This window comes from Lolium rigidum, chromosome 6 (assembly GCF_022539505.1).
Source record: "Lolium rigidum isolate FL_2022 chromosome 6, APGP_CSIRO_Lrig_0.1, whole genome shotgun sequence".
NCBI lineage: Eukaryota > Viridiplantae > Streptophyta > Magnoliopsida > Poales > Poaceae > Lolium > Lolium rigidum.
In genome coordinates, this window is record NC_061513.1 from 2026068 (window position 1) to 2098156 (window position 72089).

Consider the following 72089-nt stretch of genomic DNA (forward strand, 5'->3'; position numbering starts at 1 on the left):
ATTTCAAAATTATATTAAACCTTTATTTTAACATGTGTATTATTTAATAATATAATTATCATGGTATTTTAAAACTACACGAATGAAGCCTCGCGCGGTGAAATCTAGGGGGCAGTGACCCGCTGCGGGTATATATACCGGAGGCTAGAATGTGCCAAATGGTGCCAAACCTTGCTTTCCATGTATATATGGACTAACCAAAACCAAACCTATCAAAAAGTATGTTGGTGGAACCTCGCGCGGTGAAATCTAGGGGGGTAGACCCCCCGAGGCACGTAGACCGCCGTTTTTGGGGGGGGGGGGAACTACCGTCGGAGCACCGGAATGCCACCAACACTTGCATGTGGACCTAGGATATGTGTGAAAGTGTGTTGGAAGGTGTGATTCACCAAATGGTGCAAGGCATTGCTCCATGTGTGAGATTCCTCTCTTTCGGGCGACAGCACTTGGAAGATTCCTCGACTTGTAGGCTGAAGTGTCCCGCTGCGGGTATACCGGTGGCTACAATGTTCCATAGTGTGCCAAACCTAGCTTTCCATGTGTATATGGCCTAACCAAAACCAAACCTATCAAAAAGGATGTTGGTGGAACCTCGTGCGGTGAAATCTAGGGGGGTAGACCCCCCGAGGCACGCAGACCGCCGTTTTCGGGGGGGAACTACCGCCGGAGCACCGGAATGCCACCAACACTTGCATGTGGACCTAGGATATGTGTGAAAGTGTGTTGGAAGGTGTGATTCACCAAATGGTGCAAGGCATTGCTCCCATGTGTGAGATTCCTCTCTTTCGGGCGACGGACACTTGGATGATTCCTCGACTTGTAGGTCTGAAGTGTCCGCTGCGGGTATACCGGTGGCTACAATGTTCCAAAGTGTGCCAAACCTAGCTTTCCATGTGTATATGGCCTAACCAAAACCAAACCTATCAAAAAGTATGTTGGTGGAACCTCGCGCGGTGAAATCTAGGGGGTAGTGACCCGCTGCGGGTATATATACCGGAGGCTAGAATGTGCCAAATGGTGCCAAACCTTGCTTTCCATGTATATATGGACTAACCAAAACCAAAACTATCAAAAAGTATGTTGGTGGAACCTCGCGGGTGAAATCTAGGGGTAGACCCCCGAGGCACGTAGACCGCCGTTTTCGGGGGGGAACTACCGCCGGAGCACCGGAATGCCACCAACACTTGCATGTGGACTTAGGATATGTGTGAAAGTGTGTTGGAAGGTGTGATTCACCAAATGGTGCAAGGCATTGCTCCCATGTGTGAGATTCCTCTCTTTCGGGCGACAGCACTTGGAAGATTCCTCGACTTGTAGGCTGAAGTGTCCCGCTGCGGGTATACCGGTGGCTACAATGTTCCAAAGTGTGCCAAACCTAGCTTTCCATGTGTATATGGCCTAACCAAAACCAAACCTATCAAAAAGTATGTTGGTGGAACCTCGCGCGGTGAAATCTAGGGGGGTAGACCCCCCGAGGCACGCGAGCCGCCGTTTCGGGGGAACGACCGCCGGGGCACCGGAATGCCACCAACACTTGCATGTGGACCTAGGATACGTGTGAAAGTGTGTTGGAAGGTGTGATTCACCAAATGGTGCAAGGCATTGCTCCCATGTGTGAGATTCCTCTCTTTCGGGCGACAGCACTTGGAAGATTCCTCGACTTGTAGGCTGAAGTGTCCCGCTGCGGGTATACCGGTGGCTACAATGTTCCAAAGTGTGCCAAACCTAGCTTTCCAAGTGTATATGGCCTAACCAAAACTAAACCTATCAAAAAGTATGTTGGTGGAACCTCGCGCGGTGAAATCTAGGGGGGTAAACCCCCCGAGGCACGCAGACCGCCATTTTCGGGGGGGAACTACTGCCGGAGCACCGGAATGCCACCAACACTTGCATGTGGACCTAGGATATGTGTGAAAGTGTGTTGGAAGGTGTGATTCACCAAATGGTGCAAGGCATAGCTCCCATGTGTGAGATTTCTCTCTTTCGGGCGATAACACTTGGAAGATTCCTCGACTTGTAGGCTGAAGTGTCCCGCTGCGGGTATACCGGTGGCTATAGTGTGCCAAAGTGTGTCAAACCTAGCTTTCCATGTGTATATGGCCTAACCAAAACTAAACCTATCAAAAAGTATGTTGGTGGAACCTCGCGCGGTGAAATCTAGGGGGGTAGACCCCCCGAGGCACGCAGATCGCCGTTTTCGGGGGGGAACTACTGCCGGAGCACCGGAATGCCACCAACACTTGCATGTGGACCTAGGATATGTGTGAAAGTGTGTTGGAAGGTGTGATTCACCAAATGGTGCAAGGCATAGCTCCCATGTGTGAGATTTCTCTCTTTCAGGCGATAACACTTGGAAGATTCCTCGACTTGTAGGCTAAAGTGTCCCGCTGCGGGTATACCGGTGGCTATAGTGTGCCAAAGTGTGTCAAACCTAGCTTTCCAAGTGTATATGGCCTAACCAAAACCAAACCTATTAAAAAGTATGTTGGTGGAACCTCGCGCGGTGAAATCTAGGGGGGTAGACCCCCCGAGGCACGCAGACCGCCGTTTTCGGGGGGGAACGACCGCCGGGGCACCGGAATGCCACCAACACTTGCATGTGGACCTAGGATACGTGTGAAAGTGTGTTGGAAGGTGTGATTCACCAAATGGTGCAAGGCATTGCTCCCATGTGTGAGATTCCTCTCTTTCGGGCGACGACACTTGGAAGATTCCTCGACTTGTAGGCTGAAGTGTCCCGCTGCGGGTATACCGGTGGCTACAATGTTCCAAAGTGTGCCAAACCTAGCTTTCCATGTGTATATGGCCTAACCAAAACTAAACCTATCAAAAAGTATGTTGGTGGAACCTCGCGCGGTGAAATCTAGGGGGGTAAACCCCCCGAGGCACGCAGACCGCCGTTTTCGGGGGGAACTACGCCGGAGCACCGGAATGCCACCAACACTTGCATGTGGACCTAGTATATGTGTGAAAGTGTGTTGGAAGGTGTGATTCACCAAATGGTGCAAGGCATAGCTCCCATGTGTGAGATTTCTCTCTTTCAGGCGATAACACTTGGAAGATTCCTCGACTTGTAGGCTGAAGTGTCCCGCTGCGGGTATACCGGTGGCTATAGTGTGCCAAAGTGTGTCAAACCTAGCTTTCCATGTGTATATGGCCTAACCAAAACTAAACCTATCAAAAAGTATGTTGGTGGAACCTCGCGCGGTGAAATCTAGGGGGTAGACCCCCGAGGCACGCGAGACCGCCGTTTTCGGGGGGAACTACTGCGGAGCACCGGAATGCCACCAACACTTGCATGTGGACCTAGGATATGTGTGAAAGTGTGTTGGAAGGTGTGATTCACCAAATGGTGCAAGGCATAGCTCCCATGTGTGAGATTTCTCTCTTTCAGGCGATAACACTTGGAAGATTCCTCGACTTGTAGGCTGAAGTGTCCCGCTGCGGGTATACCGGTGGCTATAGTGTGCCAAAGTGTGTCAAACCTAGCTTTCCAAGTGTATATGGACTAAACAAAACTAAACCTACCAAAAAGTATGTTGATGGAACCTCGCGCGGTGAAATCTAGGGGGTAGACCCCCGGGGCACGTAGACCGCCGTTATCGGGGGGGAACGACCGCCGGGGCACCGGAATGCAACCAAAACTAGCAAGTGGACCTAGGATATGTTTGAAAGTGTGTTGGAAGGTTTTATTCACCAAATGGTGCAAGGCATAGCTCCCATGTGTGAGATTCCTCTCTTTCGGGCGACGACACTTGGAAGATTCCTCGACTTGTAGGCTGAAGTGTCCCGCTGCGGGTATACCGGTGGCTACAATGTGCCAAAGTATGCCAAACCTAGCTTTCCATGTGTATATGGCCTAACCAAAACCAAACCTATCAAAAAGTATGTTGGTGGAACCTCGCGCGGTGAAATCTAGGGGGGTAGACCCCCCGAGGCACGCAGACCGCCGTTTTCGGGGGGGACGACCGCCGGGGCACCGGAATGCCACCAACACTTGCATGTGGACCTAGGATATGTGTGAAAGTGTGTTGGAAGGTGTGATTCACCAAATGGTGCAAGGCATTTCTCCCATGTGTGAGATTCCTCTCTTTCAGGCGACAGCACTTGGAAGATTCCTCGACTTGTAGGCTGAAGTGTCCCGCTGCGGGTATACCGGTGGCTACAATGTTCCAAAGTGTGCCAAACCTAGCTTTCCATGTGTATATGGCCTAACGAAAACTAAACCTATCAAAAAGTATGTTGGTGGAACCTCGCGCGGTGAAATCTAGGGGGGTAGACCCCCCGAGGCACGCAGACCGCCGTTATCGGGGGGGAACGACCGCCGGGGCACCGAAATGCAACCAAAACTATCAAGTGGACCTAGGATATGTTTGAAAGTGTGTTGGAAGGTTTGATTCACCAAATGGTGCAAGGCATAGCTCCCATGTGTGAGATTCCTCTCTTTCGTGCGACAGCACTTGGAAGATTCCTCGACTTGTAGGCTGAAGTGTCCCGCTGCGGGTATACCGGTGGCTATAGTGTGCCAAAGTGTGTCAAACCTAGCTTTCCATGTGTATATGGCCTAAAAAAACTAAACCTATCAAAAAGTATGTTGGTGGAACCTCGCGCGGTGAAATCTAGGGGGGTAGACCCCCCGAGGCACGCAGACCGCCGTTTTCGGGGGGGAACTACCGCCGGAGCACCGGAATGCCACCAACACTTGCATGTGGACCTAGGATATGTGTGAAAGTGTGTTGGAAGGTGTGATTCACCAAATGGTGCAAGGCATAGCTCCCATGTGTGAGATTTGTCTCTTTCGGGCGATAACACTTGGAAGATTCCTCGACTTGTAGGCTGAAGTGTCCCGCTGCGGGTATACCGGTGGCTACAATGTTCCAAAGTGTGCCAAACCTAGATTTCCATGTGTATATGGCCTAACCAAAACTAAACCTATCAAAAAGTATGTTGGTGGAACCTCGCGCGTTGAAATCTAGGGGGGTAGACCCCCCAAGGCACGCAGACCGCCGTTATCGGGGGGGAACGACCGCCGGGGCACCGGAATGCAACCAAAACTAGCAAGTGGACCTAGGATATGTTTGAAAGTGTGTTGGAAGGTTTGATTCACCAAATGGTGCAAGGCATAGCTCCCATGTGTGAGATTCCTCTCTTTCGGGCGACGACACTTGGAAGATTCCTCGACTTGTAGGCTGAAGTGTCCCGCTGCGGGTATACCGGTGGCTATAGTGTGCCAAAGTGTGTCAAACCTAGCTTTCCATGTGTATATGGCCTAAACAAAACTAAACCTATCAAAAAGTATGTTGGTGGAACCTCGCGCGGTGAAATCTAGGGGGTAGACCCCAGAGGCACGCGAGCCGCCGTTTTCGGGGGAACTACCGCCGGAGCACCGGAATGCCACCAACACTTGCATGTGGACCTAGGATATGTGTGAAAGTGTGTTGGAAGGTGTGATTCACCAAATGGTGCAAGGCATAGCTCCCATGTGTGAGATTTCTCTCTTTCGGGCGATAACACTTGGAAGATTCCTCGACTTGTAGGCTGAAGTGTCCCGCTGCGGGTATACCGGTGGCTATAGTGTGCCAAAGTGTGTCAAACCTAGCTTTCCATGTGTATATGGACTAAACAAAACTAAACCTATCAAAAAGTATGTTGGTGGAACCTCGCGCGGTGAAATCTAGGGGGGTAGACCCCCCGAGGCACGTAGACCACCGTTATCGGGGGGGAACGTCCGCCGGGGCACCGAAATGCAACCAAAACTAGCAAGTGGACCTAGGATATGTTTGAAAGTGTGTTGAAAGGTTTGATTCACCAAATGGTGCAAGGCATAGCTCCCATGTGTGAGATTCCTCTCTTTCGGGCGACAGCACTTGGAAGATTCCTCGACTTGTAGGCTGAAGTGTCCCGCTGCGGGTATACCGGTGGCTATAGTGTGCCAAAGTGTGTCAAACCTAGCTTTCCATGTGTATATGGCCTAAACAAAACTAAACCTATCAAAAAGTATGTTGGTGGAACCTCGCGCGGTGAAATCTAGGGGGTAGACCCCCGAGGCACGCAGACCGCCGTTTTCGGGGGGGAACTACCGCCGGAGCACCGGAATGCCACCAACACTTGCATGTGGACCTAGGATATGTGTGAAAGTGTGTTGGAAGGTGTGATTCACCAAATGGTGCAAGTCATAGCTCCCATGTGTGAGATTTCTCTCTTTCGGGCGATAACACTTGGAAGATTCCTCGACTTGTAGGTCGAAGTGTCCCGCTGCGGGTATACCGGTGGCTATAGTGTGCCAAAGTGTGTCAAACCTAGATTTCCATGTGTATATGGACTAAACAAAACTAAACCTATCAAAAAGTATGTTGGTGGAACCTCGCGCGGTGAAATCTAGGGGGTAGACCCCCGAGGCACGTAGACCGCCGTTATCGGGGGAACGTCCGCCGGGGCACCGGAATGCAACCAAAACTAGCAAGTGGACCTAGGATATGTTTGAAAGTGTGTTGGAAGGTTTGATTCACCAAATGGTGCAAGACATAGCTCCCATGTGTGAGATTCCTCTCTTTCGGGCGACAGCACTTGGAAGATTCCTCGACTTGTAGGCTGAAGTGTCCCGCTGCGGGTATACCTGTGGCTATAGTGTGCAAAAGTGTGTCAAACCTAGCTTTCCATGTGTATATGGCCTAAACAAAACTAAACCTATCAAAAAGTATGTTGGTGGAACCTCGCGCGGTGAAATCTAGGGGGGTAGACCCCCCGAGGCACGTAGACCGCCGTTATCGGGGGGGAACGACCGCCGGAGCACCGGAATGCCACCAAAACTTTCATGTGGACCTAGAATATGTTTGGAAGTGTCGTGTAAGGTGTAAAGCTGCAAGAAATTGCACCAAATATGTGGGGGCGATAACACTTAGCGGACACCGAACCCCCGTTAATTTGCTCCAAAACCCCGATATGTTGGGGGAGGGGTCGATGAAGATGTAGATTACTTGTTTTATCGGTATACAGATTGTATTAAGTAACACTAACAAATAGTCTACAAAAAGTAAAAACTAATTTTACAACAAATATAAGTATTAATATAAATATGAATACTACAAAAGAAGGGAAAGAAATGAAACTGTACTCTGTGCCGTGCAAAAACGCACGGCAAAGGGGTGGCCTGCACGGCAAAGCCGTCGTTGCCGTGCATGCATCTTTGCCGTGCGCCTTCGTGGCCTCTTTGCCGTGGGGGGTTACTTTGCCGTGCGCCATCTGGCTGCTTTACCGTGCGGGTATGCTTTGCCGAGCGCTGTGCTGGCTCTTTGCCGTGTGCTGTTTGTTTGCCGTGCGTCGCCCCGGAGCCACACGGCAAAGAATTCATTGCCGTGCGCGAGGCGCACGGCAAAGAACTTCCGCACGGCAAAGGGCGCTGGAAGCACACGGCAAAGACCCGTGCACGGCACTGAGCTTTTTTCCCGTAGTGACTACTGCATTATTCTATGGTACCTTTGGAAAAATATACCTACTCCACCTTCTACCGCCTCTTTCAACGGGGGAAAATATTACTACATTCTTCTGTAGCAACTTGGAAAACAATCGCTTAGAATTCTACTGCTTTCTCTATGTTATGTACGAAAAAACTTGCTCCACCGGCCGCGGTTCTTTCGGCCGGTGCACGTTGTCTTCTCTCCCGGCACCGCAGCCACAATGTAGTGCTACTGCCATACTACTTTAGTTTTTCCCACCGCCTCATACACCTAGTGATTTTTGTCCACACTACACTCTTTTTTTCATCGTATCACGATCACCATATGGGAGCGGGAAAGTAAATCCGAACCGTGGCGCTATAACAACTCTTCTACATTGTTTTAACATTACTATCACAAAATCACTTCTGGAGTACTTCATTACCCTGAATATTATGGTAATTCTACAATAGTTCACGCAATAATATAATAGCCAAGGGCGCGGCGTGTCGCCGCACATCCCTTCCTACTAGTATTGATACGGTGAATAGTTTTCAGTCCCAACCGTAAAAGCCTCCCAATGATGATGGATATAGTGAATCCCAAACCTCTCTTCTCATCTTGTAGTTGCGGATCCTACCCACAGAGGGAGATTAACATGTGACCTAATCTTGTGGTTCCTCTATCCTATGAAAGTTGGTATCCTTTTCCACATGTTTTATGGCCTCCATAGCTGCACACGCTTCTCTCCTATTCCAGCTAAGAAATGCTCTTCTAGCATGCATGGGGTATACCCTGCATGCCCCACCTTCTCTCTCTTTCTCTTGTTTCCTGTTTTTTTATGATAAAGATTGCCTCCTTCGCCATACTATTAAATCTAGTTCTAATACTTGAAACTTTCATAGTTATTTAACCATAAGTTTTAAAAAATTGGTGAAACTTGGTGAATTTTTCTTTCAAACAGTTAGTTTTCACTCTTTTTAAAACTTGGTTCCTCATAGTCATAAAGAATAGCCGTTATCTTATTTTTCAATTTGGAGAAACAATGTTTTGAATCTAATTTTATCGAGTTTCATTTTGTCCAATTATGTTTGCATGTGTTACGGAATTCAAATTTTGAATTTTGTCGAAACAGATGCTTTTTAAGCTTTTCTAAAAGATCTTATTGAAAGAAATTCTAATATTCAAACGAATTGTCAATCTGATAAATATTTCAATAATTATGGCTCTTGTAAATCTGAGCTAGAAATTAAATGCATATACTAATTGATGGGAGGGAGTACTAGTTTGGGCGAGGGTGCATTCCTTTTTTTTTTGACAATCAATACCACATATATTCATAGTAACAAATAGTACATGGTAGAGATACACGAGCTGACTCCAACGATTACAAAATAAAGTCTGGAAGATACTAACAAATCTTCGAGGTCTTCAAATTTTTCCTTCTTCCAGAACATAATTTTGTACTCTTCTGAAGGCAGCCAAAGATAGATAACGAACCATAGACCTGTAAATACCGACGAAGGTTCTCCCATAATTTTAATTTGTGCCGCAATGCCAAGGCTGCGTGCACGCGCGCAACCATTAAAGCAGTCATTCAACATCGGCAAGAGTACCAACACCAGTATGTCAGGGAATAACAACCGACTAGCCTTGTCAATGTCGATGGAAAGCCGAGAATACGAATCACCATTGTCGAGGACGTAGTAGCCGGGACAAAAACTGCGAGGATAATCCTCCTCGCGGCAACAACGACAGAAGATCCAAAATCGATCTGGCGAAGCAAGATCTGAAGGCCCATACCTAGAGGATTGTAATCTTTAAACACCACCATGCATTGACGCCGGGAAGTATATCTCGTCGTCGAACGAAAGCCCGAAGATCACTTATTGCAGACGATGTCATCTCCATGGAGGGGAAACCAACAAGAAGATGACTACCAAAATCCTAACATAATCAACTGAAAACACTATTTTTATTGGAAACTCCACGCATAGATCGGGTCCCCACTCCTCCCGACGCCGGCAGAGCCGACCGGAGGAGGGGGAACCGATCTATGGAGGAGGCTGAAGTGGAGGCGGCTAGCGAGGGTGCATTCCTAATCTTAGGGCAAACTCAAAATCTCACTCTGAGTGGTATCCCTCCAGCGGCCCAACGCAAAATAACCGGCATGTCCGCGGGGAGACATTTGCGGCTCAGATTTGCGCCGCGAATGCGTTTGCGTGGGCAGCTCACGCCTCATCCTGAGTGGTATCCGGGCCCGCCTATTAGTGACTTAATTAAGAAAATTATATTTTATAAATACTTGTTGGCTAAAAATAAACATCTTTACAGAGATGGTTAGACGAGTTTACCTAATAAATGGCGGCCGTACCTACTCTCCGTCGCACAACATACTATGGTCGGGGTTACTCGGACTGTTGGTGTGCCCTAACGGCCCGACCCCGTTGGAGCTCCTGGGCCAGAGCCTCGTCCCAGCGGGCTCTAGCCACTACGAGTTCTGTAATAAGTTCTAAGAATCTAATAGACTAGTCATAGTGGAGGGTAGTATCATCCCCATGACACTAGTTTATGTTACTACCTTCATAGTCCATAGTAATTTAGATGTAGCACTACGGGAAAATATGTCTTTGCCGTGCAACTATTTGCACGGCAAAGGGCCCTATTTGCACGACAAAGCCTTTGCCGTGCGGGGACACACGGCAAAGGTCGCACGGCAATGCCATCGACGGCAAAGCCTTCTTTGCCGTGTGACTCGCCAACGTTGCACGGCAAAGGCTTTGCCGTGCGACGCCGCACGGCAAAGGTAGCTTCTTTGCCGTGTGCCAAACATGTTTTATCTAAAAAAACACCCAAATTGGCTGGTCTCGGAATCGAACCTAGGACACAGAGTAGGGAAAGCATGTGACCTTGCCACCGGGCTAAGTGTTCGTTTGTTGATAACTATACCACGCCACACCTTTTAAGATGAGAAGAAATGCAGTTTTCGCTTCTTTGCCGTGCGCTTACACTAGGCAAAGCCTTCTTTGCCGTGCGTTTGTTAAAAACACTAAGCAAAGGATGCTTTGTCGTGCGCCAACGTTGCACGGCAATGCCTAACGCCTTTGCCGTGCATCGAATCTTTGCCGTGCGGCGTGTTGGGCCATTGCCGTGTATATTTCTTTGCCGTGCGGCCTCTTCTATCGTTGTCGTGAACCGTATCTTTGCCGTGCGCTCGTGTCTATCTTTCCCGTGGCCAAGATCTTTGCCGTGCGTTTTTATCTATGCGCACGGCAAAGAAATCTTTGCCGTGCGGGGACACATGGCAAAGAAATGCTGCACGGCGACGCCTATTTTTCCCGTAGTGTAGTATCGTGCATGAGTGTATTAATTAACTGATAGACTAATTGTACCTTGAAAAATGTAATGTTATGGTAACGTAGCTAGTTCCCACAACCTTGTCTTTCTTCATTTAATATCATGCCATGTCATCGATCAAAATGTCTATGGGTCAATGGATGTAGTTCTATGTTACTACCTTAGTTACTACCAGGTTGTAAGAGCATCTTCAACAGGCGCGCTATATTTCAGCGTTGTAAACGTCGCTCCGACCACGCTGCAAAAGTATAAGCTGAGTCAAACTAAGTTTTTACATTTCCCTGATCTGGAACCCTCCCGTTCTTTTTAAGAATACAACAAGTACATCAAATTGTTCACGAAAAATACAACAAGTTTATGGATCAAAGATACAACATAGTTTTCAAACAATACAACATAATTTTCAAACAATACAACAAGTATGCAACTATTATTGTGCATGCCAATTCCACCATTCTTCCATGAGATCTTTTTGGAGCTCATCATGTGTTTCGTTAGAGCGAATGGAATGATACGAGGTAATAAACCAGGCAATCCTATGTGCGGACCTCCTCACTTGCACGGGAACCCCCATCAACTCGTAGTGGGTATGATCCATATTTTTTCCATGATCATCCTCTATAATCATGTTATGCATGATGACACAAGCGGTCATGATATACCAAAGGCACTCTTGGTCCCAAAATCTAGTCGACCCCCTCACAATGGCAAATTGGGATTACAAAATTCCAAATGCTATATCTACATCTTTCCTAGCCGCCTCTTGTGCATTGTGAAATTGGGTTTGTTTCTTACCTCGTGGTTGAATAACCATCATCACAAATGTTTTCCACATTGATATATGTCGTCGGTGAGAAAGTAGCCATATTTGTACTTGTGTCTATTTGCTTCAAACTCCACCAATGGACCTTCCCGCATTGCAAGTCTTGTCATTAGTGGGGACCGTTGAAGAACATTGATGTCATTGCAAGACCCGGGCATTCCGAAAAAATGCATGCCATATCCAAGTCTCATGATCGGCGACTGCCTCAAGGACTATAGTGGTATCCTTCTTGTACCCTTTGAATTGTCCATGCCATGCCGCTGGACAATTATTTCAACTCCAGAAGTATGTGGATCCGAAAACATTCACAATTACCACGGCAAAGCGCTTGACACAGATGATAGAAGTGCTCTCTCCCGTGGCCAAGTGGTCATCAACTAGATCTGCCGGTATACCGTATACCAACATACGCAAGGCGGCGGTCACCTTCTGATATGTGCTAGATCAAGTTCTCCGGCGGTATTTCTTCGTTGCTCAAAAAATCGATCATACTTGGTCACCTCCGTTGCGATGTGCTTGAACAGGTTGATGCTCATCCGAAAACTCCACCGAAAATAGCTTTCAGGAAATATCGGATTCTCATTGAAATACGACCGTATCAACTTCTGGTGCCCTTCAATACTTTCTCTCCACAACTTCTGTGTACCGAACACCGATACACATATTTTCTGCTTCTTAATGGCGCGGTATGCTAATAGTATGGATATGTTCTCTTCTTCCTCTATGTCGTACTCGTCGTCCGATGAATCATATGATGAACTCTACAAATATACAAATGAAATGACTTCACTACCACTAGCATTTAGCAAAAAAATCAAGAAAATGTTAGCGGCCGGTGGAGGCTCATACCTTGCTAGCCAACCGGCGAGCATCTTGGCTGCGCCATGTTGAAAGTATGCGCGACCACCACATGAACGCTGCTCGAGCGTGCCACTACCAAAAGGAGGAAGGCGAGGTGCCGTCGGAGGTGTCGGCCTTGTGCCCGTCGGTGGCGTCTGCTACGGCTCGATAAAGTGCGGTGGAGCGGTCGAATCTGCCGGGAGGAGGCGCGAGGGAGGCGGATCTACGGCGTGGCGGTGAACTTGAGCGGGGACGGCGGCAAAATCGACCGGCGCCGGCCCAATTGCGCGGCGGCGGCGCCGGTGGGGAAATAGAGGGGGTGAATTTTCCTGCCGTTGGAGCTTCGCGCGGGTGCGAAAAGATGCTGCGTGTTGCAGCCGATTCTTTACTACCTTTTTTCCGTCGCATATCTCTCCCGAAAAAGCTTATTAAGAAGAATCAGATGCATTACTTCCCCCTGTTTCAAGGAAATACAATGAAAAAATAGGGCTATTAAGGCCAGCATCAACAGAGCGGAAAAGAAGGCTTAAGGTTTAGACATAGTAGCCAGAAGTGCCCATTATTCTAGAGTTAACCACTGAAGTCTTTCGGCGCGTCACATATGGCGCCCTGGATAGGGCAAAATGCAGTCGCACACCAAAAAAATTTATAGTGCCGTCACAGATAGCGTGCCTGCTGGAGTAGCAAATTCGTCTTCGCGCACTGCATAACTGCGGTTATTATTGCCTGGGATAGCGCGCCCGTTGGAGATGCTCTAACATCAATAACATGCAGTGCCAACTAAATTTTGATGACATAGCATGTCATTAGTTGATGAAAGAGATTAGTGGTAACTAGCTATGTTACCATCATATCACACATTCCAAGAAAAAATGACTCTACGAAAAAATAAATATGACATTCTATGTTATTATACCTATGATATTATCCACTATAAAGGTAATAACATAGAGTAGTAACATGTGCGTCTTACTACCAAATGTTACCACTATGACTAAGTTTGAGATGTCCTAATAAGTTCCAAGAATTTTCTTTTATCTCCGTATATTCTTCTGACATGTCGAACCACGGACGTGCTGAAATTAATCACGAATCACAGAAGAGAAGGGATAAAGCAGTTTGACCATGTGCTTACATTTCAGATCCCTAGGATAGTGGGCGGGTAGGATACTAATGTACCTACGTGTAAACATTTCTTCTTGTACTCTTGTTCGGTCAAACGATCACCGGCTTACAATCCTTGTGCGCCCTCCATCTCCTTAACCTTGGTCTCCAGCATGTCGGCGGTCTGGCTGCAGGTCAGAAGGTGCGCGTCGGTGTTGGCTACCTCCAACTCCAGGCTTTCCGCGAAGGCCTTCTTGCCCTGCAGCTGCTGCTCCAGCTCCACAATCCTCGTTTGGGCACGCTCGACGGCCGCCTCGTTCTTGTCCCTGCAAGTCGCGGCAGTCGCCATCTTCTCCTCCGCTATCTCTTCCGTGATTGCCTCGACCATGACGCGCAGCTCCTCCTTCTCCCCCTCGAGCACTTGGACCCTTTGTTCCAGCCGAGTGACTCCACTGGCGTGCACCAGAGCCTGATCGATCAATCAACGAGATTAACTGGAGTCCGTAATCCAAAACTTGATTAATTAATAATCAAAGTACGGGTACCTACCAGGTGGATGTATGTGCTGATGGTGCGGCTCATGTCCTCGACGGAAACACCGTGCAAGGAAGAGGTGATCCCGGTGTCCTCCATTTTTTTGGCCATGGCCACCCCAAGGGATTCCTCCATCTTGGGCCAACTAGGATGCTGAGAGATGTCAACGAGGCTAGTTCTAGTTCTCTTTTGGGCGCCGTTTGAGGTGACAGTGACAAGCATGGCCGCCCCGAGAAGCAGCACTGTGGCGGCGATGATAAGGCCGGAGTAGTACGGGTTATTGCTAACCCAGATAATCTCCAGCTTCCCTAATTTGCTCTCTTCTTCTTCCTTTTTTGCTTGGTTTGTGTAATCATCTGGCCCAGTCGGCAGGAACGCGATATCGAACGGCTGTGGCACGTCATCGTCTGTGATGGTCTCTTCGGCATCTCCTCCTTCATCCTTTTGGAGAGGCTCCTCCATCGGAATCGGCTTGGCATTTGCTTCCACGGCCAAATTCACCAGCCGGCGGGCCCGATCGAGCTCTGCCGCCACCTCAGGGCAGATAGTCTCGTCCGCTGTATCGCCCACTTCATCCTGACGCAGGACGGACACCTCACTGGCGTCAAGCCGGATGTCGTTGCCGTTGTCGGGGTCCCGGTACAGTCCGCTGACGGTCAGGAGGCGCTCCTCATCCTCTGGGACCGTCAGGTACACGATGAAGCTCTTGTGCTCGCCGGGGTAGAGGTCGTGGATGTATATCGTGACGGACCCTCTGACGCCGGTGCCCACGCTCACCCGGTGGCCGCCGGAACCAAGCGCGGAAATCGCCACGCCTTCTTGCGCCTGCAGGTCGATCTGCACGCCCAGAGCGGCGTCGACCGACATGAAGCCGTGCGTGTGCGCGTCCTTGATGTTGTCCACGTCCTGCTTGCCATACGAGTACACGCCGGAGGTTTTGCCAGCGCCGTAACTCAGGGCACTTAGGCTGTCGTCGGCTCCCAGACCGAAGGCCTCCGCCGACAGCTCCGGGTCAGGGCTGGTAAGGCTCTCCTGCTTCTGCCCAGGGTCTGCGGCATCGGCATCGCCGTCGTCGTCGCCGCCGTTGGACAGGAAGATGATGCGCCCAACACGGTTTGTCTGGTCATCTTCCCCACGCTGCGCTAGGATCTTCGCGGCTTCCTCCGTGGCGGCGGTCGTATTGGCACCTCCTCCTCCCGCTGGCGCCGCCGTCAGTTTGTCAACCACTGCTCTCGCGACGGCCCTGTTTCCCTCCGACATCTGGCTGAGCTCCGTGCGGCGCTGAACCTGGTCGTCGAACGACACGACGGACAGGCGGTCGTCCGGGCCGAGGTTATCGATGACGAACACCATGGCCTGCTTCATGCGCTCTAGCCCCTCCTCCTCGCTCGTGCTCCCGCTGATGTCGAGCACGGCGACGAGGTCCACGCCATCGGCGCGCGCGCTGACTGCTCCGGGAGCTGCAGTCACACGCACCAGCACGGCGTACTCCTCGCGCCTCGTGGCCCGTGGAATCGACTTCGTGCTCGCCGTCGTTTCCAGCCTCACCTTGTCGCCGGCCTAATACACAACGGAGAGAAACACAGTAGCAATCAACATATGACCAAGAGATTAATGCTAGGCAAAAGAAGGGCGTGCATACCTGCGTTGTCATGTTTGTTTTGCAGGTCAAGCAACGATCTGATCACTACAATATAATTCGAGAGTTTTTGGTGAGTGCAAACTCGAGACCTGTAATGTTCAAGCTTAGCTGCTCCAAGGCAATACGACTAACGTCGATAGATATATATGGGAGATCAGAACTCCAGAGTGGCCTCCGGAAATTGCCCACATTTCAAACGCTACGGAGGGCCCAATTTACTCAAGGACACGTTCGGCTAGGGCCTAGCACTACGGGAAAAATTGCCGTTGCCGTGCAGGTAATCATTGCCGTGAGCTGCTGCACGGCAAAGAAATCATTGCACGGCAAAGACAGATCGCACGGCAAAGATTTACCGCAGCGCACGGCAACGAATAACCGCATGGCATATTCAGCTGTGGCGCACGACAAAGAAACTTTGCACGGCAAAGTCTAAGCAGCACGCACGGTAAAGAAACGCATCACGGCAAAGACCTTGCACGCCGCACGGCAAAGAATTGATGCACGGCAAAGGATCGGGACGTTGCCGTGGCGCTCCCTTTGCCGTGCGGCCAGACAAGATGCACGGCAAAGGCTCCTTAGCCGTGCGATTCTTTCTTTGCCGTGCGCCACCATTCATTTTATTTGTTTTTCTTTCTATTTTATTTCATCTAATACTCATATTTATTTTTTTAATTAGTTTTACTTTTTGATGACTGTTTATTAGTGTTACTTAAGAAAAAAGTACTCTCCATGTTCATCCCCCACATATATCAAGGTTTCGGAGCAATCGGCGCTTCGGAAAATCTGCTAAGTGTTATCGCCCAAATGTGAGGAAGGTCAAACCGAGAAGCTAATTTTGCACCATTACACATTCCACCACACTTTCACACGTATCATAGGTCCACACGCAAGATTTGGTGGGATTCCGGTGCTCCGGCGGTCGTTCTCTCCCTCCTCCCCCCCCCCAAAAACAGCGGTATGTGTGCCCCGGCGGGTCTACCCTCCTAGATTTCTTCGCGCGAGGGTGCACCAATGTACTTTTTCATTCTTTTAGGTTTGTTTAGGACATATACACATTGAGAACCAAGATTGGAACCCTTTGGCACATATACCCCGCAACTAGAGCCAGTATCACACGATCGAGGGTGTGCCTGATCTACTGGTTAGGGTTGTTAAGATAATATGCTTGTTGTATTACCAGGGGGTCAAAGGCCACAATATATAGTACATGTACAGGTGCACATATGCAGAAAGCCCCCTAACATATGGGGAAACTACAATAGACAAATATATACATCTAACACCCCCCCCTCAAACTCATGGTGGATGGAATCCCAAGCATCAAGCAGGCGGTGAAGCTGCGCTATCTCATGCGCAGAGAGGGGCGCGACTGGAGAGGTCGACGTACAATCAGGTGCCGACGAGGAGCTATCACCCACACGCACAGAGGCCACCAAAGGGGGCGACGGAGAGCAACACGCCGATGAAGAAAGAGTCGGCAAAGCGCGGTCATAACCACGTGAAGGGGCCGCGAAAGTCGATGTAGAGCGGCAGGCCGACATAGACGAAATCGGCGACGCGCGGGCAGAGCCGCGTGAAGAGGCCGCGAAAGTCGATGTAGAGCGGCAGGCCGACATAGACGAAGTCGGCGAAGCGCGGGCAGAGCCGCGTGAAGAGGCCGCAAAAGTCGATGTCGAGCGGCAGGCCGACATAGACGAAGTCGGCGAAGCGCGGGCAGAGCCGCGTGAAGAGGCTGCAAAAGTCGATGTAGAGCGGCAGGCCGAGGGAGACAAAATCGGCGAAGCACGGCCAGAGCCGCGGGAAGAGGCCGCGAAAGTCGGTATAGAGCGGCGAGCCGACGTAGACGGGGTCGGTGAAGCGCGGGCAGAGCCGCGTGAAGAGGCTGCAAACGGCGACGAAGAATAGCTAGCAGTCATGGACGGAGGCAGCGGACAAATACTAAGAACCGAAGGTGAGCCCAGAGATAAGGCGGGATCAGCGGAAGAAGACATCGGGTAACAACAGACGACGATAGATCTTTTTTTTATTTCTTTTTTTTCTTTTTTTTTCTTTTTTTCTTTTTTTTAGCTGGAAGTCAACTGCACCACGCGCAAGAAGATCGATCTAACAGCACGCAGCCAGCAGCCAGCCAGGGAGCAGAAGGAGCCTGGCGACGGGGAAAACAGCAGCCGGGAGGAGATCGGCCGAGCGGGAGAGCAGCCGGCGGATCGGGAGCTGAGCGGATCAGCAGCCAGCCGGCCAGATCGGGAGCGGAGCGGATCAAGTTTTGGGAAGAAGAGAAGGCAGCCGGCAGATCGGCAGCAGGTAGCGGAGCGGAGCGCACGCCCGGGAAGAAGAGAAGGCCGGCGCGGAGCGGATCGGCCAGCGAAGATGGCCGGACGGAGAGCGGCGGCCGGCGGACGAAACGCGGCAACTACGGCCGGGACAACCTAAGCTCTGATACCATGTTAAGATAATATGCTTGTTGTATTACCAGGGGGCCAAAGGCCACAATATATAGTACATGTACAGGTGCACATATGCAGAAAGCCCCCTAACATATGGGGAAACTACAATAGACAAATATATACATCTAACAAGGGTTAGGTGTAGGGTTAGGGCCAGTGTTTAGGTGGTAGGGCTAGGGTTTAGGTTCAAGGTAAGGATTTATGGTTAGGTATAGGTTTAGGGTTTAGGGTTAGCGTTAGGGTTTATGATGCATGGTTTTGCAGCTCCGGTGTCAGCACGTGTAGTTAATGGTTTAGGGGTCTAGGGGTTTATGGCTTAAAGACTCCCCAGTTTAGTGTTTTAGGGTTCCGGGGAGCTACTTTTGCACCATTACACCTTACACCACACTTTCACACGTATCATAGGTCCATACGCAAGATTTGGTGGGGTTCCGGTGCTTCGGTGATCATTCTCCCCCTCCTCCCCCCAAAAACAGCGGTATGTGTGCCCCGACGGGTCTACCCCCTAGATTTCTTCGTGCGAGGGTGCACCAATGTACTTTTTCATTCTTTTATGTTTGTTTAGGACATATACACATTGAGAACCAAGATTGGGACCCTTTGGCAAAATATACCCCGCAGCTAGAGCCAGTATCACACGATCGAGGGTGTGCCTGATCTACTGGTTAGGGTTAGGTGTAGGGTTAGAGCCAGAATTTAGGGGGTAGGGCTAGGGTTTAGGTTCAAGGTAAGGATTTATGGATAGGTATAGGTTTAGGGTTTAGGGTTACAGTTAGGGTTTATGATGCATGCATAGGGGGTTTGTTGAAGTGTGAACATCCTACATCAACCATTTCAAAAAAAAAACAGCCTAGATCAACACTTCTCAAGTTTGTGGTCAATCTCAAGATCCGTCGGATCAGTTTCTACACTCAGTCTCTCGGAGGTGGTCATAGGGTTCGGGTGTGCGTGCGTTTATAGGGAGTGAGTCTTTCTGGACTTTGCAGCAGTGGTATGAAAGTGGGGGCGGCAGCACATGTGAAGTTCGGAGTCTTACCTTTCAGGGTGAAAACCTGTTTGGCCTTAACTAGTTGTGCATGGCAATGTTCTTGTTGAAGGCATTGTTTTGAGAGCGGAGACTATCTTCAGGGTGAAAACCTAAGATCTTTGATCGGGCGACGAATGCGCTGGTGCACTGTTCCTTTCCTGGAGGCGTCGCTTTTGACGGGTCTAAAATTTCAGGTGTTGTCTTGATGGTGGATGTATTGTTCTTACTAGGACTGGGATACTGTAACGGGACTTTTATTTCTTAGTTTTTTTCTCTTTTTTGGATGTGTGCATCCGTAATGTTATTAAGGCATTGCGTTGTTGCAGACTGGGTGTAATTGATATCTTTTGATATTAATACATTCCCTTTATCAAAAAATATGTGAGCGTCTATATATGTACTAGGTTTCGCAAGAAAAAGTTTGTGGACTAATTTGTGAATATGTTGTGCGAAATTCGGAAACTGCAAATGAAATCCGAACTCGAAGGAGCCTATTGTTTTCAGAACTTTAAGAATAGACTTCCAAAAGGAAAACAGAAGAAGAATTATAGAGATAGTCAATGATATATTACTAGTGTGTAAAATCTCGCTTTCAATTTTTGTATCTATTCTAGGCTAAAGAAAAATGACAAAAGATCTGAGATCCAAGTATAGAGAATAGTGCACAACTCAAAATTATTAAATTTGTCAGATTTTTTCATTTTTGTTTAGCCTAGAATGTAAAATATTTCACTGTGATATTTTTCACACTTGCAATATAAAATGCTTGTATCCATATTTTTTTCAAAAAATTTGAAACTTTAAATTCTGAGTTTTTAAAATAATTTATAATGAAGGGCTCCATGCAGCTTGGCATCCATTTGTCTGCACTTGGACGAAATCTCGCAACCTATGCTGAATGTAGATCACATGGGGACCTTCTTCTAAGTTTTTTTTTTTTTTGAACAAGGTCGTCAGGTGAGAACACCCGACACAAGCTGCTATTGATAATCTGGATTACAAATTACATTTGAATCTAGGAAAATGCAAAGAGGACCCTAGAGGAAAATTGAAACGCGATCAAGTCCTCCGATGTCCTCCTCCAGATCAAGCTCCGACCAACAGACTGCAACCTCATCGCCGAGAAACTAGCCACTTGGAGACGAAGCACAGGAAGCGCCATTGGCGGAGCAGAGCAGCGGCGGAGTGACAACCCTACTGTCTTTTGGTCCGACGCGACGATAACACGTCGGAGAGGAGCTCCAGAACGATACTGCCACCGGCATCAATCGACTCCCGCTGCCCAACCACTACCACGGGGCTTGTTGCAGCGAGAGAGAGAGACAGCAACGACGAGAACTGCGTCAGCAGCAAGAGGGAGAAGAACGGCTGCACAGCACCTCCAGCCCCCTCGCCTCCACGGCCGGCCAGGCCAGAAGGAAACCAAGCAGTCCACCTCCTTGCGCACCTCCCCCGCCACCATGGCCGGCCAAGGAGGCAAGGAGACAACCTTCTCCTCTGCTGATGACTCCTAGGCGCCTTATCGGAGGGCGCTACCGTCGACGAGCTCCAGTCCAAGATCCTCCATGGATCTGGAGGGAAGCCGCCGGCGACGGGCCGCCTGGTGCCGCGCCGGAGCACCAGAAAGGCACACAGCCCCTGCCACCTCCATATCAAGCCCTTGACGGCAACTTCAACCAATCCCCCTCACCACCAAGGCCGGCTAGGAGCGGGAGAAGAGGCGGCAAGAGGAGCTTGAGGGAGACGACGGTGGCCTTATTACGGAGATAAGTCGAGGTGGAGGCGCCCTGAGCTCCGACCGCCGGAGCAGCGAGGAGCACCACCAGCCACGGCCCGCACTGGATCTGGCCGAGAAACCAGGCTTCAACTCCAAACCTAACCGGCAAACCGCCAGGAACTACTCCTAACCTAGGCTAACTACTTCGGCGCCTCACCTCCGCCACCTCCGGCCGGCATCGCCGCCGGAGGGGCTCGGGATCGGGCCGGTTTTCTCAGAGGCTCCTCCGGGTACTGTAGCAGAGAGAGAGAGAGGTCCCTTCTTCTAAGTCTTACCTAGCTAAATTTAAAAAAAAAAAATCTAAACGCCAGTTGTGATACTTAAATTGTGACATTCTCATTTTCTTATATGTTCCGGAAACAATGCAAATGGCCGTATAGTTATGCTATCTAACTAAAATTGCGTGTAAGTATGAACTCAATACAAAATTTTATTTCAAGATATAAAAAAGCATACGAATATGAGGTTAGCGGGCCCTTACCCCACTTTATGTGATTAGAGCGGAAAGGGCCGGCCTTACCATTTTTAGGCCGCTGTTACCATTTGCATTTCCGGAACCTAAAAAACCTTCTCTAGCTCTGAAATTGTAAGTGTTTGATTGATGCTTTGTCCGAACAAATTGATGACATGTTTCTAAACCATACTTAGTTAGAGCATTTCCAGTAGTAACCGAAAAAGTAAAAACCGAAAAACTGCAACTCAGTCTCCTGAAAACGTGAGTTCGTTCGATTTTGGCAGTCGCGTAGAACAGAAACCGTAAAATAGGAACTAGAAAAACGAAATTGAAATTCTCGCGGGAGAACACATATACAGTAGACGATAGTTGTTTCTCCGATTGAGGAGAAAACTTACATAATTCGAACTAAAAATCTAAATTAACTAAAATCCACAGCTGCGCGAGCTAATTTTACCCAAAATTTGGCCACGGGGGCCTCTACGCGCGGCGGCGGAGGAAGACGTGTGGAGCCCCTAATCGGCGTCAAGCTCGACTATTTCAAGTTTGACGCGGCGGACGCGTGCCTCCCGGTGCGTCACCTCGTATTCACGGACCTGGCGGACGGCGTCCGCCTCCTCCCGGTGGAAGCGAGCTCGGGCCTCCGCTGATATGGGTTGCCCGATCTTCTTAGTAAGCACGGTGGTGATGATGATCACGGGATGAACACAACCGCGGAGATATACGATGATAAAGTGGATGATAACTTGTATGACGTTGTCGAGTCTCTCGATCGATCTCTGTCAGCTCTCAACCCTGCAAGATATTCGCAACTCCACACACTTGCGCACGTAGCCGCCGACCACAAAGCGGTAAGTTGCAACCTTCTAATTCCCAATGAAACAGCAGATCACACAAGACTTTCAGGGGTTCAACACCAAATCAATGCAATATGGTGTAGAGATTCAATAGAGTTGCAAAGCAATCAACTATGAACTAGAGTTTATCTTAAACGTGGTCTAAAACTAATTTGGGGGCATCCTGGACACTTATATAGGGGTTCAGGACGACCAGGGGTCGAAAAGTTACATAGAAAACCGACCCAGATCGGATCTGGTCGAGACAGACTCGGAGTCGGCCTCCGGTCGACCGGGCCATCCGGTTTGGACCGAGTCTGGCGCCGAGTGGTGACCGGGCTACGGTGCCGGGCTTACTGGATAGTGCCCGGTTGGCACAAGCGCGGGTCCGGTCGGCGCCGGGCTCGGCCGATCAGGCGCCCGGTTGGACCAGGCCTGGGACCGGGCGCACCGGCGTGGCGGCCGGTCTGACCGGGCTGGCGCCGGCCTAGACTTCTTCTTCCCTCGCGCATGCCTCTCTCTCCTCCCTCACGCTTCCATGGGATGTCTTCATGTCCAGCTTGGCCAGCTCCATGTCCAGCTGCTCCTCTCCTCGTGCGATGCTTGCTCCTTCTTTATACCTGATCATACATAAGTGAAAGGACTTATGCAGTATAAAGTTCTCATCGATGAAAGTATCACTTAGAAACAAGTTCACATGTTGTTTCAGTAGCTTCGCACGAGCTCGTGTCATTGGTCCAATCCTAACTTTATTGCCTTGGTGTCAGAAATTTCTACGGATGTGATGCTCTGGATGGATACCAGTAAGCTCAACCAGTAATTCTAAGTAATGCAATAACCAGGAAAATCTGAATCACGCTAAGTACTGTCCGTCGTTTGGAAGGAGTGAACTGTACATTTGCATATCTACTGGTAAGTATAAGGTCAGAAGCAAAGTATAAAATTAAGTTAAGGACATCTGCATATTTAGTAACATCATTACCACTCATAAGGGCACAAAAGGTACAGAGATAAACCATAATCAGAGGCAAGTATAAGAACATTATTAGAACACCATACAAACTAAACAACCTAGGTTAGTAGAAGGAGCAGCCAAAAACACAAATGGTGTTAGGGAATAGGACCTAAGGTGCCCAATAAGTTGTCTCTACATTGAATCGCTCGTGTCAGTACAATAGAAAACAGCGCATCAACGGGCCACAGAACATTCAGCTTTTTAACTAAACAAAACAAAACATGCTGAGTTCATAGACACTCTTCTTATGTAGGATATCAAGGAATGTGTGAAGGAAGCCATGTGGTACTGTCACGTGGACAGAATCACCCTGCAGTGCAATAAACAGGCACTGAACTTAAGAGTGCACCTGGTTGTCCGCAAGGACCATGCGATATTCCTTAATAGGCCCCTGATCAGTGCCACCTCGATGGTACCACAGCCAGGACACTCTTTCACAGATAAACCCGTCAGCAACACGTGGGTGGAGGGAGCGAAGAGGCGTGTATTTCTCCATCTGGGCATGAACATGAATACATACATTTAGCAAAGGAAATGCATAAGATTATGTGCAATATGTGCAGTTCTTTTCCGGAACACATCCTACATCATAATAGATTTTAGTAATATGACAATACATTAGTAACAGAATGCATAATATCAATACATAGAAGAATCTGCATACATAAACTGGAGTTAAAGGGATTAGCTCACCATGGTTCACTGTCATTGAGCACTTAAATAAGTGTTCTGGCATTAACAATGCTTATGTCATTGCTTATGTCATTGTGCCCTCTCGTGCCATCTCCAGTAGCCAATGCAATACAAATCAGCGGCGCCGATCCTCAGCTTGGTGTCCTTTCTAGTCTCTTCGGTGAATCTGTACACAATTCACAACATTGACTGTAAAACTTAGAAATGATTTTAGAAGATAGAAAAAACTGGAGCTATTAGTTGATTTCAGAAGTAATTCAACAGAAAAGTATGAGTCTGTACAAAAATCACATCAACATGGGCTTTACTGAAAAATATCATCCGATGCATGTCTTAAATACACAGCCAAAAAATGCTTCCCCATGACGAATCCCTCGTATATTTATCAATGATAGCTTGCATGGGTAAGTCACATAACTGAGAGAGAGAACATATTGTACACACAAGTCACATAACTGAGAGAGAGAACATATTGTACACACAAGTCACATAACTGAGAGGCAATGTATGTACATGGAAGCTATTGCCAACTGCAGCTAGATAAATTTCAGAAAGAAGAAGATATTTAGTAAACAACTGGAGCATAAATATTACATGGATTAATCCCCTTGCCAAAAACAGCCACATAAGAAGCAGGGCGGAGTTACCGAGGAGGAGCAGGTGGACGCGCAAGACTCATGACATGATGCTATACCGCTTCAACCCTGGCCGACAAATGTATAATAAGAATCGGCACGGAGGATGAGAACACATAACACCTTCACAAATGTACTCTATGCTTCTAGGATACCATCAGTTCACGAAATATCAATATTTTCTGCAATCAAGTTTCGAGTACTTAAATAGATAAAACTGGCAAATGATCGAATGCAAAGAAAAAGAGGAAGAACCAGTGTCCGAAGTTTTCCAGGGTTGTGTGAATCATTCACTTGATGTCTCTAGTACTTAAGATTCATTTTGCCTAATTGAAGGAATGTCAAAAAATGGCAATAAGTTATCCAGCATGCCTACATGGATGTCCATATTAGCACAATGAAAAAATGAAACCTGATACATGCCAAAAAAGATGAAACAAAGTACTCCGTATGTAACAAAATCACCTTACTATGACTAGGAGCATCTTGAGTTTGTTTCTCTGCCTTGTTACAGGCTTTCGATTGTATAGCTCCAGATAAGTTTGCATCCTGAAACACAAAAGAAGTTCCTAAAATACAGGGCAGCGAATCAAGCTCATCATTGAAAAAAATAGTAACACACTGTGGCGGCTAGATAACAGTGGTCAATAATAGGGCAGGTTGGCTAGAATGATGGGCCTCATTTAGAAGTATCTTGGAAAACGAGAAGAACAAAGCGAGTTAAATAAATTTCCAGGTATCCTATCATAGGTGTCGTCATGTGAATTGGTTGATATTAGTACCTAGCAGATAGGAAATTTATAGACTCAAGTTTATTTGAAGATGGACATTACATGGTTCGTATTTCCCTACATTCTCAGCCCCATCGGTTATACCATAACACATCTGCAATGTACTAACCATTCCATTAAATGGTTAGCAGCTACAGGGATAGCACGACACCTGAATCCATCCTTTGATTATGTCCATGCATGCCACGTCTATGATGCATGAAACCTAAAATGAAATTTTGACGGGCATAGTTGGAAAGAGTGGAGTGTGGAGAGGGATCCGAGAAAAGGATGGTACCTGAACTTTCTGAAGGGATGTGAAGAAGACAGTAGAAGAATCCCTATCTCTGCAACTGAGACATCCTTGAGTGCTTCTTTATCTTTGTTTTTGTTTCCAGAGAATATAAAACCGCAACCCAGAGATAAAATGCACTTAGTCAGGTAGAACACATCATCAAGATCTGCACTTCATCATCCAGAGCTTGTTGTGGCGTGAAATTTATAAGAAAGGGAGGTCAAGATGTCGTATAAATTGCAGCTGAAATCAAGGTACAACTCAATGAGCTGCAAAGAAAATCCGTAAATTAGAATCGATATTGACCTCTAGGGACAGATGCTCAAGTTGTAACACAATCAGTTCAAAACCACAATTAAAAGTAATAAAGATACACTCATGGGTTAAGTATGACCCAAAAGAATGAAAACAACAACTTCTACAAAATTTTGATTACGAAATTATGACAGGTCCTACATATTTAAGACGTGATTTAACAGCAGGTCAAAGTTATTATCTACAAATTGCTGGTGGTTAATAAATATCTATTAGTTAACAGTAAAATGTAACCAGCTAGAGCCCTGCACAGCGATTTTGCGTTTAGAACCGTCCGATCATGCGCGTGGATGGTGTAGATCATTCCCGCTTAGACGAAACGTTGTACTTGCCTGTACCGACCATCAGTTCCTGTCAAAAACTGGCCCAAATTTACTTGGGCTGCTACTCCGCGCACCGACCTGAGAGTTCCCTGGTTAGTTGGGCCCAAATTCGTCGAGGCCGTCATGTACTTGAGGCGCTCCGGTCCATTTCTGTCTGTGAGAAAACCAAAATGGCCCATACAAGTGAAGATGCGGTCGATGCAGAGAGGCAGACGAGGCGATGACGGCCTCACAGAGTCGCAGATCAATGCCTCAGGGACAGGTGAAGCGTTGATGGCGATGATGCGCCGGCGGCGATTGAAACCAGCACTAATGCAAGAACCGGCAGAGATGAATGGAGGGACGTTACTTTCTCGTCGGTGTATATACGCTTCGTCGCCTCGGGGGCGAAACAAAGGGCCTCACCGCGTCATCATCATTTGGCAATCACTCCTTGCCTGTACGTCTCTCTCACGGGGCAACGATACTGGCACACGCACACCCAACTTCCAAGCTTCTCGCTCTCACTCACAGGATTCGTTTTTCAGGTTTAATCTCTCCATTTCTTCGTGTCATTTATCTGATAGCCATCGTTTTTTCCTAGGTAGTAGATCTCATGGGGTTGGTGCGGAATTACGGATCTGCAATGTATTTGGGGAATTCACTCCTCCCTGCGTTCTTCCTATGGTTGGATCATTCCATTAATTGGATCTTAAGGCCCAAGCTTTAAGTATTGGATTGAAAACAGGGAGGCGGGTGTGTACATGCCAGGTTGTTGCAGCACTCGAGTTTGTGAACTTTAACCAGGGGCTGTGTGATGATCCAGATTGATGTTGATTCGTTGAGTACCGGAGGCAAGTATTTCTCACAAGAAAACTAATAAATATAATTACTATCCTACATTTTGGCTGGGTCATGTGGGTTGCAAGGAGTGAAGGACTACCTTACAATATAATGGTGTGATACTAGCATACATGATAAAGCAATTGCATGTTCTTGTTGCTCCGTTAGCTTTGCCATCTGTTGGCGATGCAGCTCATGTTTTGCTCATTAGCCTATTGTCACCCTTATACGACGTGTTTTTGAATTGCTGATTAGTTTCGCTAAATTTTTGGTTATAGCTTTCAGCATCTTTACCAAAAAAATCTTGTTAACATGCTCCTTTTTTATTTATTTAATACAACCATAACTGGAATGGAACAAAGGGGTTCTCAGTTTGATGCTAAGCATTATGATTTTAGGACAACAAGATGACCGAGTGGTTGCAAGTTATTTCTATACCAATTCGATTAATCCTTTGGAGTCTATATGAATCTTTTTGTCCTCTTCTGTAGATTCAGATTCTGTGCTTCTTGCATTAATATGCAGGAACTAAGTTGACACTATGGAGTTTTTAACTTCTGACATGAGCCTCTAAGAGAAGTAGAGAACTGAAGGTGTCCAGACTCGTTCGTTTCAATTGTTCAACAATTTATATGTTGGGAATTTTACAAATACCAAGCAATCTGGTATTTCTCATAATGCCCATTTAAATACGGAGTGTTTTTCATGTATTATGTGTTTACTGAATTTTGTATGAAGTAACTTATTGTTTAGTAATCTTTAAACTTTTGAGGTTATATAGTATTCATCATTAGCCAGTGAGAACAGAAGTTATTATCGTATGCCTTTCGTAAATCAACCATGTGGATTAGCATATTCATCAGATTAGAGAATATAATGCTTCATCGTTGCGATTACAGGGGATCAAGCTTTTTGGTGAGCAGTTTTTGTAGCTCGAGAAGCTCCAAACCCATCGGATCTGTCTCCCTCTCTTCTTTTTCTCTTACACTGGAATGATCTGTAATCTACTAAGAAAAAGGGTCCGAACAACTAATTTGAGGAGAGAAGAAAGTACAAGGTGCCAACAAATCAATAAGGGTCCTTTTGTTATAACATACCGAGTTACAAGTCTTCCTTTCCATTTTCAGACTGTTAAATGCAGTTTTGTGTTTATTTTGAGGGTTCTGAAATCTAGCCAGCCGCAAATTGATCATTTAGCATATGGTTTCGTGGTTAGAGATCAGGGTGTTCAGCTGGCCTACCTGTGTATGAGTGGTAGGTGAATCGTGCGGATAAATTGGAAGGGTGTTATCCGCAAAAAAAATGTTGGAGAAGTCTCATCTATCTAACAATGTATAGCTAACAGAAGGATCATTCCCTGTTGGTCAATGCTTAACTCATCATTTAGCAATGCAGGGATATGCAGATTTATATGGGTATAATGTAATGTGTACTATCTTTGAAAACTGTGGTGTTGGTAACTTGGTATCACGGCCATGTAAAAAATGTCTATGTTCTGACCAAATTGTAGAAACTATTTTGTATATTTTGTTTTCTTTTTTTGCTATAGGTGATATTTCTTATCCAAAGTGTCTACCATTAAGTCATCTTATATATCGCCCCGCAGCCATCCTATATATCGCTCTTCTTATGCACTTGAAACGATATAACCATGTTTTGGAACTGCTCTCTGTCCCTTTTTTAAACAGTTTTATTTTATAAGTCAGGTGTACAATGTGCTTTCAGTAATCAGCATATTTTACAAGGCAATCAAGCAAATTAATTGAGAAAGTTGTGGAGCCCGATGTAGGTTTTTGTCTGAGTGAACAAGCTTAGGCATGTGAACGAGCCGTGGAAGGACCATTTCAGCCCTCGGAGCTTTCGAGGAATTGAAATATGAAGTGTTTAAACTCAGATTTGAAGTTTGGGGCATCTACAAAAAGGATCCTCTAAACTAAGAAAAGTTGTAGATGTGAGCATATGAGCAAGTTTCATATGATAGCCGCATAACTGTATCCCGGTTGTTTAATACTATAGTAAAGTTGTAATCACGAACTAAAGATAACATTACTGAGATACATATTTTTCAGGTATTTTTTCATATTATTATAATTATCATTATTATTTTTATTGTCAGAAGATGGGCGGGCGCAGCGAAGCGCGCTCTAATGGTCTAGTATACATCAAAATGCAATCAGAAAACTACTCTATGTTGTTCATGTGATCATGTCTGCTCCAAGAGTGAAATTCACAAAGTAAACATGTATGCAGAAGATAGAAAAACACCGATTACCTTTTTTGCAAAAGTACTTGACTACCAAAACGTGACCTTCATATTAAATTTGCATGTAATTAAGTCAAATAGCTATACCAAATGGAAAATCTAAGATACCATGCATCCTGCATACCTATGGTAGTGTTCTACTTCTTGCACTAGTGGTGCTGGACAGTATTGGGTGGCAATGGGTCAGACCTATTTTTTGGAGATGATAAAAGAAGAGGATTACAAACTGAACACCAGGGGTACCAATATACATAAAAGAACACATGGAATTACAGTTACAGGGACAAAGTTGATCTCTTTCTTATTTTTGGTCATAATCTTCAGTTAGTGAAAACTATCAGTAGTGGGTTGGTCATATCCATACCAGTACGATAGGTTATTATCACACAATCACTAACCAACAAAACAGAAGTCTAGAAAGAAAATTAATATAGTAGTAGTAATTGAGAAATTATTGGGTGAACTCACCGATTCAGTCATAAATTTCTGGTCCTTGATTCTGTTTATACCGAAACATAATGCACACATATTCTGAATTCCGATGGTGTCACAAGCTCAGCACGCGCAACTCGTCGGCTGCACTGCACATGAAAAAAGGCATTATATCGTGTTCAAGTCATACTATCTACAACAAAAATAGTAAAAGCAATTGTACAGCACATGACCAAAGCATTATATTGTCTTCAAGTCATACTATTACTATCTACAACTAAAGTAAATAAAAGCAATTGTAATGCACATGACCAAAGAATTATAATGTGTGAAACTAAAATTCCATTCTAGAAAACAAGAAAATTGTAAATATAAGTATTTACTCCACAATGTATAAATATTCGAATAAATATGTACATGACCAAGGGGTCATAGTCTACTAATATGTCATCTAGAACAAACATTTTGGAACAAACATATGTATTTTCTAACAAAAGCAAAACAACTTCCTCACACCCGCACTTACCTAATATGTTATTTAGCACGAATGGTGGTTAAATCATGTGTATTAGTTCATGCAAAGCGTGCTCTACCTTTAAAACCAAAACCTTCCACAACCCAGTCATAGCCATAATCCCTTTTCTTGATCGAGACTTACTCTCATGACGTAAGTCTCTATGCATCTGTACCAAATCATTGTAGAAATTAGGAATAAGAGCCTAATGAATCCGAATGATAAAAGAGCCGGAAGGGGAAAATGTCTCAACCTACAGATCCGTGGTGAGAGCAGCCACAGAAAGTTTACCAACACCCAGATCATCCAAGACAAACACAGCAAAGACAACAGGAACCTGCGGAGATGTCAAAAGAAGAATCAACACAAACAAAAACATGAAAAGGGAGTAAATTAGTTAATCAGCTGAATAAATTGTGTTAGCCCACATAGACCAAAAGAGAAATCTGAAAATATATTGGTGTGCTTTTCATAGGCATAACAACAAGCACGTGCTATGCACCAAAATCACAAACCATAGCACCTAGTACATTCCCTCCATCTGCTGAACATTAGAGACTCTAATACATGTAAAAATTGTTGTGAAAGAGGAGATCAACCTGCAGGTGGGGTTCAAGGCCCCATGAACGACTAGGGCAGGAGCATGAGCATGAGAAGAGGGAGCTCCTGGAACGGGTGCTAGAGCTGAGAGCATGAGCGCACTTCTTCCCCACCGGAGCATGCCTTCCTTGATCCCTTCCTCCCGTGGTCATGCCCATAGGCCAGCAATAAAGAGGAGCCCCGGATTATTTACTGCATGAGGAAGAAGAAAAGAGGCAGTGGGAGGTGGGTGACCTTGGCTAGGACATGTTGCAGTTGGAGCCTCCGTGGGCGCTGGAGGTGGTGAGGGGCGGCACTGATTTGAGTGGGGCGCTCCTCCTCGAACGAGAACGCCCCGGTGGGGAGAGGATGCCGGAGGAGAAGAACGAGCGGCGGCGGCTAGGGTTTCAAGCTGACGGCCACGGAGGCTGCTGGCTAGCGTCCTCTCATGGTCCTCGATCTCGCGCACTGCGTCTTGGAGCAGAACATCCACCGTGGAGGCCCTTCCGCTCAACAACCGCCGCCGCGAACGCCCACATCTTCGCATCTGCGCGCAGTATACAACCAGCGCCATGGAGGGAAAAGGAGGAGAGTCACCCTGAGGATAGGATTTGAGGGATGAGGGGCCGCGCAGGGCAACCTCCGCCTCTCTCCATCGACGAGAGAGAGGGCCCGCCATGGCCGGCGAGACCATACCCGCCGGCGAAACGCAGATCGCCACGCACGGCCCAGACCGTCCTCCTCCACTGTGAAATGAAGATGGAAAGACAGTTTTGCCGCTGGTGGGCATGGAAATTACTGGGGCAACCACCGCGCGTTACTGTTTGGGTCATTGAACACTCAGTCGCTGATCTTTGGGTCCCGCGAAAAGCAGGCCTACAATCAGCAACGGAGCGGGTATATCACGGAGGGTGAAGAGATGTTGTTGGAGGGCTCTATGGCAACGAACGGCTCGGATCACGTGAGCAGTGTCCAGCGACGGATCGGACGGTCCATAGTCAACGATCTGGAAAACGGGCGGCCCACCTTCCGCCACGTCACCTGATCCGACGGTATGAAATCAAGTGCGTCACCTGATCCGACGGTCAGAAATCAAGTGCCCTGAATGGAGGCCCTCAGGTGCAGCAATGTTTAAAACAGATTGAAAAAGCAACACCACTTGCAGCGCTAGCTACTGAACACCTGCACCTGGTCGGTCAGGTGAAGCGAATCTGGCTCATGCACGTCACTCCTCATTCTATATTTGCCACTTGGGGGAAATCGCTAGGTTATAACAGCTCACTCTCTTATTTCAACTTTTAGTTTTACTTGGATCGCAACGATATCAATTTTATATATACACCTAATCCATATATTTGTTAACAGTTTTCCGCCAAAGCAAAATTAATTTCGGGAACTAAAAGCAGCACTTGTAATTATGGGGGCAGCTGAGATATTATATAGCTAGGATTAGGAGTGTCTAAGAGTGGAAGCAAACAAGTTAACTAGTGGCAACAGTACTAGTACTTCTAGTAATGTGAAGTGAGCAGCATATATTTGTATTAGCTAGGATTAGGAGTGGCTAAGAGTGGAAGCGAACAGGTTAATTAGAGGCAACACTTGTTGTAAGCAAAGTGGGCAACGTATATTTGTATGTGGCAGAGGTATATGTTAATAGCTAGGATTACGAGTGTCTAAGAGTGGAAGCGAACAGGTTAATTAGTGGCAACACTAGTACTATGTAAAGTGTCTCGTATCATTAGTTGGATAAGCATTCTCGGACCACTTAATCAGACTAGTCTATAAGAAAGTGAAAACACTTTATTTTAGATATTCTATATGTGAACTTTTGGAGCAACGTTGTACCAAGTTGCAATGCATTATAGAAAGTCTTTGGAGTTTGCCTAGGTGCATTGAACATTCCTGCTAGGCATGGTATGCGACTGTGTACGCAGGCAGGCTAGACAATTCATTGTTCCGAGGGCATTTGTGTGCACGGTTCAGCTCTTCCATCCGTCTGTTGTACACCATATCTTCGGGGTGTCATTGCTAGCCAGTGAGGAAGGAAGACCACCGAAGAAAGCTTTGTGTGGGCGTGTACATACTCCCATGTCGTGACACTCAGCAAGAACATAAGTATTTAGCTAGATAAAGCCAGAGATACAGAGAGCGTGCTAGCTTGAGATCGATATGGAAGGGAGCGTGGCGACGACGATGCTTCTCGTGGCAGCGGCGGCGGTGGCACTTCTGCTGCTTCCGTTGCTGCTGCCTCCTCTGCCGCCGCCACCGTTACTGCTGCTGTTCGTCCCTGTGGCGCTCTTGTTAGCGCTGTTGTCGCTCGTCTTCCTCCCCAGTCGCGACGTTCGTCCTGAGCGCGCGTGCGACCGTCCGTGGATCGATCCCAGCCATCCGACAATGCGTGCACGCGGCCAGGCGATCGAAGCCGGGGAGATGACCCAGGAGACCGATTCATACCGTGCAGTGTACCACAAGTAAGCCCTTGATCAGCTAATCGAGCTGTGTAAGCTTTCGCGACCTAGTTACTAGCTTGTGCATCGGATCCCATTGTTGATTATCCGTGTTAATTATTCCATAAAATATGGTTCGAGGAAGTGCAGATTGTATATGCAAATTTTTGCATATGCAGGCATGTTACTGCTCTTGCACAATGAACACCGGGGTGTGGTGGACGAACTGAAGTACCAGTGCACGACCGATGATGATCAATGAAATACTACTTTGCTAGATGAGTCGATGGAGCAGGTCTAAATGTGTGGGTTATTTCGCATGCAAGTTATTCTCATTTCATTCATTATACTTAGCTCTAGTGTGAATGACAGTCCACTTATGGTTGGATGGTTAGGAAGAAGGTGGTACCTAGCCTACCGGGAATCAAATCACAAGTTTAACACTTTTTTGGCTCATAAAAAGATAGAATTTTTTTCCAGTAAAAGGCGATATTTCTATCCATTGCAAGACGTATGTGATGACTTCGTCAAACGTAGGACCCGAATATAATCAGTCCCCTAAACTACATATCTCAACAGTGCTCATAAAGATTAGAGTGTGCGTGTGTACATTTATCGAGAGAAATGTATATATGTATGTGTAAGGATATGTTCTGTTTCGTCCGTTCAACCATTTTAATTGGACAGTCCAAATCCGTAAAACTGTGCGCGCACACCCCAAGCCAAAACAGGGATACCGTCCTAGGTTTGTTGAGAATTCTCCAAGCAAACTCTCAACTAGAACTTGTTTGTTTCCTGACTAGTTGCTTCTGTCTGAAAGCTCACCAAAACCCAGGCCACTTGGTGTGCCTTGATCTATCAACCATGTTGGCACACAATTAGCTGGTGCACCATCCAGATGCATGCATCGGGCCTGGCAGCAAGGTTTTTTTTTGTCAGTAACAATTTTTTACTGGAGGGCACCGGAAAATATGGTAACCGCGAAATCTCGGAAATTTCAGGTTTTTCTCGTCCGAGATTTTTCAAACAAATTTTGAATTCAATTTTTTTTGCATCAAACAAATAAATATCTAGCATTAACTTACTGTGCTCGAATTGCAGCTACGCCTCGTTTCCAAATTTTTTACGCAAAACTCAGATTAACTAGATAAAAAGATACCATTGCGCATGGCTGAGTACTCAATCTCCCAACCTGACGAACCCCAGACAATACGAAACCACCACGCCACACTTTGTTTTATGGATAATCTAACTTACGTTGCCTATTTCACTTAATACAGTAAGTTATATTCAAACGTATCCGAATTTTTTTGCCGGTATCATCATTTCTCGGTGGGTAGCGGTATTTCTGGTTTCCGCCGATATTTCGAAAATTCTGGCCGAGAAAAAAACCCTGCCTGGCAGTGACAAGATTAACCCAGCAGCTAGCTGCCCATGCAACTAGATGATGTGTACTTTGGTTTGAACTAAAGCTTTTTTTACTTCTAGGCGGTTTTATTTTGCATTTCTTAAAACTCATGTACATATGCTCCCCCAATCTTGATGAAAATGACACGCAAGTCTTTTGCGTTTCCTGGGGAAAAAAGTATTTGAACAAGAATTTGCTTTGCCTATGATCATTGTCCACCCACAACAACAAAAAAATGTATGTGAGAGAGCTGAGCTAGAAATAATGATCAATGTCCGTCAACTTTCTTTTTGTGATTCGTACTATACATTTTGAACCTACATAAACCAAGCTGTGCATGGCACATCTCCTCCTTGGCTCTCTCTTCGATCTGGACTTATACATGATTTTGTCTTCTTTCTTTGTAAATTTATATTAGACAATGCTAAATGAGGGAAAGGACCCTGACCTAACAGTTCCCTAACCTCGCTCTCCTCGTAGAGCTGATCTCCCACATAGCCAACATCGGGGGCGCTACCCGGCAAAGCTCGAGAAGCGTGGTGGCGGCGGTTCTGCTCCTCGGTTGCGGCCTGATTCGACGTGGCAGAAACCGCTAGGACCAGCCACGGCTAGGTAGCACTGCAACGGTGGCTAGAATGGCCCATCTAGTGGAGGTGGGCGGCGAGGTTATGGTTGGAAGCCGAGTTTGAACTAGGCCCAATTGGGCTCGGTCGGGCCTCATTTCAAAAGCTGCTTCCTCCCTACTCCGACGTCGAGATGGTGCTCTTGAGCTTCACCATGAAGTTTGAGGATGCTGAGGGCTCTAGCCCCAACATGGCGGTAGTGGCTGCCTCCTCCTCCGGAGAGGGGCGGTAGGATGGTCTCGACAGCGAGTGGAAGAGGCGCGCGTATACCATTGAGAACCGAGTACGACTCAGGTCACGGCGGGCGATGGTAGCTTTCACGCGCCGTTACCTTGCTGAGGCATAGCCATTGCAGCCCGTATCTACTCACTCTACCTGCTCCAGGAGAAACCCTAGATCTGGAGATCCCGGATTATACGATGGCTGCGCTTTCGGTGTTGTCTTACCTCTTGGAGGCATAGTTTTTGGAGGAGCGATTTGTTGGTGGTAGCAAGTGGTGGATTTGTGTGCATCAACCGTGTTGATGATGACGAGTCTCGGCGGCGTGGTGCAGCCAGGACTAGGCGGCATACATTATGTTATGGACTCGTGTAGGGAGGAGGCGTTGTATGGTACCATGGTGGTGTCGACCATAGGCTTGGCAAGACTTATGCGGATCTCTGTCATGAAAATGGACTAGATGTTTATGGCTTCTAAAGCGAATGCATGAGGTGCTCGCTAAGGTCTGCTAGACCGGATGAGTGCTCTTGTTTCCGCCATAGGGTAACTCGGTGATGACCATGGTATTTAGCTGCTGGGGAGTTGTTTCTGTTTTTAGAGCACAAAGCCAGTGTCGGGTCTTTAGGTGTTGAATGGTGCCTTTGATTTTCTGACATATGCTTTTGATAAGATTTTGTTGGAAAAAATTTAAATAAATGCTATGTACATATTTTCGACACAGAGGCCATGGGTTTCATCCTCCATTTCAAAAATAGATAGTGCTAAATGAATGTGTTTATCGGTTGCATTTTTGGTTCTGTTTAGGAACCTAGTCCAAATTTGTGAAAAGATGGTTTTCGGCATATACATTTTCGTTTATCCTAAAATCGACCAAAGCATTGTGTTGCCTTAGATAATGGGCCAGCCAGTTTTCTAGTCGTGGCCTCGTGGGTACGAAGCTCTCCTAAATTTCACCGATGAGCCTATAGAGTTTGGTTATGTTGTCGAAAATCCTAATTGACGCCTAATGGAGGAACCAATAGCCGTGAGAACAGGCCGGTGGTAGTGCGTTACCGCCGGCGCACCTCCTGGTCCGCCGGTAGTAACTCTACTTATCGCCGGCGCACCTCCTGGTCCACCGGTAGTAACTCGACTAGTGCGTCAGTGGTATATTCACTAGTAGGAAAACCATTATAGGTGGAAATGACATCTGTGACGCACCTAAAAAATATGCTCCACAAAAATTATTTCTGTGGCGCACCAAAAATATGCGCCACAGAAAGTCGAAATTCTGTGGCGCATGGATGGACTGGTGCGCCACAGAATGTAGACATTCTGTGGCGCATGTGGCTGGATGCGCCACAGAAATTTCATGGGCCCACGCGGGGTCCAGCGCTGCACATGGGCGAAGAGAATTCTGTGGCGCATGGTGGCATGTGCGCCACAGAAGTTCAAAATTCTGTGGCGCATGGTGGTATGTGCGCCACAGAAGTTTAAAATTCTGTGGCGCATGGTGGCATGTGCGCCACAGAAGTTCATATTTTTGTGGCGCACCAAAAATATGCGCCACATAATTCTGAAGGAAAATCATCAAACTGGATTTCTGGTTGCATACGAACTTGGAAAAAAACGCACAATATATCAAAATGTTCCCACGAAAATTCTACATTTGAATTCACTAGAGCATACCCAGTTGGACAATTTTTAGAATCGCCAAATTTAAAAAGAGTAAAAAGTTACGGCCAGTTAAAAAATTTTTCCTGCAAAATACAAAAAAAAGAAAAAAATATTCTGTGGCGCATCTTGTCCCCCATGCGTCACAGAAGTTTTGGCCGAAATTTTGAAATTCGAAGGCGCCAAATCTCTTCCTCCACTTCACCTCCACCACCTCCTCTCACTTCTCCATCTCCTCTCCTCACTTCTCCTCCTCCTCCTCCACCACCACCACCACCACCACCACCACCTCATCCCTTCTTCTCCACCACCTCCACCACCACCACCACCTCCTCCTCCATTCTTCTCCGGCGACCACCACCACCTCCTCCGGTGACCTCCGGCGACCACCACCACCACCTCCGGCGACCGGCGACCACCACCTCCTGCCACCACGATCACCACCACCACCACCACCACCTCCTCCTCCTCCGGCCACCACCATCATCACCACCACCACCACCACCTCCTCCTCCTCCTCCTCCTCCTCCGGCCAACACCACCACCACCACCACCTCCTCCTCCTCCACCATCTCCTCCTCCTCCACCACCACCACCTCCGGCCGGCCTCCTCCTCCACCACCCACCACCACCCACCACCACCACCTCCGGCCGGCCTCCTCCTCCTCCACCCACCACCCACCACCCACCCACCACCCACCACCACCACCACCACCACCACCTTCCGGCGAGATTCGAAAAAAATCCGCAAAATTCCGGCGGCCCCAGATCTAGATCTAGATCTAGATCTAGATCTAGATCTGGCCGCCACTTTTTTTTGAAATTCGAAAAAAAAATCTGTGGCGCATATTGGCATGGTGCGCCACAGAAGTTTGACAGAAAATTCTGTGGCGCATATTGGTATGGTGCGCCACAGAAGTTTCAAAATTCTGTGGCGCACGTACATATGCGCCACAGAAGTTTCAATACTAGTCGCGTGGTAACTGTGGTGACCTGGATATGCGCCACAGAATTTGATTTTGGTGCGCCACAGATAGGCTTTTTTCCACTAGTGATTTTTCAAAATTCAAATAAGTTGAATCTAAATCTAGATATAGATATGTTTTTCACGTCGGTGATGTGTTTTTCACGTTCTTCACGGGGCCAGCAAGGGTTGAGGAGGTGGGTCACCGAAGAGGTTAAGGAGGTGGTCACCGGAGGGAGGTCCCGATTAGGTTGAGGAGGTGGTCACCGGAGGAAGTTCACCAGCTTGGGGAGGTACTCACCAGATGGAGGTCACCGGGTTGAGGAGGTGCGGGTTGAGGAGGAGGAGGAGGAGGAGGAGGAGGAGGAGGAGGAGAAGAAGAGAAAGAGGAGGGGATGAGGAGGAGGAGGAGAAGGGAAAGAGGAGAAGGAGAAGGGGAAGAGGAGGAGGAGGAGGGGAAGAGGAGGAGGAGAGAAAGTGAGAAAGAAGGAAGAGGCCGGCGGGATGGTCTCGCATATATAGCAAAGGTTACCGCCAGCACACCAATAATATGGTGGTGCGCCGGGGGTAATTTTTTATTTTTCATCAAAATCTAAAAGCTGAAAAATTCCTATTTCTGTTTTGAATTTGATGGATCCAAAAATTGTCTAAACAACCGTAGGAGGTTTATATCGGAGGTAAAATTTTGCGTAGAAACATTTTGATACAGAATTTTTTTTCATCTGAGGTCGTATGCAACTAGAAATCCTCTTTTGCCAAAACATGACGTCAGTTTGCATAAGATACAAAAATCCATGTTTTAAAATTTTCTCTAAAACTAGATCACATAACACATTGGCATCTCGAAGGATTTTATTTTTGGAAATTTTAATCATTTTCTTTTATTTTTTCGAAAACTGAAAAAGGCGATCCAAGGGCGGGTGTGGAGGAAAAATGGAATCTCCGCCTACTGCCGGCATACCAACCAATACGGTGGTGCGCCGTCGGTAAGTTGAGGTGCCATTTTTTTCCTAGCCCGAACCTAGCCTACCCTTATGTTGGAGATATGCCCGAGAGGCAATAATAAATTAGTAGTTACTATCATATCTTTGTGTTTGTGATAAAACTTTATATTCCATGCTATAATTGTATTAATTAGAAACATTAATATATGTGTGTTTTGTAAGCAAACCAGAGTCCATAGTAAGCCTCTTTTTTAACTAGCTTGTTGATTGATTGATGATCAATGTTTCCTGATCATGAACATTCAATGTCGTTAATAACAAGATCGTATAATAAGGAGAATAATATGATGGACACACATCCATAGTAAGCATAGAAATCAGATCAAGTCGTTAAATTTATTTTGCTATAGCTCTCAAGTATATAGTAACTTAAAACCTTCGACCATGAGATCATATTAATCACTTACACCGAAAGAATACTTTGACGACATCAAACACCACTTCGTAACTAGATTGTTATAAAAGGTGGCATTGGGTACTCTGAACGTGAGAGTTGAAGCGCATGGATCAAGAGTGAGATTTGTCCATCCAAATGATGGATAGATATACTCTGGGCCCTCTCGGCGAAATGGTGTTCAATTAACTTGCAAGCACGTGATTAGTTCACAAGGGATGTTATATCACATAACGAGTAAAGAGTACTTATCAGTAACGAGATTGTATTAGGTATAGAGATACCAACGATCAAATCTTAGATAAGTAAAATATTGTGCGATAAAGGGAATTAGTAACTATTGCTCATTGTTCTTTTGATCACAAAGTCATCGTTGAATATGGAGGAGCCATTATGGATCTCTAGGTCCCGCTATTGTTTATTGGTCAGAGAGGTGTCTCGATCATGTCTCCATAGTTCGTGAACCGTAGGGTGACACTTAAGGTTCGATGTTGTTTAAGTAGATATGGAATATGATATGAAGACTGAATGTTGTTCGGAGTTTCAGATGGGATCCAGGACATCACGAGGAGGATCGGAATGGTCCGTAGAATAAGATTCATATAAGGGAAGTCATCTTCCGACATTCGGAAAAAATATCGGTATTTTGACCGGAGCTTTTAGAAGGTTCTGGTGAGCCACCGTTGGTCCCACCACCCCGGGAGGGGCCACACGGGGCGAACGGGTGCTGCCTGGCCTTAATGGGCTAGGCTCACCATGCCCTAAAAGGCCCAATTAGCCAAATTTGAGGGACAAGTTTCCCAAACTTGAGGGATAAGTTTCCTATCTTTATCGGCCAGCCCAAGGAGGTAAAGTAGGGGCCAAGGCAGCCCATGGATGCACCCACCCCTAGGGGAGGGGCAAGGGTGCTTCCCGAACTCCCTTCCTTAAGAAACCCTAGCCGCCATCCTCTCTCATTCCTTACTCCTGCGTCGGCTTGGCGAAGCCCTACAGGAATTCTTCTCCGCGACCACCACCACGCCGTCGTGTTGCTGGCATTCCGATAAGGATGTACTACATCCCTTGCCCGCTGGAACAGCGAGAGGACGTTTTCATCGACATCGTACGTGTGATCGAGTACAAAAGTGATGCCCGCTTGCATCACTGGAAGGACTTCATCTCGAACTTGAGTTCGGCAAGAATACGACTACATCATCCACGAGATCTGATCTCGTTAACACTTTGGATCTTCGAGCGTACATCTCTCATCTATCTCGTTGCATAGATCTAGTAGATTAGATCATCGCCTTTTCATAGATAGGATCTTGGTGGTATTCGTTCTTATAGTAGGAAATTTTTGTTTCCTGTGCTACGAACCCCTACACCTTATCCTCAGCGCACAGTTTGTTTGGTGCGCCGACAGTATTTTGGCACCACCGGCAGTCTGTAAAGTAGGTGCGCCGGCGGCAAATACCACCGGCATGCACATTTCTTGGTGCGCCGGTGGTAACCCTGATCCTATAGCCTATTTCCTAGTAGTTTCCCACTCTTGCTGGATCGCCGCTGATTGCTTGGATCCTTGCGCAGTTCGCGGGATAAGGATCCCACCTATGCTCAACCTCCAGCCGTCGGTGGGGCAGTACATATCAGGTGGGGTCATGTACCCCAGCTGGTAGAGCAGGCACGCCTCCCAGTCGTGGAGCATGCGGTGTGTGAAGCCCTTGACCACCGTACTGTCTCCCTCGTACCTAGTGACCATGGAGTTGAGGTTGCCAGGGTTCCTACGTCGTTGTGGGTGTCAACTTTATAGGGTTTATGTGGCGCGCAACCCGTGGAAGGCCTAGATATAGAGAAATAGAAATGACAATAAGACGAGGCGGGAAGACGTGGGAAATCAAAAGAATCTCTAGGAGGGCGCGCGTGGCGCGCAATTACAGCGACGCTTCTGCCACTACGCGCTTAGGTCTGAAACGAGGCATCGAGGAAAGCGGAAGACGCATCTGTGTAACTGGCAACTGGGCCCGAGTCATCACTAGCCGTTGCGCCCATTTTGCCGGCACACCCGCTTCCCCCGTGGGTTGGGTTCAGCCGGACGAAGAAACAACCTTTGCCGGCACAAAAAAAACTTTTTTGGGGGGGGGGGGGGGGTGTGGGGTGTGGCTAGAGATTTCGCTCTAGCGCCCTTTTCGTAGAAATTGCCTACTGACCTCTTTGAGAAAGCTCTTCTAGTGAGTTTGTTAACTTGCTGCAACAATGATTTTTTTTATTCTCTTTTGTAGTCCCTCTCATCTTCATTTAATTTTTCTCCTATTATGTTTGATAAAAATTTAAAGAAAAGGAGTACTTCTGCCAATCCATAATAAGTGTTGGAGATTTAGTTAAAATTTGAAGTAAACACCTCTCGGTGATTATGGATATGATGGAGTAATATTTATAATACCAGATTAGTACCACTAGGTTCATCTTCAAATGTAATTTCATAATATTTATGATGGAAATTGTTAAATATTTTTACATAAAGTGGTCAAGATTAAAATCATTGGGCTTGGGACAAAAACTAAAATTTCACTTATTCCCATATAGAGGGAGTATTATCAAATTTGTTATGTTTTCCTTTTCACCGCGACCACCACAATAAGTGGGTTTGCACCATGCTACCATTAATTAGGCTATATTGGGTTAGAAATTGGTGCGAAGGTTTTACCTTGAAGTGATAAATTACATGTCATAATGAACTATTATTGGAAATGTTGAAATTATTAACTTCGACATATGAGAAGCATAGTTAGTTTTTCATTATGTAAAATATAAAGGCAGCCAAGGAAATGTAATCAAAAAATAAAGGTGTGCACGATAATCTGGCTTGCAAATGATAATATATATGAGCTTCAAACTTGGCTTGTGGAGTCAGCACTGGCTTTGGGCGACATGGGAGGCACCGAATGAACAGGAGAGTCAACGTTCACTTCTGTCGACGCAGCAGGCGCCGAAGGAGCGGGAGGGTCAACATTGACTTTGGACGACGCATCAGGCGCCGAAGGTGGAGGGCCACATACAACCGCTGCCTTCTTGTCAGCATTCTCCACAGGCTCCGCCGGTTGCCCTGTAGCAATCCCCGACTCCTCCGTGCCCTGCTTCTTGGAGACTGTCGTCGCCTCCAACAGGATGTACGAGCCGATCTGAAAAATCACCGTTATGATGAACAAGATCGTTGCCGACGCAAACTCTCCTGTGCCTGACGGTACACATCTGCCGCTGCTGTCAGTCGGTTCATCTCCGCCCGTACCGATGACGATCGCGCCCACCATGAACAGTATCACCACCGTGATGGAAATGATCCTGCGAGTTTTGTACGAGGCATGTCAGATCTGCAGACTTCCAACTTTTTTGTTTGTTTGAGGGATCATTGCATGTATAGCTACCATGAGAAGGTGGACAGGACGAGGGCGACGATGCGCTTGGCCTCGCTGGGGATACCCCAAGAACGGCAGCAGCCGCAGCAGCCTGTGGCGGCCGTGGCCACGATCTGCGTCGTCAGTGCCAGGAGCGCCGCTACGATGCCGCAGCCCACCGCCGGCGAGGCCTGGTACTCGCATGACTTTCGGCAGACCACCGCGGCCGAGGAGGCCTGGTACTCGCATGCCACTTTATGCTCGTTCAGGACCAATGACTGCATACACACAATATACATACAAAGTTAACAGTAATAATCGAACTAACTAAATATGCAAACAAAGAATCACGCCGAGCGCGTGCGTGAGAGTTTTACCTGCGCCGCTGAGGCCGTGCCGGCAATGCCCAAGATGACCGTCAGGAGGCCGAGGACGCCCACCACGACGCATGCCACCACCGTCCATATTTTCATCCCCATCAATCCCGCCATATATCTCGATGATGCCCTCTAAGGTTTAATTATTGTACTAACGAGATTAAGCAACAAAGGGGCGAGTCCGTACGTATAATTGACAGATACAGAAGCTTAACTATATAGATGAGTCTGATAAGGTTAAAGGTATGGTTAACTCGACGACGGTCGAATACAAGGCTGCTTCGTTGTTTCATTTCGTTGCGAACTATAAAGTTGTCCCCTTCAGAATTAATAAACTGTAGAATGTACGATCAAGCTGCATGCAACCTGTATACATGACCTGTATATGTGAGGGTTGCATTGGGTTCTCAGTTGGTTCCGTCTATTTGTCGATTCGGTCACGACACACGACCCGGCACCTAAGAAATTACTTACAGTAATTAAACGTGTTGTCATTTCTTCTAGTACTTATTTAATGTTGCATAGTCGATCTACCCAATACCAAATAATTACAGCACAATCATGATTCTAAGATTTCACGAGGTTCGGCAAACTCATCTACCCAACACATCCTGTTGGCATTTTTTTTGTGAAACAAAGCTAAGGACGCATACGCTCACTAATACATATATACACTCACTCCTACGGACCAGTGGCGAATCTAGCACGAAATCAGCGTGGGTGCCAAGCTTCAAAATTTGCCTTCTTATTGAGGGACAAAATTTGCCTTTTATGCTTTGTGTTTACTCATTATTAGTCCAAATATTACTAGCTAAAAGAAGTTCTATACATTTGGATGGGGTGCCACTAAATACGCCCCTGCTACGGACCCACTCATGCACATGCTACTCCTATGAGAATATCTGAGAGAATGAGTCTAAGAAAACTGTTCCGGGTCTTAAGATTGATGAAATCACCACGAACGACTCGCTATCTACGGAACGTCACCTCCCACGGAATAATATTTCACTTTTTTTGAGACACCAAAGTGTCAAACCTCAAATTTGAACTCTGGTGGGCTGGGGGTGCCATTGCCCTCCCTAACCATCTAACCACATGTTGGTTCTCCACATCTTGTTGTCTCCCCTATGACATTTTAATTTCTGGTAATCATCATGGGCTTTCCAAACGTAATCGAGATATTAGTAAACTAGTAAGCCCTCTCACAAATGTATTTAGTGCCTTGAAGTTGATTGTAGAATAAAATGTAGAAATTATGTCCAAAAGAAACTACATCCAATTTACTTGTTACTAGTCATATGACCTCATTGTGGATTTGTTACTTCACTTCATGGAGCATTAGTATTTGATGGATGGGATTGTTAATATAGTGGAATATTTGCTATGTGTGATACATTGGTGCTAGTCATCGAATATTGAATCTTGATGGAATATACTTACTTATACATATACTTTTGCTTCTACTAATATATTTTGAATCTTGATGGTACTTACTTATATACTTAAGGACACCGATGAATTAATATTGGAATACAATTTACTGAAAATTAACCAAGCTAGAAGACATATTTCATGGGACAGAAGGAGTACAATATTAACTAATAGGAGCCCAACCAGATATAAGGTTACCAACTTGATTATGATGTACGTACACAATTAATCTATTTTGATTAGTATTGTGCAAAACAAACATGTTCATGTCTTTGCACTAAATATATGACATATGCAGTTACATGGTAATTATATTATGGTCACTATTTTTTGTGAATGATATTGTGGTCATGAATTCAACCTAGACTCTAGACACTTATTTGGAAAGACATTGTTCAAATCGCATTGTGAATGTCACTACTGCTAAGGTTATAAAAACATGGTGTACCTAAACGGCTAAACCCTAATTATTTTGTTGCATTATATTACTTGATTACAAAGGGAGTTAGTATTGATGGCATTTTAATCAATTCTATAGATTGTTCGTTGGTACGATGCGGTCTGGAACCTAAGATCCGCTGCGACTCTACCTTTTTTTTTATTGAGAACTGCATTTCTCTGCTTTACGGGAAGCACGGTCACTATTTAGGCTAAACATAGGAAGTCCACACGATGTCGCTGGAACAGAGATAGCCCACCGTTCCGAAGAGATCCTGTCGGACGGGTCGTCCCGGCCAACGCACCGCTCCGTGTCCGCCGTCACGCGCCACTGCTCCCATGATTTTTTCCAACGCCAGCCATGATGCTCCTTCGCTCTCGTAGCACCTGCACCTCGTGACTCGCCGCTCCGCTCGCTACGCCGCTCCGTCACTCTTGCATCAGGCACCCGCACCTCACGACTCGCCGCTCCGCCTCTACTCATGTGAATATAGATTATGCTGCTGTGATTGATGAACCAGTGAGCCTTCCACATTTGCTGCCGAAATGGAACATCAGAGTTATGAACAGGAATTGAAGGGGCGGACCACTATGGAGAGAAGTTTCTTTAGCCAAAAACTTGGTTTGGTAAATAAGTTTCTCACTTCCAGGATGACTAATAGCAGCTTTTGCCAGTGAATGCTTAAATAAAATTTATCCAATCAATGAGGTACTTCAAATTGTAGGATACCTGTTTGGAGAGGAAGTTAAAGTATTGTAGTTGTAAGAGCATCCCCACTTGTTGGCGCTCCCCACGCCCAAATCCGGCGAATTTTTCATCCGAATTGGAGGAAGATTTGGCGTGGGGAGTAGTAGTTTCCCAGCCGCGTGCCCAGGCGAAGTCGACGAGGCGAATTTGAAAAACGGAAACTTGACAAACTACGGCTAAAAACGGGTGAATATAGACTAAATTTAATGATATTTATCATATAACGGGCGGAGTTCATACATAGAGGCCGAATTCGACTATATTTCGAATTCGGCTAGGGGAATTCAAATGCTAATTCTAAAACACGGCGATCTACATGCCTAAATGGCGGTAGAACACCGTGTAGTCGCCGTCGTCATCGTCGGAGCCGTCGTCCTTCGGCTGCGCGGCCTGGCTGCTGCTGCCCTGGCCGGCGTCTCCCCACCAACCCGGGGATGGCTTGTACATATCGTCGTCGGAGGACTCGAGGTCGACGACGGGGACAGCGACGCCGGAAGGAGGTTTCGCAGGACGGCGGTAGCGCGCGGCATCGACGTTGGCGGTTGTAGCGGCGCGGGCGGCGCGTTGGCGTGCGGCGGCCAGGTCCAGCAGTCGCCGCTGCTGCTCCGCCTCCTGGCGCTCCCAGTCGCGCCTGGCCCAGTCCAGTGCGGCGTCGTCCGCGCGCTTCTCCTCCTCCATGTCCTTCAGCGATCTGGCGATCGCCTCCGCCATCGCGGCGTCCTCCGCGCGCTTCGCCTCCTCCTCGGCGAGCTGGATTGCGGCGGCCTCTTTCTTCGTCCTCTTCCGGCCGCTCTGCGGCGCGGAAGGCTGGTCGCGGATGACGAGGGCGCCGCTGCTGCGCCCTCTGGTCGGCGGCGGAGACGCCGACTCCTTCTTGACGCGCACCGGCGTCGAAGGCGACGTCGCCTCCTCCTCTTCACCGGCGCCAAGGATGACCTCGGCGCCGATCCGGAAGACGACGAGCTGGCAGCCATGCGCCGTGGCTGCCGGACGTTTCCCGGCGGCGGCTCGCCGATGCCCTCGATGGAGCGGGCATCGTGAGCACCGGGAAGTTGCCGCCCTGGATGTGCTCGATGACGGCCTCGAGACTCCGGCCCGGCGCGCTCCACCAACGTTTGCGGCCCGCCGAGTTGTTGCGCGGAGGCGGAGGCGGCGGGCCGTCGTACGCGGCGAGCTCCCGCTCCCACCGCCGCAGGAAGTACGAGTTCCACGCCGTGTAGTTGTCGGGGTGGTGGCGTGGCTCGGCGCGCTCCTCATCCGTCATTTTCATCCGCGCCTCCTCGATCTCGATGTCGAGGAGGTCGCCCCGAGGCGGCGGCGGGATTGGCACGCCGCCACGACTCAGCCGCCACCCACCGCCGGGCGGCCTCGTGTCCGGCGGGCAGGGGTACCCCGCCTGGTGGAGGAGGTGCCCCTCCCACGCGTGGAGCGAGCGGCGGGGAAGCCGTTGTTGGCTGCGCCGTCGTCCTCGGAGAATGCCATCTTCGGAGAGTTGAGGGAGAGTGGACGGAGACTAGAGGGAGACCGGAGGGAGAGTGGATCACGGGGCAGCGCCTCGGCGGCGAGCGGAGCGGCGTATATAGGTGCGGCTGGCACGGGGGATTAATGCGGCGTGGAGTGCGACGCGTCCGCGGCGAGCTGACCGGCGGCAGCCTTTGACCGCGTGGAGTGCGCGCGGAAGACGATGTGTGCGCGGAAGACGACGACATTAACTCGCCGCGTGGACGGCGAATGCAGACCGGCGGCAGGCTTTTACAGCGCGCGGAAGACGATGCGATGAGGACGACGATCGGTTTCTCTCGCCGACAAGTTGGGGCCACCAGACGCGCGGGAAGTTTCCTCGGTATTTCCCGCGCTTTCGTTTCGTCCGGAGTCCCCGAGCGCTCCCCGGGGGGCCGGGGATGGCGTGGGATCGCCGGATGAAACTAGGCCCAATTCCGGACGAAAACGAGGAACCGGGGGCGCGACTGGGCCGATTTACGTCGTCCGGATGGAAAAAAGCCTCGCCGGGGGCCTCGTCGGGGGGACGAGTGGAGATGCTCTAACCTCTCTACCAAGTTTTTGGGAGCAGTTGAAAGTCTCTTTTTGTCACCGGAAGAAATTCTCATATGTGCACATTGAGGCTTCATCTGCTCATGGAAGATCATAGGAAACACTCATGAGGGAAGGAGAAAAGCTCACATCATCATGAGCTAGATCTTGGTCAGGAAAGCATAAATGAGAGCACGAGGAATTCAGGAAGGAATTTGCGTGACAATATTAGCAGGAAAAGAAATTGGGATGACCATGGCGAAAGTCTTGAAGTGACAAGAGCAATTATGGGTGCCATGGTTCGGGCGAATCTGGGCACTTTCATGCTGACTTATCTAAAAAGGAAGAAGTATAACAAGCAGATGCAAAACTACAGGAAATCACATCTTGACAAAAAGAAGGATAATTCTTATATTGATGGTACATCTAATTTATTTGTTTTCTCAAACTATTTATTTATTACTGCTGCATCTATTGATGGTACATCTTATTGTTTGGTAGTAGATTATGGTTTTCATCTCTTACATAGCTAGGAATAGGAGGGAGGCACCCCGCCTCCCAACCCTAACCTACCGCACCCCGCCTCCCAACCCTCCCGCCGCCGCTGCCGGCAGCACCGCCGGGGCAAAGATCTCGGGGCGTGGCGGCGACAGGGGCCTTCCCTCGTGACGCGTCGGGAACGGCGACCCTTCCGCCTTCCGGGGCAGCGGCGGTTGGACGAGGATGGAGGGGCGGCGTCGACCCTCCTGGGGACGATCCAGCTGCGGGGTTCGGCCTCCCCGCCTCCCATCGGCGGCATGCCGACGGTGGTGGCTGGTGTTGGCGGACAGCGCCTTTCCCTCCGCCTCTCGCCGGTGAGGGGCGATGATCTTGGGGTTCTCCCGCGGTACATGGACGCCCGGGGCAGCAGCCTTGGGTTCGACGGTGGAGGTGACCCTCTTCTTCGCCAGAGAGGGTCGGCCTGCGGTTGGTGGTGGTGGATCTTTTGATCCATCACCGTGTTCAGGCGGCGAGATAGAGGAGTTTGGAAGCCGGTGATGGTGTCGCCGGTGGAGGGTTGGAGTGGCCAGCCCATGGTGGTCGCTGATGTCTACGTTCCCCCTCCTTTCCTGTAGACAGTGTTGGGCCTCCAAGTGCAGAGGTTTGTAGAACAGCAGCAAGTTTTCCCTTAAGTGGATCACCCAAGGTTTATCGAACTCAGGGAGGAAGAGGTCAAAGATATCCCTCTCATGCAACCCTGCAACCACAAAGCAAGAAGTCTCTTGTGTCCCCAACACACCTAATAGGTGCACTAGTTCGGCGAAGAGATAGTGAAATACAGGTGGTATGAATATATATGAGCAGTAGCAATGGTGCCAGAAAATAGCTTGCTGGTGTGTAGTTGATGGTGGTAGTATTGCAGCAGTAGTAACACAGTAAAACAGTAAACAAGCAGTAGTAACTCAGCAGTATTTAGGGACAAGGCCTAGGGATTACACTTTCACTAGTGGACACTCTCAACATTGATCACATAACAGAATAGATAAATGCATACTCTACACTTTTGTTGGATGATGAACACATTGCGTAGGATTACACGAACCCTCAATGCCGGAGTTAACAAGCTCCACAATAATGCTCATGTTTTAGTAACCTTTAGTGTAAGATAGATCAAAACGACTAAACCAAGTACTAGCATAGCATGCACACTGTCACCTTCATGCATATGTAGGAGGAATAGATCACATCAATATTATCATAGCAATAGTTAACTTCGCAATCTACAAGAGATCATGATCATAGCATAAACCAAGTACTAACACGGTGCACGCACTGTCACCTTTGCACACATGCAGGAGGAATAGAACTACTTTAATAACTTTGCTAGAGTAGCACATAGATAGTAGTGATACAAAACTCATATGAATCTCAATCATGTAAAGCAGCTCATGAGATCATTGTATTGAGGTACATAGGAGAGAGATTAACCACATAGCTACCGGTACAGCCCCGAGCCTCGATGGAGAACTACTCCCTCTTCATGGGAGCAGCAGACGGTGATGAAGATGGCGGTGGAGATGGCAGCGGTGTCGATGGAGGAGCCTTCCGGGGCACTTCCCCGCTCCGGCAGGGTGCCGGAACGGAGACTCCTGTCCCCGGATCTTGGCTTCGCGATGACGGCGGCTCCGGAACTTTTCTCGTATCGTGGCTTCCTCCGTAAGGGTTTTCGATGCGGGGGGCTTTATATAGGCGAAGAGGCGGCGTCGGAAGGTCGAAGAGGCGGCCGGGGAGTAGGCGGCGCGGGCCAGCCCTAGGCCGCGCCGGCCACCCTCCCGGTGGGCCTGTGGCCCCCTCCGGTCCTTCCCGGGTGTTCCGGAAGCTTCGTGGAAAAATAGGAACCCGGGCGTTGATTTCGTCCAATTCCGAGAATATTTCGTTACTAGGATTTCGAAACCAAAAACAGCAGAAAACGAGAACCGGCACTTCGGCATCTTGTTAATAGGTTAGTTCCAGAAAATGCATAAATATGACATATAATGTATATAAAACATGTAGGTATCATCAATAAAGTGGCATGGAACATAAGAAATTATCGATACGTTGGAGACGTATCAGCATCCCCAAGCTTAGTTCTGCTCGTCCCGAGCAGGGTAAAACGATAACAAAGATAATTTCTTAAGTGACATGCCATCATAAACTTGATCATACTATTTGTAAACATATGTAATGAATGCAGCGATCAAAACAAAGGTAATGACATGAGTAAACAAGTGAATCATATAGCAAAGACTTTTCATGAATAGTACTTCAAGACAAGCATCAATAAGTCTTGCATAAGAGTTAACTCATAAAGCAATAAATCAAAGTAAAGGTGTTGAAGCAACACAAAGGAAGATTAAGTTTCAGCGGTTGCTTTCAACTTGTAACACATATATCTCATGGATATTGTCAACATAAAGTAATATAACAAGTGCAATATGCAAGTATGTAGGAATCAATGCACAGTTCACACAAGTGTTTGCTTCTTAGGTGGAGGGAGATAGGTAAACCGACTCAACAATAAAAGTAAAAGAATGGTCCTTCAAAGAGGAAAGCATCGATTGCTATATTTGTGCTAGAGCTTTTATTTTGAAAACATAAAGAGAGCATAAAAATAAAGTTTTGAGAGGTGTTTGTTGTTGTCAACGAATGGTAGCGGGTACTCTAACCCCTTGCCAGACAAACCTTCAAAGAGCGGCTCCCATTTTATTTTATTTTTGGGTGGCACTCCTTCCAACCTTTCTTTCACAAACCATGGCTAACCGAATCCTCGGGTGCCTGCCAACAATCTCATACCATGAAGGAGTGCCTTTTTATTTTAGTTTTATTATGATGACACTCCTCCCCACCTTTGCTTTCTCAAGCCATGGCTAACCGAATCCTTCGGGTGCCGTCCAACAATCACATACCATGGAGGAGTGTCTATTTTTGTTAATTAATATGGGACTGGGAATCCCATTGCCAGCTCTTTTTGCAAAATTATTGGATAAGCGGATGAAGCCACTAGTCCATTGGTGAAAGTTGCCCAACAAGATTGAAAGATAAACACCACATACTTCCTCATGAGCTATAAAACATTGACACAAATAAGAGGTGATAAATTTTGAATTGTTTAAAGGTAGCACTCAAGCAATTTACTTTGGAATGGCGGAGAAATACCATGTAGTAGGTAGGTATGGTGGACACAAATGGCATGAATATTGGCTCAAGTATTTGGATGCATGAGAAGTATTCCCTCTCGATACAAGGTTTAGGCTAGCAAGGTTATTTGAAGCAAACTCAAGGATGAATCGGTGCAGCAAAACTCACATAAAAGACATATTGTAAACATTATAAGACTCTACACCGTCTTCCTTGTTGTTCAAAACTCAATACTAGATATTATCTAGACCTTAGAGAGACCAATTATGCAAACCAAATTTTAGCAGGCTCTATGTATTTCTTCATTAATGGGTGCAAAGTATATGATGCAAGAGCTTAAACATGAGCACAACAATTGCCAAGTATCACATTATCCAAGACATTTTACCAATTACTACATGTAGCATTTTCCAATTCCAACCATATAACAATTTAACGAAGAAGAAACTTCGCCATGAATATTATGAGCTAAGAACACATGTGTTCATACGAACCAGCGGAGCGTGTCTCTCTCCCACACAAGGATGAACTTATTCAGAGAACTAAGATAACAAAACAAAAACAAAAATAAAAGCACACAGACGCTCCAAGTAAAATACATAGGATGTGACGGAATAAAAATATAGTTTCACTAGAAGAAACCTGATAAGTTGTCGATGAAGAAGGGGATGCCTTGGGCATCCCCAAGCTTAGATGCTTGAGTCTTCTTAAAATATGCAGGGATGAACCACCGGGGCATCCCCAAGCTTAGACCTTTCACTCTTCTCGATCACATTATATCACCCTCTTCTATTGACCCTTGAAAACTTCCTTCACACCAAACTTCAAGCAAACTCATTAGAGGGTTAGTGCATAATCAAAAATTCACATGTTCAGAGGTGACACAATCATTCTTAACACTTCTGGACATTGCACAAAACTTCTGAAAGTTAATGGAACAAAGAAACTCATTCAACTTAACAAAAGCGGCAATGCGAAATAAAAGGCAGAATCTGTCAAAAATAGAACAGTCCGTAAAGACGAATTTTAAGATGGCACCAGACTTGCTCAAATGGAAAAACTCAAAACTAATGAAAGTTGCGTACATATCTGAGGATCACGCTCGTAAATTGGCAGATTTTTTTGAATTTTCTACAGAGAACTGTGCCCAGATTTGTGACAGACAGCAATGCTGTTTCTGCGCAGCGATCCCAAATATAACATCAACTTTGACATAGAAACTTTACTTGGCACAAAAACATGATAAGGAGAGGTTGCTACAGTAGTAAACAACTTCCAAGACTCAACAAAACAAAAATTGCTGTAGTAAAATAACACATGGGTTATCTCCCAAGAAGTTCTTTCTTTATAGCCATTAAGATGGGCTCAGCAGTTTTAATAATGCACTCGTAAGAAATAAGAGTTGAAGCAAAAGAGAGCATCAAGAGGCAAATTCAAAACACATTTAAGTCTAACATGCTTCCTATGCATAGGAATCTTGTAAATAAACAAGTTCATGAAGAGCAAAGTAACAAGCATAGGAAGATAAAACAAGTGTAGCTTCAAAAATTTCAGCACATAGAGAGGTGTTTTAGTAACATGAAAATTTCTACAACCATATTTTCCTCTCTCATAATAACTTTCAGTAGCAACATGAGCAAACTCAACAATATAACTATCACATAAAGCATTCTTATCATGAGTCTCATGCATAAAATAATTACTACTCCCAACATAAGCATAGTCATTCTTATTAATTGTAGTGGGAGCAAATTCAACAAAGTAGCTATCAAATATAGGAGGTATATTGTAATCATAATCAAATTTATCCTCCATAACAGGTGGTAACAAAAGACTACTATCATTATAATCATCATAAATAGGAGGCAAAGTATCATCAAAGTAAATTTTCTCCTCAATGCTTGGGGGACTAAAAATATCATGCTCATTAAAGCCAGCTTCCCCAAGCTTAGAATTTTCCATAGCATTAGCAACAATGGTGTTCAAAGCATTCATAGTAACAACATTCCCATTAGCATGCATATAAAGTTCCATGGGTTTCTTAATTCTTTCTTCAAACACATCATGTCCTAATTCAAGATAAAGTTCATAAAGATCTCTCATATTTTTGTTGTTTTCCATTATGCCTAACTAGTGTAAACAAGAAACCAAATGTCGCAATTGCAGAGTCTAAAGGAAATAGCTTCGAGTACTTACAACGGCGCCGGAAAATAGCTTAGTAGCCGAGATCCGGAGTGTGAGTACCTTTTACCTTTCCTCCCGGCAACGGCGCCTGAAAAGTGCTTGATGTCTACGTTCCCCCTCCTTTCCTGTAGACAGTGTTGGGCCTCCAAGTGCAGAGGTTTGTAGAACAGAGCAAGTTTTCCCTTAAGTGGATCACCCAAGGTTTATCGAACTCAGGGAGGAAGAGGTCAAAGATATCCCTCTCATGCAACCCTGCAACCACAAAGCAAGAAGTCTCTTGTGTCCCCAACACACCTAATAGGTGCACTAGTTCGGCGAAGAGATAGTGAAATACAGGTGGTATGAATATATATGAGCAGTAGCAATGGTGCCATAAAATAGCTTGCTGGTGTGTAGTTGATGGTGGTAGTATTGCAGCGAGTAGTAACACAAGAAAACAAGTAAACAAGCAGTAGTAACTCAGCAGTATTTAGGGACAAGGCCTAGGGATTACACTTTCACTAGTGGACACTCTCAACATTGATCACATAACAGAATAGATAAATGCATACTCTACACTTTTGTTGGATGATGAACACATTGCGTAGGATTACACGAACCCTCAATGCCGGAGTTAACAAGCTCCACAATAATGCTCATGTTTTAGTAACCTTTAGTGTAAGATAGATCAAAACGACTAAACCAAGTACTAGCATAGCATGCACACTCGTCACCTTCATGCATATGTAGGAGGAATAGATCACATCAATATTATCATAGCAATAGTTAACTTCGCAATCTACAAGAGATCATGATCATAGCATAAACCAAGTACTAACACGGTGCACGCACTCGTCACCTTTGCACACATGCAGGGAGGAATAGAACTACTTTAATAACTTTGCTAGAGTAGCACATAGATAGTAGTGATACAAAACTCATATGAATCTCAATCATGTAAAGCAGCTCATGAGATCATTGTATTGAGGTACATAGGAGAGAGATTAACCACATAGCTACCGGTACAGCCCCGAGCCTCGATGGAGAACTACTCCCTCTTCATGGGAGCAGCAGCGGTGATGAAGATGGCGGTGGAGATGGCAGCGGTGTCGATGGAGGAGCCTTCCGGGGGCACTTCCCCGCTCCGGCAGGGTGCCGGAACAGAGACTCCTGTCCCCCAGATCTTGGCTTCGCGATGACGGCGGCTCTGGAACTTTTCTCGTATCGTGGCTTCCTCTGTAAGGGTTTTCGATGCAGGGGCTTTATATAGGCGAAGAGGCGGCGTCAGAAGGTCGAAGAGGCGGCCAGGGGGTAAGGCGGCGCGGGCCAACCCTAGGCCGCGCCGGCCACCCTCCTGGTGGGCCTGTGGCCCCCTCCGGTCCTTCCCGGGTGTTCCGGAAGCTTCGTGGAAAAATAGGAACCCGGGCGTTGATTTCGTCCAATTCCGAGAATATTTCGTTACTAGGATTTTGAAACCAAAAACAGCAGAAAACAGGAACTGGCACTTCGGCATCTTGTTAATAGGTTAGTTCCAGAAAATGCATAAATATGACATATAATGTATATAAAACATGTAGGTATCATCAATAAAGTGGCATGGAACATAAGAAATTATCGATACGTTGGAGACGTATCAGTCGCCGACGTGGGGGTCCGACCTGAATAAAGTCGGCGGTCCTAGGGCCTCTCTTGCGTGAAGAGCAGGACCTACCGGAGGCCTGGACTCGTGATCTGGTGATACGTCTCCAACGTATCCATAATTTCTGATGTTCCATGCTCGTTTTATGACAATACCTACATGTTTTGCTCACACTTTATATGTTTTTATGCGTTTTCCGGAACTAACCTATTAACAAGATGCCACGGTGCCAGTTCCTGTTTTCTGTTGTTTTTGGTTCCAGAAAGGCTGTTTAGGCAATATTCTCGGAATTCGACGAAACGAAGACCAAACATCTTATTTTTGCCGGAACCTTCCAGAAAGTCAGAGTGGGACCAGAGGGGAGCCCTGGGGGCCCCACATGTGGTGGCCGCGCCGGCTCCACCCTGGCCGCGCCGGCCTAGTGTGAGGAGGCCCCGTGGCCCCTCCGACTCCGACTCTTCGCCTATTTAAGCCGTCCTGACCTAAACATCGATACCGATTGACGAAACTCCAGAAAAGCTCCAGGGGCGCCGCTGCCATCGCGAAACTCCAATTCGGGGGACAGAAGTCTCTGTTCCGGCACCCTGCCGGGACGGGGAATTGCCCCCGGAGCCATCTCCATCGACACCACCGCCATCTTCATCGCCGTCGCTGTCTCCCATGATGAGGAGGGAGTAGTTCTCCCCCGAGGCTGAGGGCTGTACCGGTAGCTATGTGGTTAATCTCTCTCTCTGTACCCCAATACAATGATCTCATGAATTGATTTGCATGATTGAGATCCATATGATGAGCTTTGTATTGCTATTAGTCTATGTGCTACTCATGTGATGTTATTAAAGTATTCTATTCCTCCTGCATGGTGTAAAGGTGACAGTGTGTGCATCGTGTTGTTCTTGGCGTAGGTTATGATCATAATCTCTTGTAGGTTATGGAGTTAATTATTACTATGATAGTATTGATGTGATCTATTTCCCCTTTCATAGTGTAATGGTGACAGTGTGTATGCTATGTTAGTTCTCGGTTTAAATTGCAAAGATCTATTATGCTCTAAGGTTACTTAAATATGAATGCTGAATGTTGTGGCGCTTGTTAACTCCGACTTGAGGGATCTCTTGTAGCCCTACACAATGAATGGTGTTTGTCATCCAACAAAAGAGTGTATGTAGCACAAATGAGGAGAAGTTATTAATTTATTATGTGATCAATGTTGAGAGTGTCCACTAGTGAAAGTATGATCCCTAGGCCTTGTTTCCAAATACTGCAAACATCGCTTGTTTACTGTTTTACTACATCTTTACTTCTTGCAATATTACCACCATCTATATCACCTGTGTTTTACTATCTCTTCGCCAAACTAGTGCACTTATACATCTGACAAGTGTATTATATGTGTTGGGGACACAAGAGACTTCTTGTATCTTAATTGCAGGGTTGCTTGAGAGGACTATCTTTGACCTCTACCTCCCTGAGTTCGATAAACCTTGGGTGATTCACTTAAGGGAAACTTGTTGCTGTTCTACAAACCTCTGCTCTTGGAGGCCCAACACTGTCTACAAGAATAGAAGCACACGTAGACATCAAGCTATTTTCTGGCGCCGTTGCCGGGGAGGTAAGGTAAAAGGTATTCACATCTTCCGACTACTAAGCTATTTCCTAGCACTGGTTGCCGGTGTGTGAGTGCTCGAAGCTATCTCCTTTAGATTCTGCAATTTTATCTTTTTGTCTCTTGTTTTTATTTTCACTAGTTAGGCATAATGGAAAACAACAAAAAAATTAGTGAGCTTTTTAATCTTTTTCCTGATTTAGAATTGTTTGATGCAAAAATTAAAAAACCTATGGAACCTTATTTGCATGATAGTAGCAATGTTATTAGTATGAACGCAATTACTGCTAATGCTATGGAAAAGTCTAAGTTTGGGAAGCTAGTTTTTATGATATTTGTAGCTTCCCAATTTTAGGGGAGAAAATTTGCTCTGATAATACTTTATCTCCCATATGCGATAACTCTAATGATGCTTGTGATATTTTAAATCCACCTACTGAAAGAAATTCCTTTCAAGATACCTATGAAAATTATTGGACGTGTTATAGATAACCGCTATGAAGGGGATGGAACTGTCCGTCCTGAAGATCATTTATTGTTTTTACATGAATTATGCGGGTTATTCAAGTGTGCAGGTATCTCTATGGATGAAGTTAGGAAGAAATTATTTGTTATGTCGCTATCTGGTAAAGCAGCGCATTGGTATAAACTGCTGAAGGACGGGCGTTCTCTTGATTGGAAGGATATTGTGCCTCTATTTTATTCTAAGTTCTATCCTCCAAGTGAAATTCACAAAGACCGAAACCGTATATATAATTTCTGGCCTCATGATGGAGAGAGTATTGCCCAAGCATGGGAGAGATTGAAGTCCTTAATGCTCAAATGCCCCATTCATGAGCTTCCTGGTAATGTTATCATTGATAATTTCTATGCAAGACTTTCTTTTCAGGATAAAACTTTGCTGGATACTGCTTGTTCTGGATCATTCACACGCAACAAAGAAGAGTTTAAATGGGACCTTCTTGATAGGATTCAGGAGAATACTGGAGAATGGGAGAATGACAAAGGTAGAGAGTCAGGTATAAATTATGATTATGAATGCATTGAAACTTTTATGGATACTGATAAATTTCGAAATATGAGTGCTACTTATGGTCTTGACTCTCAAGTTGTTGCAAATTTTTATAAAGCTTTTGCTTCTCACATTGAATTGCCTAGGAAGAATTTTGATAAGTATCATGAACCTTTTAAAGACGCTTGCATGAAGGATGAAACTGTTATTAATGATTGCAATGAACATGTTCAAACTTCTGAAAATGCTATTTCCTATAAGCATGTTAATTTTTGTGGAATACATAGACCTTGTGGAATTAATCAAATCGAAGATGAATATTGTATCCATCATAGGAATGAAAAAACTAGAAAGTGGTCTAGGGCTCTAGATGATCTTGGTGAAAAAGTGTGTGCCCTCTATCCTTTTATTTGTGAACTTTGCCATAGAGTTGGTCATTTTAATTTTCAATGCTCCTCCAATGATAATTCGAACCCCATGAGTGCTGCAAATTTGTATTGTGATGATGAAATTATTCCTAATCAGCATGATGAACTTACCTTATTTTTGAAGTGTGAAGAGTTATCATGAAAAATTTCTTTGTTAGATATTAACGATCTTGATATTGATGATGTCCTGCATGGGTGTCTTTCTTATTGCATTAATAATTTCCATACAAATACTTACATACAAAATATTTTAGAAGATGACACTTTGCCAAAATATGATAGGACCGCTGTGTGTTTTAAACTTATTAATGAAAAGGAGGAATCCTCCCAATGTTCTTCTATTGTTTCTGGAAATAAATCAGGTTATAAGAAGAAGAAGAAGAAGAAGAAGAGGGGGAATAAGAAGAAAGAGGTAACAGCATATCCCCGCGTGTATGAGGTAACGATAGGTAACCGTAAGTATGTTGCTCCTAATGATTATTATGATAATGAATCTGAGTACAATGATCTTCCTATGCCCTTTACCCATATTAGTGATCATGATTTGGAAGAGCATGCTACCTTTGATATTGGAAATCTCTTTGGTACTGATTATGAAAGTAATGATGTTAGCACTATTCATGTTCCCTTAAATGATGATATTGAAAGCTCTAAGCTTGGGGATGTTGTGCTTGAAGATCCTATATTTGAGACCTTTACTTTTAGTGAAAATAATGATATTATATATTCTGGTTTAGATAATCGCTATAGAGATGGATATGACACATGTTACAATTATCCTTATGAAACTTGTCATAGTTATGATGGGCTTGCCAAAAACCATTCCCTTAGTATGCAACTTGTTTACCATGTTCAAATTCTTGATAATGATCCTGCTCCAATTACTATTAATGAGAAGAGTTTTTCTTATGTCAAAAATAATGATACTTTTATGCATATAAACCATGATAAGAATGCTGCAAGTTATGGTTATATTGTGTATTTCATCAATGATGCTACTGAAAGTTATTATGAGAGAGGTAAACATGGTTACATGCATCTTAATAATATTGAGTTTCCCCTCTTTATGTTGAGAATCTTGAAGTTACTCGTGTCTTATCTTCTTATGCTTGTCACTTTGTTCTTCATGAATTTATTTGTGTACAAGATTCCTTTTCATAGGAAGAGGGTTAGGCTTAAAATTGTTTCATACTTGCTTTTTGATGCTCTCTTTGCTGCGATTCTCATCCTTATGAGAGCATCATCATTAAAATTGCTGAGCCCATCTTAATGGCTATAAAGAAAGCACTTCTTGGGAGATAACCCATGTTTTTATTTTGCTATTGTTTTTTTGTGTCTTGGAAGTTGTTACTACTGTAGCAACCTCTCCTTATCATGTTTTTGTGCCAAGTAAAGTCTCTATGGTAAGGTTGATACTATATTTGGATTACTGCGCAGAAACAGATTTGCTGTCTGTCACGAATTTGCGCAGAACTCTCTGTAGGTAACTCAGAAAAATCTGCCAATTTACGTGCATGATCCTCAGATTGTACGCAACTTTCATTAGTTTTGAGTTTTTCCGTTTGAGCAAGTTAAGTGCCTCTGTAAAATTTGTCTTTACGGACTGTTCTGTTTTGACAGATTCTGCCTTTTATTTCGCATTGCCGCTTTTGCTATGTTGAATGGGTTTCTTTGTTCCATTAAATTTCAGAAGCTTTGTGCAATGTCCAGAAGTGTTAAGAATGATTGTGTCACCTCTGAACATGTGAATTTTTATTATGCACTAACCCTCTAATGAGTTTGCTTGAAGTTTGGTGTGGAGGAAGTTTTCAAGGGTCAAGAGAAGAGGATGATATACTATGATCAAGAAGAGTGAAAGGTCTAAGCTTGGGGATGCCCCCGTGGTTCATCCCTGCATATTTTAAGAAGACTCAAGCATCTAAGCTTGGGGATGCCCAAGGCATCCCCTTCTTCATCGACAACTTATCGAGTCACTTCTAGTGAAACTATATTTTTATTCCGTCACATCTTATGTACTTTACTTGGAGCGTCTGTGTGCTTTTATTTTCATTTTGTTATTTTCATTCTCTGAATAAATTCATGCTCATGTGGGAGAGAGACACGCTCCGCTGTTTCATATGAACACATGTGTTCTTAGCTTTACTTTTAATGTTCACGGCGGAGTTGAAAACCGTTGCACTTATTAATATTTGGTTGGAAACAGAAAATGCTTCATATTGTCTTGGATAATTTGATACTTGGCAATTGTTTTGAGCTCTCAAGTAGATCATGTTTCTCTTACATCATGTAGTTTAAACCTATTAGTGGAGAACTACCGTAGAACTTGTTGAAATTGGTTTGCATGATTGGTCTCTCTAAGGTCTAGATATTTTCTGGTAAAAGTGTTTGAGCAACAAGGAAGACAGTGTAGAGTTTTATAATGCTTGCAATTTATTCTTATGTAAGTTTTGCTGTACCGGTTCATACTTGTGTTTGCTTCAAACAACCTTGCTAGCCAAAGCCTTGTACTGAGAGGGAATGCTTCTCGTGCATCCAAAACCTTGAGCCAAAAACCTATGCCATTTGTGTCCACCATATCTACCTACTATGTGGTATTTCCTGCCATTCCAAGTAAATACTTCATGTGCTACCTTTAAACAATTCAAAAGCTATCATCTCTTATTTGTGTCAATGTTTTATAGCTCATGAGGAAGTATGTGGTGTTTTATCTTTCGATCTTGTCATTTACTTCTGACAGACTTTCAACAATGGACTAGTGGCTTCATCCGCTTATCTAATAATTTTGCAAAAAGAGCTGGCAACGGGGTTCCCAGCCCCAATTAATTAACCTTCATTAATAATTCTCTTCACGTGTTTTGCCCTGATCTATCAGTAAGCAACTTAATTTTGCAAATAGACACTCCTCCATGGTATGTGAAATGTTGGAAGGCACCCGAGGATTCGGTTAGCCATGGCTTGTGTAAGCAAAAGGTTGGGGGGAGTGTCATCCATAATGAAACTAAAATACATGTGTAAACAAAAGAGAAGAGGGATGATCTACCTTGCTGGTAGAGATAACGTGTTGGAGATATGCCCAAGAGGCAATAATAAATTGGTTATTATATATCTTTGTGTTTATGATAAATGTTTATATACCATGCTATAATTGTATTAACCGAAACATTGATACATGTGTGTTATGTAAACAACAAGAAGTCCCTAGTAAGCCTCTTGTATAACTAGCTTGTTGATTAATAGATGATCATCGTTTCGTGATCATGAACATTGGATGTTATTAATGACAAGGTTATATCATTATGTGAATGATGTAATGGACAACCCAATTAAGCGTAGCATAAGATCACGTCATTAAGTTCATTTGCTATAAGCTTTCGATACATAGTTACCAAGTCCTTTCGACCATGAGATCATATAAATCAGTTATGCCGGAAGGGTACTTTGATTACATCAAACGCCACTGCGTAAATGGGTGGTATTAGGTATCCGGAAAGTATGAGCTTGAGGCATATGGATCAACAGTGGGATTTGTCCATCCCGATGACGGATAGATATACTCTGGGCCCTCTCGGTGGAATGTCGTCTAAATGGCTTGCAAGCATATGAATGGTTCATAAGAGACCACATACCACGGTACGAGTAAAGAGTACTTGTCAGGAGACGAGGTTGAACAAGGTATCATGATACCGATGATCAAACCTCGGACAAGTAATATATCGCGAGACAAAGGGAATTGGTATCGTATGTAAATGGTTCATTCGATCACTAAGTCATCGTTGAATATGTGGGAGCCATTATGGATCTCCAGATCCCGCTATTGGTTATTGGTCGGAGAGAAGTCTCAACCATGTCTGCATAGTTCGCGAACCGTAGGGTGACACACTTAAGGTTTGATGTCGTTTGAGTAGATATGGAATATGGAAATGGAGTTCAAAGTTTTGTTCGGAGTCTCGGATGGGATCCAGGACATCACGAGGAGTTCCGGAGGAATGGTCCGGAGAATAAGATTCATATATAGGAAGTCATATTCCAAGTTTGGAAATGATCCGGTGCATTTATGGAAGGTTCTAGAAGGTTTTAGAAAAGTCCGGAAAAAAGGCACTATGGAAGGAGGAGTCCCGGAGGGACTCCACATCCATGGCCGGCCAAACCCTAGTGGGGGAGTCCCAAGTGGACTCCACCAAGGGTGGCCGGCCAACCCCCCCACCAAGGAAAGGTGGGAGTCCTACCTTGAGTAGGACTCCCTCCTTGGGTAGGTTTCCCACCTAAGGTAGGTTTTCTTTTGGGGTCTTATTCGAAGACTTGGGATCCAACTCTTGGGGGCTTCCACCTATATAATGAGGGGCATAGGGGAGGTGGCCGGCCAACTCAAGCCCACAAGCTGGCCGCCCCCCATAGCCGGCGCCATAGCCACCTCTCCCCAAACCCTAGCCGCCTCCTCCTCCGCCGCAACTCCGCATAAGCTTAGGCGAAGCCCTGCCGGAGTTCTCCAACACCACTGCGACCACGCCGTCGTGCTGCCGGGATTCCGAGGAGGATCTACTACTTCCGCTGCCCGCTGGAACGGAGAGAAGGACGTCGTCTTCATCAACACCGAACGTGTGACCGAGTACGGAGGTGCTGCCCGATTGTGGCACCGTCGAGATCAAGATCTGCTACGCGCTTTTTCAAGCGGCAAGTGATCGTCTACATCCACCCCGAGATCTAATCTCGTTAAGCTTTGCGAATCTTTGAGGGTTAATCTCATCATCTCCTCGTTGCTACCGTCTACTAGATTAGATCTTGGCTTGGTTTTCGTTCTTGCGGTAGGAAATTTTTTGTTTTCTATGCTACAAATCCCATCAGTGGTATCAGAGCCGTGTCTATGCATAGATTGGTTGCACGAGTAGAACACAATTGTTTTGTGGGTGTTGATGTTTTTGTTGTCTTTAGTTCGTGTACTTTGCATCTTGCGGCATAGTGGGATGAAGCAGCTCGGGCTAACTTTACATGACCGCGTTCATGAGACTTGCCCCACGTTCGACATGCAACTTGTATTGCATAAGTGGCTTTGCGGGTGTCTGTCTCTCCCACTATAGTGAAGATCCAATTTACTCTTTCTATTGACAACATTAGTATCACCGTTGTGGTTCATGTTCGTAGGTAGATTGGATCTTATGCGAAAACCCTAAACCACGTAAAATATGCAAACCAATTAGAGGCGTCTAACTTGTTTTTGCAGTGGTTTGGTGATGTGATATGGCCATAATGTGATGATGAATATGTATGAGATGATCATTATTGTATTGTGGCAACCGGCAGGAGCCTTATGGTTGTCTTTAAATTTCATGTTGAGTAGTATTTCAAAGTAGTTGTAATAGTTGCTACATGGAGGACAATCATGAAGACGGCGCCATTGACCTTGGTGCTACGCCGACGATGATGGAGATCATGCCCGTTTGATGATGGAGGATCATGTCCGTGCTTTGGAGATGAAGATCAAAGGCGCAAAGACAAAAGGGCCATATCATATCACATATGAATTGCATGTGATGTTAATCCTTTTTATGCATCTTATATTGCATAGAACGCGATGGTAGCATTATAAGATGATCCCTCTCACTAAATATCAAGATAATAAAGTGTTCATCCTTAGTATGCACCGTTGCTAAGACTTGTCGTTTCGAAGCATCTAGTGATGATCGGGTGTGATAGATTCTACATGTGCATACAACGGGTACAAGCCAGTTTTGTACACACGGGTACTAAGGTTGCCTTGACGAGCCTAGCATGTACAGACATGGTCTCGGAACACGGGATACCGAAAGGTAGAGCATGAGTCATATGATTGATATGATGAACACTTTGAGTGTTCGCCATTGAAATTACATCTTGTTCGTGATGATCGGGCTTGGTGTGGTGGATTTGGTTCGTGTGATCACTAAGACAATGCGAGGGATATTGTTTTGAGTGGGAGTTCACCTAGTTTTTAATTTTGTTAAATTAAAATTTGAACTCAATTTGTCATAAACTTAGTCTAAACTATTGCAAATAATTGTTGTAGATCATGGCGTCCCCATCAATCAATTTTAACCAGTTCCTAGAGAAAGAAAAGCTTAAAAGAAATGGTAGCAACTTCACCGACTGGTTCCGTCATGTGAGGATCTTCCTCAATGGTGGAAATCTGCAATATGTGCTCGAAGCACCGCTAGGTCCCCCACCACCCCCTGCAGTATGCGAGGAAGAAAAGAATGTTTTCGAGACTCGTACCAAAGTGTACTCTCAAGTTCAGTGTGCCATCCTGTGCAGCCTAGAGGCAGAGCTTCAAAAGCGTTTTGAGCACCACGACCCTTGTGAGATGATCCGTGAGCTCAAAGTTATCTTTGAAACTCATGCGGCCGTGGAAAGCTATGAAGCCTCGAAGCAGTTCTTTGGCTGCATGATGGAAGAGGGCAGCTCCGTTAGTGAGCACGTGTTCGCTATGTCCGGACACGCGAGGAAGCTCAATGACTTGGGGATTGTGATCCCTAACCATCCGGGTATTCATCGTGTTCTCCAATCACCGCCACCAAGTTACAAGAACTTCGTGATGAACTACAATATGCGGAACATGAACAAGGAGTTACCCGAACTCTTCTCCATGCTGAAATCTGCCGAGGTTGAGATACGTAAAGAGCACCAAGTGTTGATGGTCAATAAGACCACCAAGTTCAAGAAACAGGGCAAACCTAAGAAGGACCTCAAGAAGGGTGGCAAGAAAGCCGCCGCTCATCCCGAGAAGCCTAAGGGTGGCCCTAAACCTGATACCGACCGCTATTACCGCAATGGGAAGGGGCACTCGGAAGCGGAATTGCTCCAAGTATCTGGCTGATCTGAAGAGCGGCCTTGTCAAGAAGAAGAAAGGTATATCTGATATACATGTTATAGATGTTTATCTCACTGGTTCTCGTACTAGTGCCTGGTTATTTTATACTGGTTCGGTTGCTCACATTTGTAACTCGAAACAGGAACTACGGAATTAACGAAGCCTAGCGAGGGATGAAGTGACGATGCGCGTTGGAAATGGATCCAAGGTCGATGTGATCGCTGTCAGCACGCTCCCTCTACATCTACCATCGGGATTAGTTTTAGACCTTAATAATTGTTATTTGGTGCCTCGCGTTGAGCATGAACATTATATCTGGATCGTGTTTAATGCAAGACGGTTATTCATTCAAGTCTGAGAATAATGGTTGTTCTATTTTTATGAATAATATCTTTTATGGTCATGCGCTTGAGAAGAATGGTTTATTTCTATTAAGTCTCGATAGTAGCGATACACATGTTCATAACATTGATGCTAAACGAATTAAATTGAATGATAATTCTACTTATATGTGGCACTGTCGTCTTGGTCATATTGGAGTGAAACGCATGAAGAAACTCCATGCAGATGGACTACTTGAGTCACTTGACTTTCAGTCACTTGACAGATGCGAAGCATGTCTAATGGGAAAAATGACTAAGACTCCATTTTCTGGTATTATGGAGCGAGCTACTGACTTATTGGAAATCATACATACCGATGTGTGCGGACCAATGAGTGTAGCCTCGCGAGGTGGTTATCGTTATGTTCTAACCTTCACAGATGATCTGAGTAGATATGGGTATATCTATTTCATGAAACATAAATCCGAGACTTTCCAGAAGTTCAAGGAATTCCAAAGTGAAGTAGAAAATCAACGTAACAAGCAGATCAAGTTTCTGCGTTCTGATCGCGGAGGCGAGTATCTGAGTTATGAGTTTGGCATGCATTTAAAGAAATGCGGAATACTTTCACAGTTGACACCGCCGGGAACACCACAGCGCAATGGTGTGTCCGAACGTCGTAATCGAACTCTCTTAGATATGGTTCGTTCTATGATGTCTCTTACCGATTTGCCGTTATCATTTTGGGGTTATGCGCTAGAGACAGCAGCATTAACTTTAAATAGGGCACCATCGAAATCCGTTGCAACGACACCGTATGAATTATGGTTTAATAAGAAACCTAAGCTGTCGTTCCTTAAAGTTTGCGGTTGTGAAGCCTATGTAAAAAAGTTACAACCGGACAAGCTAGAACCCAAAGCGGAGAAATGCGTCTTCATAGGATACCCTAAGGAAACTATAGGGTATACTTTCTATCACAGATCCGAAGGCAAAATCTTTGTTGCTAAGAACGGAACCTTTCTTGAGAAAGAATTTCTCACTAAAGAAGTGACTGGAAGAAAAGTAGAACTCGACGAGGTTACTGAACCTTCTCTCGTTGATTAGAGTAGCGCAGTACCGGAAGATGTTCCTGTGCCACTCGCACCGGTAACAGAGGAAGCTAATGATAATGATCATGAAACTTCGAACGAGGTAGCTACTGAACCTCGCAGGTCGACAAGAGAACGTTCCACTCCTGATTGGTATGATCCTTGTCTAAATCTCATGATTGTGGACAACAATGATGAGGACCCTGCGACATATGAAGAAGCGATGATGAGCCCATATTCCAACAAATGGCAAGAAGCCATGAAATCCTAAATGGGATCCATGTATGATAACAAAGTATGGACTTTGGTAGATCTACCTGATAGCCGCAAGGCTGTTGAGAATAAATGGATCTTCAAGAGAAAAACAGATGCCGACGGTAATGTTACTCGTCTATAAAGCTCGACTTGTCGCAAAGGGTTTCCGACAAATTCAAGGTGTTGACTACGATGAGACTTTCTCACCTGTAGCGAAGCTAAAGTCTGTGAGGATTTTGTTAGCAATAGCTGCATTTTTCGATTATGAGATTTGGCAGATGGATGTCAAAACAGCGTTCCTTAATGGTGACATTGAGGAAGAGTTGTATATGGTACAACCCAAAGGTTTTGTCGATCCTAAAAATGCTGACATGGTATGCAAACTTCAGTGTTCCATTTATGGACTGAAGCAAGCATCCAGGGTTGGAACCGACGATTTGATAAGGTGATCAATGACTTCGGGTTTATACAGTGCCATGGAGAGGCCTGTATTTACAAGAAAGTGGGTGGGAGCTCTGTAGCATTCCTGATATTATATGTAGATGACATATTATTGATTGGGAATGATATAGAACTATTAAGCAAGTGTAAAAGGTTATTTGAATAAATGTTTTTCAATGAAAGACCTTGGTGAAGTAGCAGTACATTTTAGGCATCAAGATTTATAGAGATAGATCAAGACGCCTAATAGGGATTTCACAGAGTACATACTGGACAAGATTCTAAAGAAGTTTAGAATGGATGAAAGTAAGAAAGGATTCTTACCGATGTTGCTGTGTAAGGTCTTGAGCAAGACTCAAGGTCCAAACTACGGCAGAAGAAAGAGAGAGGATGAATCAGATCCCCTATGCCTCGGCAGTAGGCTCTATCATGTATGCCATGCTGTGTACTAGACCGGATATAGCACATGCCGTTAGTTTGACTAGCGTATATCAAAGTGATCCAGGAATGGAACACTCGGACAGCGGTCAAGAATATCCTGAAGTACTTGTAAAGAACTAAGGATATGTTTCTTTGTTATGGCGGTGACCAAGAGCTCGTTGTAACAAGTTACACCGATGCAAGTTGGAACACTGATCCTGATGAGTCTAAGTCTCAGTCTGGGTATGTGTTTATATTGAATGGTGCTGCGGTAAGCCGGTGCAGCTCCAAGCAAGGCACGGTGGCGAAGTCTTCAACAGTAATCGGAATACATAGCGGCTTCGTGAGGCTTCATCTGAAGCGGTATGGATGAAGAGGTTCATTGTTGAGCTCGGTGTGGTTCCTAGTGCATTGGACCCACTAGTCATTTATTGTGACAACATGGGTGCCATCGCCAATGCACAAGAACCAAGGTCACACAAGAAGCTAAAGCATATCAAGCTGCGTTTTCATTCGATTCACGAGTACATCGAAGATGGAGAAGTAAAGATTTGCAAAGTACACACTGATCTGAATGTAGCAGATCCGTTGACTAAAGCTCTCCCTAGGGCAAAGCATGACCAACACCGAATGCCATGGGTGTTAGGTACCTTACAATGTAATCTAGATTATTGACTCTAGTGCAAGTGGGAGACTCGTTGGAGATATGCCCAAGAGGCAATAATAAATTGGTTATTATATATCTTTGTGTTTATGATAAATGTTTATATACCATGCTATAATTGTATTAACCGAAACATTGATACATGCGTGTTATGTAAACAACAAGAAGTCCCTAGTAAGCCTCTTGTATAACTAGCTTGTTGATTAATAAATGATCATCGTTTCGTGATCATGAACATTGGATGTTATTAATGACAAGGTTATATCATTATGTGAATGATGTAATGGACACACCCAATTAAGCGTAGCATAAGATCACATCATTAAGTTCATTTGCTATAAGCTTTCGATACATAGTTACCAAGTCCTTTCGACCATGAGATCATATAAATCAGTTATGCCGGAAGGGTACTTTGATTACATCAAACGCCACTGCGTAAATGGGTGGTTATAAAGGTGTATTAGGTATCCGGAAAGTATGAGCTTGAGGCATATGGATCAACAGTGGGATTTGTGCATCCCGATGACGGATAGATATACTCTGGGCCCTCTCGGTGGAATGTCGTCTAAATGGCTTGCAAGCATATGAATGGTTCATAAGAGACCACATACCACGGTACGAGTAAAGAGTACTTGTCAGGAGACGAGGTTGAACAAGGTATTGTGATACCGATGATCAAACCTCGGACAAGTAATATATCGCGAGACAAAGGGAATCGGTATCGTATGTAAATGGTTCATTCGATCACTAAGTCATCGTTGAATATGTGGGAGCCATTATGGATCTCCAGCATCCCGCTATTGGTTATTGGTCGGAGAGAAGTCTCAACCATGTCTGCATAGTTCGCGAACCGTAGGGTGACACACTTAAGGTTTGATGTCGTTTGAGTAGATATGGAATATGGAAATGGAGTTCGAAGTTTTGTTCGGAGTCTCGGATGGGATCCAGGACATCACGAGGAGTTCCGGAATGGTCCGGAGAATAAGATTCATATATAGGAAGTCATATTCCAAGTTTGGAAATGATCTGGTGCATTTATGGAAGGTTCTAGAAAGTTCTAGAAAAGTCCGGAAGAAAGGCACTATGGAAGGAGGAGTCCCGGAGGGACTCCACATCCATGGCCGGCCAAACCCTAGTGGGGGAGTCCCAGGTGGACTCCACCAAGGATGGCCGGCCAACCCCCCCACCAAGGAAAGGTGGGAGTCCTACCTTGAGTAGGACTCCCTCCTTGGGTAGGTTTCCCACCTAAGGTAGGTTTTCTTTTGGGGTCTTATTCGAAGACTTGGGATCCAAATCTTGGGGGCTTCCACCTATATAATGAGGGGCATAGGGGAGGTGGCCGGCCAACTCAACCCCACAAGCTGGCCGCCCCCCATAGCCGGCGCCATAGCCACCTCTCCCCAAACCCTAGCCGCTGCCTCCTCCACCGCAACTCCGCATAAGCTTAGGCGAAGCCCTGCCGGAGTTCTCCACCACCACCGCCACCACGCCGTCGTGCTGCCGGGATTCCGAGGAGGATCTACTACTTCCGCTGCCCGCTGGAATGGGGAGAAGGACGTCGTCTTCATCAACACCGAACGTGTGAGCAAGTATGGAGGTGCTGCCCGATTGTGGCACCGTCGAGATCAAGATCTTCTACGCGCTTTTGCAAGCGGCAAGTGACATAGGCATCCCCAATGGGCCTGCCGAAGATGGTACCCGGGGTTTACTGAAGGCCCAGGACTCGAAGAATAAGAAGACTCGGAAGCCCATTTAGTGTTAAGGAAAGATAGATTGTATTAGGAAAGATAGAGATTTGTAATCTTACGGGCTGAGTACGAAACCCTCCCGAACTCTGTAACTTGTGTATTACGAAACCCTCGGCTTCACCCTCTATATAAGGGGGAGTCGAGGGACAAAGAAAGGATCGAATTTACTATCAACAGAACCCTAGTTTTCACAATCAGCGAGTACTTTTCGGCTGAAACCTTCGAGATCTACTTGCCCTCTACTTCTAGCAAAACCCTAGTCTACAATCTGTAGGCATTGACAAATTAATCCTTTGTCAATTGGCGCCGTCTGTGGGAATTAGAGGCTGCAAGGACCTGATCTCGATGGCACGTCCAGGATCGTCGACTTCGTCGGTGGCTAGCAATGCGATGGATAGAGGTAAACGGGAAAAAACTGATCTAGTCGATTTTATTCCTCACCCGCCCTCCCGTATGGATGCATGTGCCTATCTGGAGGAGCCCATCGTCATGACGTTCGGAGAATTCCGATTTGGCATCAACAAAGAAGGATCCTATCGTCTTGAAGTTCCGATCTCGTCGGAATTTTCAGCGATCGATTCTGGCTTTTCGTCGAGTGACGAGGAGTTTTCGTCGCCACGCTTCATCGACACCAAGGCAGGCGGAAAGCTCGCCAAGACCTTCAGCGACACATCTTTCGAATCATCTGCGGACTCCTTTATAAGCAGAGATTCCGACAGCGTCGACAGTTTCAACTTCATCGACAAATCTGCTACCATCGGAAAGGTCTTCACCAATCTATATGATGGTGTCACCAATCCCGACAAAAATCAATATTCAAAATACCATCAAATATATGCAATTTAAGAGGCAGGTCGAGCAGAACCAGAGACGTCAGAGGCTTTCGATGATTTGGGAAATCCATACGTCGATCCCGCTGATCTCAGAAGAGGCCTAGGCACTAAATATGTCGGGACCTCACCTCGCGAAAGAGTTCAACTCCCGCAAGCAGCGTGGGATAGGGCCGCAAGAGCCATGGACGGGACAGAACCAATGAACACAACCGCTACAGTACAAGAGTTACAAGCCTATCAATATAGACTTGCTCGTGTGAGTAGGGAGCTGGAAAAGGAGACAACATCCTTGAATAGAAGAAAAGAGGCAGCCTCCGCATCAAGCAGGCGTCGAGCAGAGCTCAGTCGATAATCAGGAACTTCGGCAGACAGTCACAGAGATGCTCGGAGGAGAGCAAGATCTCGGCTGCAAAACATACTCGAAGAAGAGAGAGGAAACATAATTCAAAATCTCGATATGTCCTTCATGTCGATTGATACAAGGGGAAATATCATCCCGAAAACGCCAGAAGCAGGATACATGGCAACACAAGCTTACATCCTCGCGTCCAGACCACCCCCTGGAGATCCGAGAGAAGCATTGTTCAATATGGCAATGGCTGGAGTTGGAGTTATGGGAACAGCGTTCGCAGTCACGCCTCCCGAAGAAAATCCTAGGCAAAATAGTCCACGACCCACTGCAGCGGTTCAAGATCCACCAAGAACAAGTGGAGCAAGAGACACAGCAGTTCAAGTTAGGGTGGATAGAGCGCGCCAAGAAAGAAGAGAACGTCAGCATTCACCAGAAGTTGCCGACGAAGATATGTGTGGACTCCCGTGCTTTACGAGAAGAGCTCGAAAGACTCGAGTCCCAAAAGGGTTTAAGTTACCCGAGAATTTCAAGAAATTCGACGGCCTGCAGGATCCCGAGGATTGGCTCGTTGATTATCT

At 45.9% G+C, this 72089-nt stretch overlaps 2 long non-coding RNA genes across 10 annotated transcripts; both read right to left on the minus strand.

Annotated features, from left to right (window-relative positions):
* Positions 1-23242: 23242 nt before the first annotated feature.
* LOC124665473 lies at positions 23243-24048 on the minus strand. The gene is made up of 2 exons (XR_006990578.1): positions 23986-24048; positions 23243-23788 (listed from the first exon to the last, which is right to left on the minus strand). It is a non-coding gene; the product is annotated as an uncharacterized LOC124665473 (long non-coding RNA).
* Positions 24043-31515, minus strand: LOC124665472. 9 transcript variants are annotated; one of them, XR_006990571.1, is made up of 10 exons: positions 31201-31515; positions 30954-31089; positions 30608-30691; positions 30367-30523; positions 29877-29984; positions 29533-29597; positions 29418-29453; positions 25689-25954; positions 24633-25169; positions 24043-24151 (listed from the first exon to the last, which is right to left on the minus strand). It is a non-coding gene; the product is annotated as an uncharacterized LOC124665472 (long non-coding RNA). The 9 variants fall into 9 exon arrangements; XR_006990577.1 differs by lacking the exon at positions 29418-29453 and having other exon boundaries at positions 24044-24151; positions 24580-24689; positions 24876-25169; XR_006990576.1 differs by lacking the exon at positions 29418-29453 and having other exon boundaries at positions 30612-30691.
* Positions 31516-72089: the final 40574 nt, after the last annotated feature.